Raw genomic sequence first — 72,089 nt, forward strand, 5'->3', positions numbered from 1 at the left:
CGGGGTGGGGGAGAGAGGAAGGAGGAATGGGGAGCTAATAATAATGAATATAAGAAATAAGAAACTGTTCTAGAATTGACTGGGGCTGATGATTGCACAATTCTTTTTAATATCATTAAGCCACTGAAATGTAGGTGAATTATGTGTCAATAAAACTTTTGTTTTTTAAGGAAATATGCTGCTTCTATTGCTCCTGGCAACATGTTACAAAAGCACGAGGGGCATCATGAAGCTACTTGTGTGCAACGGGGTAGAGACAAGGGGTGGGTACTGTCCAGCCACGAACTTCTGAAACCTTAAAGCATGTGTGTGTATGGGGAAGGGGGAACCCTAATGGAGTCTATATGTCCCATATATAATGTATTTCTGTTTCACAAATGATTTGTCCATTGTTCAAGATGCCCCTGTGAGCAAGATGAAATAATGAGGGGTAAATAAGACCCCAGATCCATTTGTAATGGGTGGATCCGATATTGACCAGGAACCAGGGGCAGCCAGCCAGGCAGGACCGCAAGACAAGTCAGGTGCACCCTCAGAAGGGATGGGTATCCGTGGCTTGAAAGGAGGCTCAGGCCAGCAGATGCAGTGAGAAATCCACCAGGACATTGCCTGAAACGCCTCACATCTGTCTGCACAGTCCTCTGCTGCTGCAGCTTCAAGCTCTGACTTTGATTCACACTCCCCTAAGCGATGGATGCGTCCAGATCTGTCACCAAGCCTTGAGTTTGTCTTCAGCTGAGCCTTTGCCTCCTGGGCAGGTGTGTTATTGTGTTGTCGCTGTTGCTTGGCGTCACCGAGTCATAGCAGCCCTGCGCCCAGAAGGACAACCCCCTGCCGCTCCTGTGCCTGCGTCATCTGTGGGCTTATGTGAGAGCTCATTGTCACAGCCACTGTGTCCGTCCATCTTGTCGGGGGCTTCCTATCTTTCGTTGACCCTCTGCTTTACCAAGTATGAAGTCCTTCTCCAGGGACGGGTCTCTCCTGACAACATGCCCAAAGGGCATGAGATGAAATCTTGCCGTCCTTGCCTCTCAGGAGAATTTTGGCCGTACTCTTTCCAAGGCAGATCAGTGTGCTCTTCAGCCATCGATTTGCCAACAGTGTTATTTGCAGACTGGCATTCCTGCCTTGACTTTGTCCTGATTTCCTGCACTGGATTTCATTTTTGTCATCTTCCAGGGTGACCCCTGGGCAAACATCTAGCTTCACTACAAACATGCAGCCATGTCTGGCGTAGGACATTAGAACTAACTAAGCTTTGTGAATTCGCGTCACCTAATAAGCAGTCCCTCGTAGATGGCACAGAGTCACAGGAGGAGGCAGGTGTCTGCCACGCACAGCTGCTACCCTGAAGGCCGGGAGCTTGTAGCTCCTCAGAGTCGCCTCAGGAGAAAGGCCTGGCAATCTGCTACTGACAGCCCAGCCATTGACAGCCCCAGGAGCACCACTCTACCTCGGCGCTCCTTGAATCGAAAGCACCCTGGTAGCAACTGTTTGGGGTTTTGTGTGGGTTTGGGTTTTGAGTGGATGCTGTGAGATTCAGCCCTTGGTCCTTGCCTGGCTCTGATCAGCCACTTGGCAGAGAGAGCCTGCTTACCCATTGTGCAGCATCGCCAAACTGCAAGGCTAGCTAAACCATCGGCTGACAAAATACAATTTCAATATGATCTTAACGCTTAGCCAGAATAATAAACTGGGGAAAAACGCACACACCCATATTTTAAAAAAATCTAGACGTCAGAAGTAGCTTCCAGTGGTGTACATTAAAATAAGCTAGCAAACTAAAAAACATCCCCCAAACCCTGCAGGTTCTTGAGAATGGTCGATAATATTATGTGGAAAACAAACTTGAGGTCGTCAAGTCAATTCTGGCTCCTAGTGACTCCACAGGACAGAGTAGAAATGCCCCACAGAGTTCCCAAGGCTACAGACATGCACACATCTCTCCCGTGCAGCCACTAGTGTGTTCAAACCCCTGAGCGATTGGGAGCAGCCAGGTGCTTGTCCACTGTGTCCCTCAAAGCCAGTGGCAGCTTAAGGTGAGCCCTCAAAATACAGAGTCTCACACTCAAGAGACGTGATCTCACACTGAGAGCGGAATCTCCCCAATGTAGGAGAGAGGACGTGGCAGGAGAAGGGAAGGCAGCGGAGGAGAAGGGACAGTCCAGTGCAATGGGGGCACACGCATGTATGGCTATCGCTCCGTGATGACTAGTTTTGGGTGTCAATTTGGCTAGGTTGTGGCTCCCGGTATTTTGGCTAAAGACTAGCTGAGGGGCTGTCACGGAGTAGTGGGAGTTGTTAGGTGCTGTCTAGTGGGTTCTCACTTAGCAGCCCTACCCACAGAATGAAACAGCAACTGGTCCTGTGGCACCCTGACGGTGGTGGTGATGCTTGAGTTACTGCTGCAGGCACTGTGTCAATCCAGCTAGCCGAGAATCCGCCTTTTTCACTGCCCTTCAACTTTACCAAACACAGTGTCCTCCTCCTGGGACTAGTCTCTCCTGAAAACGTGTCTAAAGGCTGTGAGATGGACTCTTAAAAATCATTTTACCGGGGCTCATACAACTCTATCACAATCCGTCCATCCATCCATTGTGTCAAGCACACTTGTACATTTGGGGGAGATGGACTCTTCCCACCTTGATTCTAAGGAGAAGTCTGGCTGTCCTTCTTCCAAGACAGACCTGTCTGTTCTTTTGTAGTGTATGGGACTTTCAATATTCTTCTCCAGCACCGTAGTTCAAATGCATCGATTCTTCTTTGGTCTTCCTTACTCAGTGTCCAACTGTCACATGCATATGGGTGACTGAACACACCAGGCCGTGGTTGGCTCAGGCCAGTGTTACTCAAAGGAACAATCTGCGAAGAGCTTAGCTATGAGGCAGAGCGTATTTTAAAGAAGATCATGGCAGACGTGGTTAGGTTAAAATGTATCACTTTATCAATTGATTTCCCTTTGACCGGTTATAATCTGTTTTTAATATCTTCTGCTTTCTTTTCAATGGAGGTTTTTCTTTTATTTTGCCATTGTTTGGTTTGGGTTTTTTATATTTCTCTGTATATATGAAATTCAGGATGGGTCACTCTATAGAGGCCGTGTTTGCATTGATAATTAATTACCTAGGGGCGTGGCAGGGGAGGTTGGGGAGTTCAAGAAGGAGGAAAATGTTCTAAAATGGGTTGTTGTGAAGATTGTACAACTCTTCTTAATATGCTTCAACTATTGGCTTGCATGATATGTGCATGATGTGCCAGTGAAGCCATTTTAAAAACGAGGCCTTGTGCAGCAAATTTACCCAAGGCAATGCGTTGTTTTCCCCCCTGACTGCTGCTTCCATGGGCACTGGTTGTGGATCCAAGCAAGATGAAATCCTTGACCACTTCACTCTTCTCTCCATTGAGCATGCTGTTACTTGATGGTCCAGTTCTGAGGAGCAGGTCTTCTTTACCTTGAGTTGCAGTTCATACTGAAGGCTGCAATCCTGGATCCTCCTCAGCACATGCTTCAAGTCCTCCTCCGTGAAGTAGTTACAAGTGACTAAGTCAGTTTGCCTTGGATAGAGCAGATTACTATCCACAATATAATCCAATGCAGTGTAACTCAATCACCTTCCATCATGTAATCTAGTGTGCATGATCAATTGAGGTCATATCAGTGGAGTATGGATTGTAAACCTATTGCTTCTACGTTACAAACCATCAGAACCGTTGCAGTTGTTAGATGCCATTGGATTGCGTCCCACATATCAAGGGCCTGCATGCAGCAGAACCAAACACTGCCGGCCCTGTAGCACCCTCACAATCATTGCTCGACTTGAGACCACGTTGCAGCCATCGTGTCAACCCATCGGTCAAGGGTCTTCCTCTTCTTTGCCGAACCTCTGCTTTACCAAGCATCACATCCTTCTCCAGGGACTGGCTCCTCCTGACGACACACCCAATGTATACGACACGAGGTCTTGCCATCCTTGCTTCGAGGAAGAATTATGGCTGTACTTCTTTTAGGGAACATTTGTTCCTTCTCCCAGAAGTTCATGGTGTATTCCATTTTTCATCAACACCGTAATTCAAAGGCACAATCCTTCTTCAGTCTTCCTTATTCATTGTCCAGTCTTTGCAAGAAGGTGAGGCACTTGAAAGCACCTGCCTTGTATCAGGTGCACCTTAGGCCTCAGGGTGACGGGCTTGCATTTCAGCACATGGGCCACAGAGTTGTCCAGTGCAACATGGTCTTTGCTGCTTCCCCAGGCAGTGATTGTGGTGATGGCTAGATGTTATCAACTTGATGATGTGCAAAGGTAAAGGTAGGGGTATAAAGCGAGGGGTGGAGTCCAACCTAGCAATCTGATCCCACCTCCTTGAGGGTGTGGCCTTGTGATAAGAGACACTATGAAGAAATTCTCTCTTGCCCTTCTCCTTCCTGCTTGCCCACCCTGGGAGCTGTCGGTGGCCTGTTATGCGCCTGTAGATCTGCAAGCCACACAACTCTGCATGCACTGGCCTATGGTCTCCCAGCCTCCTCCTTGGCCTTCCTGCTTCACCTGCCCATCGCTGTGTGAGACCAGAGGGCCTATAGGTAGCATTTTATCCAGGGGCTTAAGTTGTACTAGGCAGGGCCACTTCCTTGATAGAAAAGGCTCTCTTAATATAAAGTCATTCCCTCTTGATATTTGGTTGTCACTGGTTTTGCTGTTCTAGGAAGCTCAGTCTAGCACAATTATGCACACAAGTACAATGAGATCCTTGGCAATGTCACTCTTTTCTCTGTTTAGCATATTGCTGACCTGTCTGGTTCTAAGAACTTGCTCTCTTTATGTTGAAATCTCATCTACATTGAACCCAAAGCCAAACTCACTGTCAATGCTGACTCATAGTGACCCACTGTAGGTTTCAGAGGCTGTAACTTTATGGGAATAGAAAGCCCAGTCTTTCTCTTGCAGACCTGCTGGTAATTTTGAACTGCCAACCATGTGGATTACAGGCCACTGTGGAATCACTACACAAGTAGGGTTCCTTATTGACTCTATATTGAAGGCTATTTTTTCCCATCTGTACCAGTAAGTGCTTCAAGCAAATGTGGTGAAGAAAGTCGATGGTTCCCGGCTATCAAAAGATATAGGGTCTGGGATCTTAATGGCTTGAAGATAAACAAGCAGCAATCTACCTGAGAAGCAACAGAGCCCACATGGAAGAAGCACACCAGCCTGTGTGATCATGAGGTGTCAATGGGATCAGGTATCAGGCATCAAAGACCCCAAACAAAAAATCATATCTATGTGAATGGGGGGCGGGTGGATTGGAGAACCAAAGACCATCTGTAGACAATTGGACATCCCCACACAGGAGGGTCACATGGAAGAGACCAACCAGTCAGGGTACAGTATAGCACCAATGAAACATACAACTTTCCTCTAGTTCTTAAATGCTTCCCCACTCCCACTATCATGACCCCAATTCTACCTTACAAATCTGGCCAGATCAGAGCATGTACAGTGGTACAGATAAGAGCTGGCAACACAGGGAATCCAGGACATATAAATGCTTCAGGATCAATAATGAAGGTAGCAATACCAGGAGGGGAAGAGGAAGGTGGAGGGAGAAAAGGGGAATCACTCACAATGATTAGAATATAACCCCCTCCCAGGGGGATGGCCAGCAGAAAAGTGGGTGAAGGGAGATAGCAGTCAGTGTAAGACATGAAAAAAAATAATTTATAAATAATCAAGGGATCATGAGGGAGGGAGGGAAGGTGGGGAGGGGGATAAATAGGCTGATAACAAGGGCTCAAGTAGAAAGAAAATGTTTGGAAAATGATGATGGCAACATATGTACAAATGTGCTTGACACAATGGATGGACGTAAGGATTGTGATAAGAGTTGTACGAGCCCCCAATAAGATGATGTTTTTAAAGTGCTTCAATCCTTTTCACTTACAGCAAGCAAGGTGTGTCTTCTGCATATCACAAGTTGTTAATGAGTCTTCCTCTAACCTTGATGATTCATTCTTCTTCATAGGATCCAGTTTCTGACGGTTTGCTCAGCCAACACATTGAACGCTTATGGTGAGAGGATACAGCCCCGACGCACAACTTCCTTATTTTAAACTCTGTGTTATCTCCTTGTCTGTAACAATGCCTACCTCCTGGTTGATGCACGTGTTCCACAGGGGTGCAATTAAGCACTCTAGACTTTGCACTCTTTGCAATGTTACGCCTATTATGACGGTTTGTTATGACGCACAGCCGAATGTCTTTGCATAGTCAATAAGATACAAGTCAAGGAGCTGTCTTTCTGGTCTTCTCTGTTTCCAGTCAACGTCCGGCTGACACCAGCAATGATGTCCCTCATTCCACATCTTTGGAGTCCAACTTAAAAGATGAGAAGGGGCACAGAGAAAGGCCCGGGGGTGGGAGTGAAGACAGACAATATAGGAAGATCAGCTACAAGCAGAGATGCCAAGACACCAGCACTAGGAAAGAGGCGCACAGAGGGGTTGACCACAAGCAAGACCTCGATTTAGGTTTGTAGCCGCTGGAATTTTGAGAAAACAGATTTCTGTTCTTTAAAGTCAACACGGTGGCACTTACATGGTGGCAGTTCTAGAGAAGGAAGACCTCCGTGGAACGAGAAGAAGTTTCTGGGTACGCCGGAGATTGCCTTGGGATTAGTTGTTGAGAGATACAGAAGAGTAGAGTTAGGCTCATTCCAAGGAACACTTGCCCCACACACTATCATTTACCAAATTAGGTTAGCTTGACAAGTCCAAGGGCTGTGGAGTCACACAGCCCAGGTTCAAATCCCAGCTCTGCCACATGCTAGAGCTACCCCAGGGGCAAATCGGTTTCTCTGAGACTCAGTTGAAGATTCCGTAAAAGAGTCACAATACTGTGTCCCTTGCTAGAGCATCTGAAGTACAGCTCACAGGACTTAGGCCAGTGCCAGGCATAGAGTTTGCCTTCAGTAAATTACAGTTATTATTACTAATAACCATGATCAGATGGCGTTCCAAGTGAGGTGAGTGGCTTCCCATCAGTGCACTGTTGAGCAGAGGCCGCGTGTCAGCGTGTCAGGGAGGTTAGCGAAGACTCGACTTCATGCTCTAGGCTGAGGGTTGAAATTGCTAATTTTGTGAGACTCCTTCAAATTATAATTCTATGATTTCAAGTCATTATAAAAGTCCAGAATATCAATCAGGTCAGGGACAGTAATCTATTACTGGGGTTGAAATTCTCTATTCCCTGCTGGCTTACGCCCTGCTGTTTCTCTGTATGAATTACTGCTCTAGTATGCCACATGTGGACCCGCAAGTATCTGTGTGTGTCGGTGGATTGGTACAGCCATGGGTACAAGGTATGTGCACGGTGGATTGGTACACCCGTGCGTACAAGGTATGTGTCCTTGTGTATTGGCACACCTGTGGGTAGAAGGTATATACACGGTGGATTGGTACACCTATGTGTACAAGGTATGTGTCCTTGTGTATTGGTACACCTGTGGGTAGAAGGTATGTGTGCCGGTGGATTGGTACACCTGTGTGTACAGGTATGTGCACTGGTGTATTGGTACACCCGTGGGTAGAAGGTGTGTGTGCCAGTGTATTGGTACACCCATGTGTACAAGGTATGTGTGCCAGTGTATTGGTACACCCGTGTGTACAAGGTATGTGTCCTTGTGTATTGGTACACCCGTGGGTAGAAGGTATGTGTGCCAGTGTATTGGTACACCTGTGGGTACCAGGGTTAGCACAGAGCCGTTGCCCCCTCTAGAAGATATCACGTGTGAAGACTCCATTGGATGAGGTTGTGGATTCTCTTGTGATCTGTCTCAGCACTTCTGCCAACCCCCCTCCCCCCGCCCCCCCGCCCACAGGAGGCATGTTGTCCTCTGTTGAGTCCTGTGATGTTGGTACTTGGAGGGAAGCTTATCTCTGGGCTCTTTGCTTCTTTTGATTCTTTACAACAGCTGAGGGTTCGGGTCTGTGGGCTGGGGCTTGATAACCTGCAGTGCAGACCCTGCCCAGAGCTGGTCCATCTAGAAAGGAATCTTTATGGTCCTAGGATTTGGCTTCAGTCCTATTGGTTCCCTTTTTAGATTTTTTTGGTAAATGTGTGTTTACTTTGTCATCTTTACCATAGTCTTTTTTAGATCTTTGCCATCCAGTGACATGGACACCAGCAATCAGGCTATGCCACCACCAGCACGCTCTGTGGCCAGATGTCCTGTCCCCATCAACAGATACTCAGTTCTTCCAGAGCCGAGAGCCTCCCTCACCTCCCTCCCACCCCCGATTTCCATCATTTTCTTGTTCTAGATGTTTCGTGTAACCTTTTGAGACTTGGTGCCCGCCTTTAAAAGGCATTTTTCTCATCCCACCCGATGCACACTGTGCCATCTGTTACACCAACTCCCCTGGCCTGGAGGGAAGGCATTTGATAAATTAATGCTGAGAAGTTAGTCCCTGCAAAGGGCAAAGCTTGCCCAGGTGGCCCCACCCCTCCATTCACCGAGGGAAGTGCCAGGAACTGTGAGATGGAAAAGGTCTTACAAATGCACGGGAAAACCAGAGGCCAGCAACCCCAGCAGCGATCGGACGCGATAAGAGTTATTTTTTAAAAGTCAGTATAGGGCAGCGGGAGGGAGCTGTCTGTCCTATCTCTCCTCGGGACCAGTCTGACTCTCGATTCCTTTCTACCTCACTAAGGATGAGTGGAGGTGTGCTGGTACTGTGACAAGGAAATAGAGAAAGAAGTAGAGGTAGAAATACACACAGAGACTATAGAATTGAGCAACCTACACCTCATGATGTCCTTATGTACAGCACAATGGAGCATTGCCAGGACCTGTGTCATCCTCATGATCACCAGCATGTTCGAATCCAGCACGTGGTCCCTCCACACTATGTCTGAAGCAAGCAAGGAGTAGGCCAATGGTCTGTTGTGGTCCATAAGGCCTGCACTGACTGATCCGGGGGAGTAGACCACCCAACCTTTCTCCCTAGCCTATCTGAGTTGGGGCATTCCACCGAAACCTGTGGGGCATTCTCCTTTGAAATGCCAATGCACAGCTTCCAGCGGCATCACAACATAACCCACATGGTACAGCACACTGGCAAACTGGTGTTGGTGGCAACTAGAGTGTGGCACAAGCAGCTCAGAAAAGGAGGCATTGCTGGGAGTCTGGCCATGTGGTCACTGGCTCATCCAAACGCAGACTAGTTTGCAGAATGCTTCCCTACTCTTCTCTCAGCTGAGACCTAGGACCAAGCAGCTCTATCCAAAGCCAAAGTCACGGCCCTGGAGTCTATTTGGACTCATAGCAACCCTGAGGACAGAGTAGAATTACCGGTGTAGTTTCTGGGGCTACAAATATTTATGACAGCAGAAAGCCTCATCTTTCTTCCAAGGAGCAGCTCAAAACCAAACTCACTTCCATTGAGTCAATGCCAACTCATAGCAACCCTGTAGGACGTGTAGAATTGTCCCCCGAGAGTTTCTGAAACTCTAACTCTGTACGAGAGTAGAAAGCCCTGCCCAACTCCCGAGGAGTGGCAGGTAGTTTCGAACTGCTGACCTTGTGGTTAGCAGCCTACTGGGTGACCACTATGCCATCAGGGTTCTCGGTGGATTCAAAATTGCTGACCTTGCAGTAAGAGGCCCAACTATGCCACCCGGGCTCCTTCCAGTTGCTGGCTTCCCCATTTACAGAGAAGAAGTTTAAGGCTCAGGGAGGCCACGTGACAGCTCAAGTCATGAGGTTAATAGTGTCTGGGTCAGATCCAGGATTTCAATCCAGATCTTGTGCCCTCTCCAGCATGGCTCCAGTGGGCTCTTGAAGGCTGTGGGGGCATTTCTGCTGGGGCCAGTGCATCCTCCACCTGGTCCATCTCCCCTGCCCTGGGGTTTCATTTTGGATACATCTCTGCTGTCACCACCTTGTTACACACACACACACACACACACACACACAAACACACACGCTGACCACCAAGGAGCCCAGCCAGCTTTCCTTTGGAATGTCATCTGCGGCCGCAACCAACGGTGGACAGGCTGGGAAGGCACGATGGCTGAGCTACTGTGGGCCACCCAGGAAGGCTCTTTGGTTTCTGTATCCTCTGGCCTTACTAGGGAGTCTTTTATAGACTCTCTGCTGAGTGAGCCCCTATTTATTGTTGTTATTACTATTGATCCAGCCTCTAACTAGCAGAGATCCCAAGGCTCAATTTAAACCATCAATCACATCGATAATTCCTTTATTTATAATGTTGTTACTTCTTCTGAGACTTCGGATGCCTCCCAGGCTCCAGAGAGGTGGAGGAAGGAATCAGAAGGGGCGATTTCTCCAGTCACAGACAGGGAAACGGGGCACAGGGTGATGGGGAGGTTGGCCAAAGCCGCCGAGATGAAAAGGGCGCAGGTTCCTGGTGCTGGGCTGCTCAGCTCAGCTCCGGGTGCTCGGTCGCCTCTCAGGCGATGGGATGATGAGTTTGGTTGGGATCCCCAGATCAGTTGAAGGCTCCTCAGTGCCCCACAAAGGCAAGTGGCCCTTAATGAAGGAGAGTAGGCCTTCATCTGCCTCTACTTTCCCCGCCAAGGCCCAATGCCCTCAGCCCTCCTCCCTTCCCTTCAAGCCTCAAAGAGAAGACGGTGAATAGTGTTTCTATTTTCCTCCCTCCTAACCCCCCCTTCCCACCCCAGGTGCCCAGATCTGCTGCACACTTTGTACATGGAGAGGGGGCCGGGGGTGGGGGCTGGGGGTGGATCTAACTCCACAGATGCTTGCCTTTTCCATTCCGAGAACATTGGCAGGAGAAGAGAAATTAAGGTGGTACGTGGGTCTTGAGTTTCCTTATAAGCACAGAACAAAGCCACTTCCGGTGGGGGCGCAATAACCTCTTCAGGCAGCCAGTGGGGAGCGCCTTCCCCTTCGGCGGAGCCCACAGGCTGGCAGCCGACGGTCCATCCACACCCTTCTGTTGTGTGTTGGAAGCTAATGGCAAATGTGGGCAGTGTTCCTGTGGGTTATTCGGCTCGGCTCAGGAGGGCTTGATAGTGGCAGAGTCTAGAACAGCCGTGGAAGGGAGCAAACCCCCTCCTAACAAGACCACCCCTCTCTCCCTTGCAGCGTGCCCTTGGGCTCTCTCGTGCTCCCCAGCCCTCCCTGGGCTCCCCCGCCAGGCGTCTGACCTCACCCGTTGGCACAGGCAGGCATGAATCAAGCTCCTGCTTCCAGTCTTCCAGCGCATAAAGCATGCCACCCTTTGTTGGACCGGGTGGCGTATCCCTTGTTTCATCTCCGGGGCAGGGCAGGCACAGTGGCTGCTGATGGATTGGGAAGTTTCGAAAACAGAGTCTTGGAAATCGACGGCAGAACCTACACACGATGGATCCTGCGAGCACCTCTTCTCCGCGCTGCCGTGAATGAGCCGCAGTGAGCGGCAGCTACCTGCAAGCGGGGACCCAGCCTCCTGACGGCCCCCCACCCCACCGCAGAGCCGGGGGTGCCTCCGCTGGGGGCGCTCACGGTCTGAGCACACGTCTTCTATTTCAGTAGACCTACAATTCAGGCCGGATTCCATTTCTTTCCTCTTTCCTACCTCGGCCCCTGCCCCTCCCTTTCCTCTTTCGCTGCCACCATGTGGGCACTGGGGCGGCACAGGTCCCTTGTAGAGGAGCAATATATTGCAGGATAAGCCACCTTGATGGCTCCGCCAATGCGCGGCGCGTCCCCAGCATGGTGTTAGGGTCATATTAGCACTCGCGGATCCTGCGCCGCCGTGTGAACAACTCAGCACCTCCAGCCACCCCCAGGCTGCAGGCTGCATTTGGCTGAAGAGCTGTTCTGAGGAGAAGCGCCCAGGGGTGGGAGAAGGGGGGCGGCCAGAGCCCCGTTTACACTCCCCCTCCCACCCCCTAGACGGGGCTCTCTGCTCACCCCCTCCTTTTGCAGGGGGACTGTGTACTCTTTCTCATCTCTGGACTGGCAACAGAGGCAGTGCCTCCATGTTCAGCTTCCCACCCATATTCCGTGGGAGCCTTCCTCCCCTGCCCGCCTGTGCCAGCATCAACAGGCCCCAGCTGGCCCTCCTGGTCAGTGTGCCGCTCCCTGGCTCTGCCTCACGGGCTCCTCCCCAGCACAATTAGCCGGATTCCTCCAATCGCCTGACCCTCTGCACTCCGAATTCCTCTCCTCCCCTGAGCTGGTCTATAACACCCCTTCGATCACTCCCCTGTGGAGGCATCGCTGACTCAACACGTCACCATGTATAACAGAAAGCAATAACGAAGCCCATTGCCCGCTCCTGCACCAAGTTCAGGTCGGTTGCTGGGTTTACCTGCATTGTTGCTGCCACGTGGGGGAGGGGGGGAATCCGATCCTGGGGGCCAATCTTCCAGCACTCGCTTGACCAGGAGTCTGCTGGGAGCCATACAGTTTTTGTTGACTGGTTTCTGTAGTGAATCACTAGGTGTTTCTCCCCAGGCTGTAAACCTCTCCACCAGGCAGGGCCTTGCTAGCATTTGACATACCAGTCACATAGCTTCCGGTATGACAGCGACACGCAGGCCACCACACTGTGAGGAACTGACAAATGAGTGGTCGGCTCCTCGCCCTGGGTCTTCTCATAGGCCGTTTCCATCTCTCGGAGGTCTCAGGCTCCAGCCTTCCAGTCTCCAATCTCCCATTTCTAGTCTGCAGTTCACCCTCTCAACTGTCTCCTTCCGGGCCCCTAGAACTGATCATGCAACAATCCCGTTGTCTTTTTGCCTGGCCTTTCCCCTAGCCCTGCCACCTCCCTGCCCAGCTTCAATAGATGCATTCCCTGGCTCCTCACCTGTCAAGACAACCTCTCCCTGGCAAATGCCCTCAAGGCCCTTTCCCCCCTCCCATTTTGTGGGCACAAGCCTCTAACCCCTGTTAAATCCAAGCTTCATCTACCTGCACCTGGGCAAGCAGAATGCACCGGAGACCAGTAGACTCGCGGTGCTGACTAATCATGTGTTAAATGTGTGACCCCTAAACTCAAGTGGGCGTAGATGGATGGCAGGCAGCATACATCATTTCCCGGGCTCTTCCGCCTCCCACTCTCCCAGAATGCATATTTGCTGCCTTCCCCTCTCCCCTTAAACCTCCTCCTCTGCCCTTCTCGCCACTGATAACCTTGTTTCGACTCACTGAAAAATGGGAAGAATTAAAAATAAGAAACAACTTCCACAACCGCCCCCCACCCCAACCTGCCTTCCCACCTGCCTCTGTTTCCCAATGCCGCTCCTCGCTCCACCCTCTGACAAAGTCCAGTCCTCGCCCCATTTGTGCCCTAGATCCTCCCCGTCACCTACTCAGGGACATGGGCTGGGCCTTCTCCCTGCACCATGCACATCATTCATCTTTCACTCCCCGATGGTTCGCTACTGCTAACATTCAAGACTGCTGGTTTGGGCTTTTTTTTTTTTTTTCCTATCTTAAAGACAAGAACAGAAATGAGGTCACTGTTTCTAGTGTCCCACTTCCTCCTCCAGCTATTTCGAGAGTGCCATCCCACTCCGTCTCGTTGGTTCTTGTCCTCCTGCTCTCTGACACGCTATTTCTACGGAGGTCCAGTGTGTTCGTCAAGGCCATCAGTTCTGCCTGCTTAGTGACCCTCGGTCCCCCTCCTCCTCGGCCGACCAGCAGCAGTTGGCATATCGCTCACTTCCTTCTTGCTGAGCGGTGTCCTCTCTAAGAGTCCAAGCCCTCATGAGCTCCTGCTGTCCCTTTTTGCCCCTTGCTGCTCTTGTCCCTTGGCCTGGTTCCCTTCATTTCACCCACTTCTTGACACTGGAGGCCCCAGGGCTCAGCCTGTGGACCTTCCCAGCCTTTTCTCTGCATGTGCCCCTTGGTGAGCTTATCCCTTTATGTGGCTTGCAATACCATCTCTGTGTGGTGGCAGCTCCGAACGTATGCATCTTCTGCATGGTAGCGTGCACGCTGGACAGACGGCTCTCCCACCTGGAGCTCTGCAAGGACTCTCCCCCGCCTGAAGGACACGGTCCCACATCCTCAATGGACCAGAAAGCGCTTGCCTACCCCACCACGACCCTTCCCTGTCCTCTCAGTCGGGCACTACCTTGCCCACATGGGACCCCCTGATTCTGTAGCATGCCATGTAGCCACAGCTTGACAGATTGTTGTTCTCTTCCCGGGGACCTCCTGCAGCCTTCCCGCTCCTCCTGTGGTTAGCTCAGTCCTCCTTCATCGGGCTCTGGGAAGCTGTTCCTGCCACCCCCTCCCAAGGCCAGGCTGGTGCCTCCCTTAATGCTCGACCCGTCTCCTGTGCTGACCCCTGATGTGGAAATGGCCAGCTTGAACGCATACCCACAGGACTGGAGGCCCCTCGGGGAGCTGCTGCCCTCTCCGGGAGCTGCTGCCCTCTCCCTGCTCTGCCTCATGGCCGATTCTGTGCATGCCATTCTCCCCCTAATCCCTGCTTTTCTTGACGGAAGAACACCAGGTGGTTGATGCCACAATGTGCCCAGCTGCTTCTCCAGTTTCCTTATGATTTGGGGTGGCCATGCCTGACCAACGTGATGCTGACTGAGGTTTCTTGGAAAGCCCTGCCATCCTAAGGTAAGCTCTGCTCTCATAAGGCTGGACGTGGACCAGTGTGTTGTACTGAGGTGGCTCGCCCGTTGGTGAGATGCTGGCTGTTCTGCCCCTAGAACTGGACCTATGAGCAGGGTGACCCATGGCCAACCTGTCTCGGGACAGCTTCCAAACTAAGATAGGCTTGGAAGAAAGGTCTGGAAATGTGCTTCTGAACCTCAGGAGCAGAGGAAACCCTCTAAAGCCCAATAGAATATTGTTGTTTTGTTTTATTGTGAATCAGATTAAATTTACAGAGCAGATCATCCGTTTTACGTTCAACAATTCATATACATTTCGTTTCATCTCCAAGGGTGCCACCCCCTTAATATAGCATCATTTATCCCACGTCCTCTTGTGATTCCTGTTGCCATTACCACTTCTCTCCGAATCCTTCTGAACTCTGTCCTTGGTCGATCTGGCTCTTCTGGTCTCCAAACAGTTGGAGATTCTCAGGTCCGCGTGCCTCATTCTCGTTAGGCTTCTCCTCATGGACAGGTCTGATGCTTGGTTGTAATTTGAGCCATCGGGGCTCAGTTCTAGGTCTAAAGGATGAGGGTCATAGTTTGGGGGGTTTGTAAGTCTCTAGCCAACCAGAAAGCCTGGACTCTTTTATGACTTTGAGTTTTCCTCCAGGACTTTCTAATAGGATCCTTTTCGGAGATGTTGGTAATGGTAGCTAGGCACCATCTCGCTTTCTGGTCTCGGGGTTGTGAAGAGGAATGGTTGGTTGGACTAATTGTTCCCACGTGTCTTTGGGTTTGCACCACTCATTCTTCATCTGGATGGGAAGGGAGCAAGAGTTGCATCTTCGACGGTCACTCATGAACTTTTAAGACTCCAGTCACCACTCACCAAAGTAGATTGCAGAATGTGGCCTTGTCTTTGTGGACGAGCTATTCCCTTTGTTGCTGGTGCTCCTCAAGGCTGTGGTCCTGATCCCCCATGACCCAGAGATTCATTCCCTGAAGGTGCTGGGTTTTGTCTAAAGAAGCTTTCACTTTTACCCTGTGTATGCACCGCCATGTTCATATACATATTTGCAGGAAAAGTAAATATTCAAATAGCGTATTTGTTACCATCCCCAAGACTAAAGGGTATTGTTCTTGGGTACATGCCTTAAGGGAAGCTTTAACAGGGCTTCCTGTTATTCTCTTAGGCCGGCTGCTTCTGGGAGATGGGGCATGTGATGAGCACAATGAACCCCCTGATCCTGTGCCCATGTGTACACCTCCTTGAGCATTTTGGGTTCCTTTACTTGAAACAATGTCATGTGGGAGATCATGGCCAGAAGTGGGGTATTTTGTGTAGGACCCTCAGGTGCTGGTACAGGTGGAGGGTCGCTGGACAGGGAAGACAAACTTGCATCCAAAGTGGTATCAGTCCTCTGGGAAAGGGTCTGATGTAACCAACTTGCCATCAAGTGGCAAGCTGGTCCCCTTAAGCAAGGGTGCCGGGCCAAGGACTCAGTGCCGGTCTCTGCTGCTGGCCATTGGCATCAGCAGTGGTGATTCCAAAATGTCTTTTTTTCCCCCCAAACATTTTATTAGGGGCTCATACAACTCTTATCACAATCCATACATATACATACATCAATTGTATAAATCACATCTGTACATTCTTTGCCCTCATCATTCTCAAAACATTTGCTCGCCACTTAGGCCCTTTGCATCAAGTCCTCTTTTTTCCCCTCCCTCATGAGCCCTTGATAATTTTTAAATTTGAGGTAGTTCATGTACAGCCTTCATGATGGACAGTATCCAATGACACTCGGGAGGACAAGGACAGAGGCAGGTCGACCTCCACAGAATGGGTCATCCTTTCCACTTGAGTGGGTAAGACCTCCTCTGTCATCAACACTTCTGGTGACCTTGACAGAAGACACACGGTTCTTCGTGCTTTGTGCTCACTGCCATGGGCCCTTCAAAGGCCTCTTTTCAGGACTTCTAATCTTTCCCCGTTATTTTGTATAAGCGCGTGATTGATCAGCCAGTCTGTTTTCCATGATCCAGGAGCCCAGGCAGAACCATAGCTTAGGCCACATCCCCTCCATAAGCAGTGGATAACAAAGGGTGCTGTGTAGAACTCGGCCCTTGATGAGATTGTTCCATCACTGCCATCTTCAGGGCTATACCCCTGTAATATGAGACACTTCCGTTTTCCACTGTCACTCACATAGAAAGCTAGCTGTTCATTATACAGACCCAAGTGCTTCTTTTCTCTGTTGGTCAACAGTAGAGGGTAGCCTGAGTCCATAGGTGTGAGATGAGAAAGAAAGGTTGATGCAGTTGAGGGAAATGTCTTAGTGATCTGGGTTATCTGTTTGTTTATTTGTGACTGTGTTATGCTGAGTTAGCTATAAAAGCAAACCCAGTGTCATCTCAAAGAAACATCTCACACAGTTACAGAAGTAGATAAGTCCAGTCTGGTTCAAGTTCATGGATCAGATGTTAAGCTGGAGGCTTTCCCTAACTCAAGTAGCTGCCAGGGCTGAGGAGCCAGGAAGCAGAAAGACCAAGCAAGAAGATCACAGCTGGTGGATTCAGAGGCCGGTGGACCTAAGGTCAGTAGATCAGGTGGCTCCCAGGGTCGGCAGGCAACATGGCAGACTGTTGGCTCCAGTCCAAAGCACTGGAGGTCATTGCAGGACCCAGACCAGGAAGAAGCGAAGCAGTTGTTCATCGTGCCTTTTATACATACAAAGCAGGCCTAACACCAAGGAAACCCCATCCGGCTGTGACCTGAGTAAGGGGTTGAATCCCACCCTAATCTTCCCACATCTGCTCACAGCAGATGCTATCGTGGAATGGTTTACATTATGCTAGGTCACATCATGGGGGAGACCTCAACTGCCAAAGTTCTGAGAATCTTGGCCCAGGAATGTTGACACAAAACGTTACTAGGACAGTGGCTTTGGGTCTTGTTTGTACCTCTTCCTGTTTCTACCATTTCCACAAAAACATGGATTGATGCTTTGCCCACTTGGCTCCATGACTCAGTAAATCTGAAGGAAGTCCAGCCCTGGAAAGAGGCTCAAGTCTTCGTCTCTCCCTAGACACAGGAGTGCCCCAAACAGAGCTTCAGAAGGCAAGTACGTTTCCCAGAGCTCTGAGGAGTGTGCGCTCCAGCTCTCTTCTTCAGCCTGTGCCCAAGATATCTTCTAGCATCGTGTGGGCCTCTAGCACCCTGGAACTGGGTGGAACGCGCCGTCTGAGTGAAGGGACAACCTGAACCAGAGTTTGAACCTGCTCCCAAGCCCTCTTTTGCTCGGGGCTCCATTCAGTACTGATGGAGTTTCAAGTATTCCAACAACTAGGTGAGGCAGTAGTCCCAAATGTATCCTGAACAAATCCCCAAACCCAACAGGCGACACTTGCAGTTGAGTCCATCCTGACTCACGGCGACTCTGTGTCTGTCAGAGCAGAGCTGTGCTCTGGGGGAGTTTCCATGAGTAGATTGCCAGGCCTTTCCTTGGAGGCATCTCTGGGTGAACTTGACCCTCCAACTGTTGGACCGCAGCCAAGTGGCTTAACCATTTGCACCACCCGGAGACTTCTGTAGGAGAAATCTTAGACAAGCAAACCAGAGCAATGGCCTTCGAGCCGACAAAGCTTCATGGTGGCCCGCATGCTGCAGAGTAGGCTGGCCTCCAAGCGATGGTAAAAGCTGAGACCTTTCAGAGCAGATCATCGACTTCTCTTCAAAGACCCCCATGGCACTTACAGTATCTCCTGTCAACTTGCGGAGGAGTGGAGTCTAGCCTGTCAATCGGGTCACAGCTTGATGACCTCATTTGGAGGCGCTGAGATAAATAGCTCACTGGAGGCCAGATACACAGAGACTCTCTGCGTGTCTCCCTGTGAGACATTCCTGTTGACAAGCTACATGGAGCCAAGCTGATGAAGCCCGAGCCCTGGAGCTGGAGGAGCCACATGGAGAGCCATGCCAGCACTGAGATGCCTCCACTGCCACTGGATCCACAAGCCTTTCCGCCCACTGGCCTGTGATCTTCCTGCATTTTGCCTCATTGCATGTGTTTCTTGAGTCTGAAGAGGACGTTATAGATTGGTATCTGACATTTGGGCTAATATCGGATTTATGGACTTGATCTGGTCTGGACTGGGATGTTTCTTAATGTACAATTACTCTTTATATAAAGCTCTTTCTTATACACACATGAGTGTCTATGAATTTGTTTCTCTAGTCGGCCTAGACTCGCAGCCCCTCTGGGTGGGTTTGAATCCCCACACTTTTGGTTAGTTGACAAACATGTGACAGTTTGAACAATCTAGGAACTCCATGACATCCATGCTGTCTCCAAGAGGCCCACTAGGCGCTGTCCCTTTTTCTTCCTGGGAGGAGGTATGCAAAGCAAGGGGATCTTCTCCCGGAGAGTGTCCTGGAATGCTCCCGGCCACTGGACTCGAACCACCACCCATGCGGCCGGCTCTGAAACCCTGACTCCTGGCAACCCCATGCATCGCCAATGCCTTGCTAGTAAAACTAAGCCTTCCCATTTTGTGCTCACCTGTACGATTGGCATTGGGCCATCAATATAATGCACCATGTGGTGTTCTACAGAACTCAAGATGAGAGGGGGCCTGTGGGCTACAGTCTGACCGAGAGAGAGCGCCTAGGCCTGCGTCAGACCAGAAATGAGTGACCATCCTGTGGAGACACATTGCTTTGGATCCTCCCTTCGCATGGGCATGGGGAGGCATTGCTTGGTCAGGGGCCTCAGACAAGTGCCAGAGGCTAGTTGACCCGCTCGAGTAAAATCACATCTGGCACCGCCGAAGCTGCAGTCAGGGCTGCCACCTGCTTAAGTCTCTGCTAGCCCCTGTCGTTCCCGTGATGAACTTGGTCTTGGCAGGGTGATCTGAATGAGACGGTGAGAGGAGGCACCCTCCCTGCATCCTCTAAGGTTTTAACAGCAGCATTAATCTCTGCAATTCCTCCCAGAATGAGGCAATAATTCTTGCGATTTACTATCTTGGCTGGGACTTAGGTGGCGGGTCATTTCCAGGCCTCCCGCTTGGCCCATTCTACCATAATGACCCTTCATTCATGAGTCTTGGAACCCGATGTGAGGGTCCTGCCAGCTACTTAGTATATCTATCCCAATTACACATTGCGGGGCGGGGAAAATGAGCACAGGATTATTGGTCCTTGGAGCCAGAGACCCATTAGAAGATAGACTTGGGCCCAAAGTCCCTTTATGGCCTGGTTCCATAACCCCCTGCGCTAACTAGAGGTCCACGGTGGGTGGTCCAGCCCCTTGCTGTGTGTGTTACAGATCCCTCCCATATCTGTCCTGAGCAGTTTGGCTCTTTCATTTCCCTCCATGCAAGGTTCGTCTAGCAGATGGCTGTGGGTCTCTTTGAAAAAGTGGGGGCTGGGGGAGGGTGCATGCTCCTCTGCAAAGGGGCTCCCTTCTCCTGAGCTCCTGGTGTGCACACTGACTGAGGTCTGGAAACCAGGACAAGGCCTGATGTTGACACCTGTCCTTTCTTGAGATGCTAACAAATGATCCGAGTGAAGCCACCCCTTTCCATCTTTCTCATCCTGTGGCTGACTAGACACCACCCAATATCCTTGTAGGCCAAGACACTCACTGCTGCTGCCCTTGCCTCTGATGGCTACATGGAATCATTGGCCTCTGCCAGGCAGAAGCAAAAATCCCAAACTCCCCACTGATAGCAGAGAGTCCAGGTCCATGGTAGCCTCAGCCACAGCCAGTTCAGGGAGACCATGCTGCACTTCACCTAGATGCTGCTGACCTTCTGCCTCAGAAAGGATTCTTCAAATGCTCCCAGCCATTGGACCTTCAAAAACCTGGCCCATGTAGCTTTCTCGTGCATTCCTTACTGTCTGATTAAGAGGATTCCATCTGGGGACTCTGGAAAATCGTCACCTGATCAGTTCCTACATCCTACATAGAGACACCCCCCCCCCCTAAACTCCCTGCCTCCCTGCACCTCTGTCTCCTTCACTATCATTATGAGGATGCTCCGGCATTTCCACCTCCTTGGTGGTGCATGGTAACTCCTTGGGCTGCGAGCCGCAAGGTTGGCATTTGGAGACCATCAGTTGCTGCCCTGGAGAAAGATGAGGCTGACCATTAACAGTCGCTGAAATGGCCAGGAGCAGTGATACCCTGTCCTATAGGGTCACTATGAATCAGCACTGGCTTGTTGGCCATGAGTTTGACTTGGTTTGGGAAGTAGCCTATTGTTACGTCTAAACTCTGTTAGGAGCAGCTCCAGTTCATAACTCTCGATCCTAAGTGTGTTAGGCTGGGTTGACTGGAGAAACAAATCCAGAGACCCTCATAGATGTGTAAGAGAGAACTCTAGATCAAGGAGAAACTGGACATCAAAACATCCCAGCCCAGTCCAAATCAAGTCCATACGAGTTCATAAATCTCTCTTCAGACCTACGCAGCCTCATGCAATGATGCTGAAAGCAGGAAGATCACAGGCTGGTGGGTGCAGAGCCTTGTGGATCCAATTGTGGTGGAAGAATCACAAGGCTCTGATGCCACACTGAGTCAGGGGCAAAGGTCCCCATGTGAGAAGGTTCTCTCTTGGGCAGCCTTGCCTGCCATCACTACCTCCCACTCCATCCAACACCCTCCAGACCCACTTGCACCCCTCTGTTCTTCATGGTTCGTGTTAGTCTGAGCCTGGGATTCCTTGGTGACTATGCGGGTGCTTTTGAGCATGGTTGTGCTGAGCTCTGCCCCAGCTGTTGGCCTGGAAGGAACGCAGACAGGAGAGGTGGCCGTGGCAATGAGCATGGTTTCCATAAGCAAGGTTTAGAAGACCGTTTCTCGGGACTATCTTGGCAGAGGGCTAAAGTGAGGGTAATTTCCACCCTGCTGAGTACCAGTTTACGAGGCATGTGTCGCTGGTGAGGTCATGAGTGGTCTTGGAGCCCCTGTCCGAGGTAAGGCAACGGTCTCTGCCCATCAGAAGGGTCCATGGGTCTGGGAAGCAAGTTCTCAGGCTCCTCTCCCATACATTCCCGACTCAACGCTCCACTCTTGAGTCGGCACTCGGATGCCCCGAACCCATCTTCTCTGTTCCCAGGTTTTCAGAATGTAGTTCATGAAAGTTACCCTTCAGGAGCATACTCCATTAGTATTTTTTTAAATTAAGGGCTCATATATCAATTGCTCCAAGCATGTTTGTACATGTTTCCATCATCATTTTCTAAACGTCTACATTCTAGTTGAGTCCCTGGTTCATCATTAGCATTCTTGTTGTTGCTCCCATGCGGTTTGAGTCCCTGGTACTGCATAGCCCAATGCCCCACCTTCCATCTGTACTGTTTCCCAACATGCCACAGGGGAAAGCTATAAAAACCGAGATTCTCCCACAGGTCACGGTTATGGACGCCCAACATATTATCTCTCAGGTACTTCATAGGACCATCGCCGAAGTGAACAATCCGAATTCAGAATCCCATTCTGATACCAAGGGTCTTAGCCTGAAGCTCCAGACAGCAAGGCTTGTGTGCTCTTATTGAGTAGGGAGTGCCAACGCAGGGAGGAGTATGAGGCTGGGCAGAGGGGAGAGTGCCACGAGGACACGTGATGGCACTGGCTGCTGCCAAGTGCAACTGATGGAGCAATCTTTCTTTTTTTTTCCTGTTTTTACATTTTATTAGGGACTCACACAACTCTTATCACAATCCATACATATACATACATCAATTGTATAAAGCACATCCGCACATTCCCTGCCCCAATCATTCTCAAAGCATTCACTCTCCACTTAAGCCCTTTGCATCAGGTCCTCTTTTTTCCCCTCCCTCCCCGATCCCCCCTCCCAATGTGCCCTTGGTAATTTATACATCGTTATTTTGTCATATCTTGCTCTATGCGGAGTCTCCCCCCCCCATTCTCTGCGTCCCTCTCCCAGTGAGGAGGTCATACATGTACCCCTGTAATCAGTTCCCCCTTTCCAACCCACTCGCACTCCGCTCTCCCAGCATCGCCCCTCACACCTCTGGTCCTGAAGGTATCATCCACCCTGGATTCCCTGTGCCTCCAGCCCCCATATGCACCAGTGTACAACCTCTGCCCTATCCAGCCCTGCAAGGTAGAATTCGGATCATGGTAGTTGGGGGGAGGGAGCATCCAGGATCTGGGGGAAAGCTGTGTTCTTCTTTGGTACTACCTCACACCCTCATTGACCCATCTCCTCTCCTGAACCCCTCTATGAGGGGATCTCCATTGGCCGACACTTGGGCCTTGGGTCTCCACTCTGCACTTCCCCCTTCATTCAATATGATATATATATATACATATACATATATAGACACACATATATATACATATACACACATATATCTTTTTTTTTGCATGATGCCTTTATACCTGGTCCCTTTGGCATCTCGTGATCGCACTGGCCGGTGTGTTTCTTCCATGTGGGCTTTTTTGCTTCTGAGCTAGATGGCCGCTTGTTCACCTTCAAGCCTTTAAGACCCCAGATACTATCTCTTTTGATAGCCGGGCACCATCAGCTTTCTTCACCACATTTGCTTATGCAGATGGTGCAATCTTTCATGACCATTTCAGAAAGCTGTCAGTCTCAGGACCATCTATTAGGAGGGGGGAAGTAGAAAGAACACCCCACCAACTCCTGTTTCCCAGGATCAGAGGTTTGCCTCACTGGGCACGAACTCCACAGCACTTCCAGGTAGCACACGTGTGAGTGCGGGTGCTGTTCTGCAGCCCCTGTACCTCAGCATCAGCAGGGATGCCCAGAGACAGGTGGCAAGGGTCCGTAGCACCGAAGACGAGGCACTGCCTGGTGACACCTGCAGGAAGCCAGTGAGAGCGCATGGAGAGCAGAGGACGCTCTTGGAACTAGACACAGATGGAGCGGAATGGGCCTATGAAACAGCCAAGCAAACTCACTGCCCCTGAGCCCACGCTGACAGCCACTCTGTAGACGGGGTAGAGCTGCCCCTAAGTATCCTGAGGTAGTACTTCTTATTTCCCAGTCATCTTTGTGGTTCAAGCCACAGCCCGCTGCGCCCCCAGGCTCCGTGAACAGACCAAGGCGGCACGAGCTAAGTGGCTGATGGAGAAGCAAACGTCGGGGACCAGCGGCGCCTGTGGCAAGGTGGGACATGGGACGTGCACGCCCCATCCAAGAGCGAGTAGCTCCCTCCACTCCAGCTCATTGCTGCCTGCAGGGTGACCAGCTCTTCTGACCCCACCTCCAACCCTCCACCTGCCCCAGAAGAGAAAACCCTTAGCTTTTCTCATTGCCTCGACACCTGATGCAGACCTAGAACGTGACGTGAGTTCATGCTGCGCAGTGCAGAGGCACCACGCCTGACTATGGCCCGCCAGTCTGCAATCTCTGGGCTGTTCATTTTATGGAGCTGAGGTTGGGCAGGGAGAGCAGCCGAGCTGGGCCTTGGGGTGGGTTTGCTGACTCCTCGACCAGTGCCCTGTCCCTCCCCTGAGAGGCATGTCTTCTAGCAAGCTCGCTGCCTGCCCATGGCAGGCCTCTCCCTGCCCAGGATCTGCCCTGCATGGGCCAGGATGGCAGCATGTTCTGCAAAGTAAGCCCAGCCCCTGCCCTGGCCCTCACAGTGATGGCTCTTGGCATTGCCACGAGGACCAGGGACTCAGGTCCCACTGATTCTCAGGCTTGTTAGCCTGGCTAATGTGATGGAGCCTGTGGATCCCCGCCACGCTGCCACCCTGAAGCCAGGGGCCCATCAGTCTCCTTCCTGGCTGCCGAGGGTGCACTGAATAGAGCAGGAGAATGATGGGACAGTTCAAAATCCTAGGAGAGGCCAGGGTCACTGCTCATCCAGAGGCAGGGCCACCGAGACCAGGGCCCTTGGTCTCCCTTTAGGTCTAGGGTTCAATTCTTCCCCATGGCTCAATTTTCTGGGGGGGGGGTGTTGCCCATCTTAGAATGATCACCCTTGAGCTCAAGGGGGCAGGGTTTGTTGTTGGGGGTGCTGGGGAGGGGGCAGGGAGGAGGGAGGGTGAGTGATGTTGCTCTGCAGGGACTGCCATGAAGGAGAGGAGGCAGCATGTATGTGTGCTGTCCAATGAAAAGCTGAGTCTTCTCTGTAGACTTCACCCAATTCACAATACTATGTTTTAAGAGAGAAAAGACATGGCAAAGAGACACACGGAGGTGAGGAACTTCCACTGCCTGGAAGGCACCCTGGGAGACGTGTCAACAAAGGTGTGCAGAGGTAGGGGCCTCACAGCATCAACAGCCCTGCACGCAGGCACCTGGTCACCCTACAGACATAGGGAGCTGGTTGGTCTCGGGTCACTCAGTGTCTGCTAATGGCCTTTCACTGCAGCACTTGTATTTCCTGTGCCCTGCCAGCCCGGCACTGGTACCATGTTGGACTGACACCCTAAGCATACCCGATGAAGAAAGCAGTGTGTTGGCAAGCCTGCTTCTTTTCACAGGGGGTGTAGAACCCTGGGGCAATGGCAGCACATTGGTGTTAGGGTAAGGTGACAGATGTCCCGCTTTTGGTGGGACAGTCCCAATTTTGAACAATTTGTCCCGTGTCCCGCAGCGTTTTTAAAAAGTCCTGATTTTTGGATAGAATGCACGACAAGCTAGGGTATATGGTTTTCGGCTGCCATGTGGCTATTTCTCCAGGATATCAGTTTTATCAATGGTGTCTTGCTGGTGTCCCGCTCTACCAATGTTAAAATCTGGTCACCTTACTTAGGGACCCTTGGCCAGTTCTCACTCAGAGCCACCTGGTGAACAACCGCAAGCCGGTGCCTGGCCCCGTGCCATCCTCACAGACATTGCTGTGTTTGAGCCATTCTTGCAGCCGCTGCATTGACCCCTCTTGTCGAGAGACTTCCTCTGCATGACCTAGCAGGGCATTCTTCTCGAAGGACTAACTGGTCACTCCTGATCACATGGCCGGCCGGCCGGAGACTTGGTCCCACCATGCTCACTTCTAAGGAGCACGTTGCTGCTGCCTTTTCAAAATAGATTTGTTCATTCATTTGGCAGTGCGTGATAGGTAACGCAGCCTTCCTCACCAGCGCCATGGTTCAAGGGCGTCATGTCCCAGGCTTCCAATGCACACGGGAGATGAAAGACATCATCGCTAAGGGCAGGAGCACCTGGTCCTCAAAGTGGCATGCAGCAGGGTTGCCCGAGGAAAGACTCCGTTGATTACTTGGCTGCCCCTCCCCGGGGCGCCGCCGGTGAATCCAAGCACCATGAAGTCGTTGACCATGACCTCAATGGTTGGTTCAGTGGTGAAGATTGCTGCTTCCTTATGTTCAGGTGGAATCCGTCCTGAAGGCGGTCCTCTTCGATCTTCCTCAGCAGGTGCTCCGAGTCCTCTCTCCATGAGGAAGCCTGGGTCATCTGCATGCCGCGTGGATGGGCAGCAGAGGGGATGCAAATCCATGGAAATGGAGTCACAGGAGGGCTATCTACTCCCACCAATCACGGCTGGCCTCGGCAGTAAGGATCACCATCTGACCCCACTGTGCTGTGGAAACCCCCAGAACTTCCACAGTCCAGTGGCATTGGGGTTGAATCGGGCTGGCAGGATCCAGAGAGAGCACGCTGCAGTGGAGTGGAAATGTGGTGTGCGTGGAAATGCAGCATGTGTTGCCAGCACTGGTGCTGGCTGTCTGGGAGGAGACCGTGGGCCCAGATTGGAGTCTGTAGAGTCTGCCGGTACAGTGTGACTTTGGCCCTGCTCTTGCGACAGGCAGAGGTCAGGGCCTGTGGCCTCCTGGCATCCCAGAGGGGAGGAGGCAGGCAGCAGAAAGCAGCGGTTCGGTGTTTTCCCAGCAGGAAAGCGCTAATGACCTTCAGTTTCCAGCGGACTCAACAACTCCCTGCCCTCAATGCGATGCCCACTCACAGTGGCGGACAGGACAGGGTAGAACTGCCCTGTGGGTTTCTGAGACGCTCACTCGTTACAGGAGTAGAGAGCCTCGTCTTTCTCCCATGAGGTGGCTAGTGGTTTTGAACAACTGATCTTGTAGTTCTCACGCCAATGCATAACCCACTACCAGGGCTCCTGCTCGTGGACCTCAGGAGACCATTTTATCCTAAATATAAAAAGTGAATGAGATTGAAGTTAGAGTGAAGTGCCTGCCCTGCTCCCTGGTTCTTGGCATTCATGGGGCCTGTGCCCTGTACCCTCACCCTCAATGGGCACCTCTGGCAGAAACGCCCAGCACCAGAACCACCCAAGTCTTCCCCGGGACAGTCTTGCTGTCTCAGGCAGTTCCTCGTGCTCCTACATTGGGGAGGGGTGGGGGCAGTGTTGTACGCCAACAGCGACTGCAGAGAGACAAACCAAGCTGTCAGCGATGTGCTCCCTGGCCAGTCATGTCATGTTCTGTAGTTACAGACAACTCAGACAGAGGTGTCCATGGACCACAGAAAGAAGGAGGCAACATGTGACGTTTAATTCAAGATTAAAGGAAACCATCCATTGGAGTCGATTGTGCTTATCCAGCTATCACCGGAAACAGCTGTGTACCATCTGCTGGAGTGGGTACCACCAGCTGGAGCGGTGCTCTGAAAGACCCGGCTTCGCTTCCCTTCCCCGCAGGCAGGCAGTGCAGAGGTGGAGGCCAACGCCATGCAACAGAGTGACTGACGGGAAGAAGTGGCAGGATCCAGAGGAGGGGCAGGAGCAGGAGCTCCCCACTCCCACTTGCTGGGTCCTATTTATGCTGACAAAGGCAGGGAAAGACTTACTGATAAGTGGCCTCTTTTAAAGGGGAATTATTCACAAGAGCAGGTGAGCTTCAGCAGACGTTCAGCTCCCCAGTTCCTGGGAGCTGGCTGGGAGCTGGGGAGAGGGAAGCCCATGATTCATGCCTCCAGCTCTACATTCGTCACTCAGGACATCCTCGGCAACAGGGAAGGAGACTGATGGGTCCCTGGCTTCAGGGTGGCAGCATGGCGGGGATCCACAGGCTCCATCACATCAGCCAGGCTAACAAGCCTGAGAATCAGTGGGACCTGAGTCCCTGGTCCTCGTGGCAATGCCAAGAGCCATCACTGTGAGGGCCAGGGCAGGGGCTGGGCTTACTTTGCAGAACATGCTGCCATCCTGGCCCATGCAGGGCGGATCCTGGGCAGGGAGAGGCCTGCCCTGGGCAGGCAGCGAGCTTGCTAGAAGACATGCCTCTCAGGGGAGGGACAGGGCACTGGTCGAGGAGTCAGCAAACCCACCCCAAGGCCCAGCTCGGCTGCTCTCCCTGCCCAACCTCAGCTCCATAAAATGAACAGCCCAGAGATTGCAGACTGGCGGGCCATAGTCAGGCGTGGCGCCTCTGCACTGCACAGCATGAACTCACGTCACGTTCTAGGTCTGCATCAGGTGTCGAGGCAACGAGAAAAGCTAAGGGGTCTCTCTTCTTGGGCAGGTGGAGGGTTGGAGGTGGGGTCAGAAGAGCTGGTCACCCTGCAGGCAGCAATGAGCTGGAGTGGAGGGAGCTGCTCGCTCTTGGATGGGACGTGCACGTCCCATGTCCCACCTTGCCACAGGCGCCGCTGGTCCCCGACGTTTGCTTCTCCATCAGCCACTTAGCTCGTGCCGCCTTGGTCTGTTCACGGAGCCTGGGGGCGCAGTGGGCTGTGGCTTGAACCACAAAGATGACTGGGAAATAAGAAGTACTACCTCAGGATACTTAGGGGCAGCTCTACCCCGTCTACAGAGTGGCTGTCAGCGTGGGCTCAGGGCAGCGAGTTTGCTCGACTGTTTCATAGGCCCATTCCGCTCCATCTGTGTCTAGTTCCAAGAGCGTCCTCTGCTCTCCATGCGCTCTCACTGGCTTCCTGCAGGTGTCACCAGGCAGTGCCTCGTCTTCGGTGCTACGGACCCTTGCCACCTGTCTCTGGGCATCCCTGCTGATGCTGAGGTGCAGGGGCTGCAGAACAGCACCCGCACCCACACGTGTGCTACCTGGAAGTGCTGTGGAGTTCGTGCCCAGTGAGGCAAACCTCTGATCCTGGGAAACAGGAGCTACTAGGAATCAAAGCTCATTCCCTTTATTCTGGGGTCCTTGGTTGGCTGTCAGAGCCCACTCCTAGGTGCCTGTGAAGAAAGACCTGGCGATCTCCTCTCCGAAAGTCAGCCACCACAAGCCCTACGGAGCACAGTTCTCCTCCAACACACACGGGATCTCCAAGGGCCGCAGTTCCTCCATCTTTTCTCCCCTGCTGCTTTGTGACATGGGCCATGCAGTCAGACGGACCTGGTCAGGCAGATTTGGGTCAGGTATCGCAGCTCAACAAGCCTCTGTTTACTCAGCTGAAAATGAGGATAGCAATAGTGCTTGTTGTGGAGGACATGAATTTAGATGTATCCCACACTCACCGTGGTGTGTTGCATACAGCTGTGGCTCAGTACAGAGTTCTCTCCCCTCAAAGAAGGCTGCCTGTACCCTGTTCTCCTGATAGACAGACTGAGAGGTTGATTCAATGCAGCAGGCATGCTGGATAGGAAGGGTCGCAGGGTGCAGGGAAGTGAAGCACCCCAGTGCAGCCCCCTGCTGCGTTCCAGCTGGATGGGGAGACCATGAAGCACTGGAGAGGCGGCACCCACCACCCCAGGCACTGGCTCCTCATGCAAACAGGGCTCCCCCAAGACAGTGTCCCCGCCTTCCTCCCCTGCTGCAGGAGTGCGATGAGAATGGATGAAGTCATTTGTTCAGTCATAAAGCACCGCAAGTACATCTGTATTGTTATTCTGCTGTGCCGTGGGGAATCGTTTTTCTTTTTGTAGATTCTAAGATGCTTTGTTAACATGGATTATCTTTGGGGGGTGGTGATTTTGTACACAAATACATCTAAAAATATAATGCTCTCGTCAAATCAGTAATCATTATTTGTCTCCCATGATGATTTCTAATTTTGGTGAGTTACTGCCAAGAAAGCGCACCCGGAGCCCAGAAGGCATTCCAACTTGACTCCTCTCCTTCCCATATGGGGGGAGGCCTGGGGACAGGACCGGTCCCACCCATCGGATGTCTCTTGAGAGGACAGCACAGGGTCTGGCCAGGCTGCACACTTGCAGACAGCACGGCAGGGTCAGGTGTGGACTCAGCCCAGCTGGCTCAGATACTAGCCCTGCCACCAATCGTGCCAATCTGGGGAGGTTAGTCTAGGCCTTTGTGGCTCAGGGTTCTCATCTGTAAAGTGGGAACAAGCCTCATGACTTTAAAAATCATTTTACTTACATATAATCCAGGTCTCATACAACCCAATAGTCCCATCATTTAAAAGAGTGCGCAATCATCACTGTTGGGAGTTCTAGAACATTTCCTTCTCTCCTGCAGTCATTGCTATTTGTGTCCCATTACCCCACCTTCCCCCGCCAACCCCCCAAGGAACCACAAATCCAGTGACCGTCCCTACAGATTTGCCTTTCCTGGATTTCACATACAGAAAGACAGCAAATAAACAATAACAGAGGAAAAATCTCAATCCAAAAGAAAGCAGAAAATACTAAAAACTGGAACAAATTTAAAATGAGTCCAAAGGGAGCTCAAATGATAAGGTATTACATTTTAGCCTCACTACACCCACCACCATCCTCTTTCCAACGCCCTCTGCTTGATAACGAGGTTCTCATCCCTGGTCTACGGTCTGGGGAGATTCACTAGAAGCTTAATCCACTTATGTTTCCCCTTGACTTTCGCTGCTGTTGTTGTTCCGTATTCATGGGGTTATGGTAAAGACCTCTTTCTGTTGCTTTCTTACTTGCTGTCCCTTCCGCCTCCTTGTCTCTCTTTTTCACCCCCTCTCCCTCTTTCTTTCATCATCTTGGGCCGAAATGGTTGTCTTGGTGAAAAAGCCCTTGCTTTCATGTAGCACTCTGACGTACACAAGCACACTCATCAGGTACCATTAGCCTCTCCATCCTGCAGAAGCGGAAACTCAGCTCCAAAGTTCGGTCAAGGTCACACAGGTAGTCTGCAGCAGAGCGAACACTCAACCCCAGTTCCTGACACCAAGTCCCGATGGCTTTGAGGGAAAGGCAGCCAGGCAGCACTTCCAGAAGAAACAACATGTACTCAGGCTGGGTCTGAGGCGGCTCTCCAATAGCCTGTCGCTGCACAGGGGAAGGAATCCATCAGCAGAGAGTGGGGCACTCAGTCAGTTGAGCAGATGCATTTTCCCCGGCTGTTCCTTGTGCTGGGGGTGGGGTGGGGGTGGGAGGAGAGGCAGCACGTGCAGGCCCTGGCTTGCTTGATTTCGTTGGGATAATCCACGCTCATGGAAGCAGCAGCCAAGAGAGCGAATGGCATATTGCAGTGGGTAAATCTGCCGCACAAGACCTCTTTAGAGGACTGAAAACCAGGGATGTTCTTTGAGGGCTAAGGTTGTGCCTGACCCAAACCGTGGTACTTTCCATCGCCTCCTGTGCGTGTGAGCACTGGACAGCGCATAGAAGATGGGAGAAACGATGCATCTGAATGACGGCGATGGAGTGAAGCACTAAAAGTGTCCTGGACTGCCCAGAGAACCAACAGTGCAGTCTGGGAAGAAGTCCACCCAGAGTGCTCCTTAGAAGCAAGGATGGTAAGGCTTTGTCTCGACTACTTTGGACTTGGGATCGGGAGAGACCAGCCCCTGAAAAGGCCCGCATGCCTGGTCAAGTGGAGGGGCAGTGAGCACGAGGAAGGCCCGCAAGAAGGTGAATTGCACAGCAGCTGCAACCATGTGCCGAAACACAAAAGCAAATGTGAGCACGGCCAGCTCCGGGTGGTGCTTTGCTGTGTTGTGCATGCGTAACAGCAACAGAGGTGTGGGCATGTCTGGGAGAGCGCTCTGTGAACGGCTGCGTCCAGAGACTGGGCTCTCTGCTGGCCAAGGCAAGGAGGGAACCACTTCCATGCCTGTTCCTTGGCCCTCTCATCATCTCCACAGCTATGCAGGAGCTAGATCAGGCGTCCTCAAACTACGGCCCGCGGGCCACGTGCGGCCCGCCGAGGACATTTATCCAGCCCACCGGGTGCTTTTGCCCCATTTGTTTTTTCACTTCAAAATGAGATATGTGCAACATGCATAGGAATTTGTTCATAGTTTTTTTTAAAAAAACTATAGTCCGGTCCTCCAACAGGTCTGAGGGACAGTTTAAAAAGTTTGAGGACCCCTGGGCTAGATGGTTGTTGTTACCTACATCCAGCCGGCCCCCAAAGGATGGCAATGAAACGCCCTTCCCCATAATCACGTGGGTCAGACTGTTGTCATGCACTGATTTTCACTGCCTCGGCTTTTAAAGTAGATTTCCAGGTCTTTCTTCCTGGCCCCTCTTGGTCACAAAGCTCTGCTGAACCCCGCACAGCATCACAGCGTCCCTCGAGCCTCCAGCAGGTGGTGGCAGACAGGGGGTGGCTACACATTGGCCACGGACGGAAGCTAGGTGGAAGGTACAATTCTACCACTGACCCATCACTCACAAGACAGAACGGTTACTGGTTGTTTTCTCTTCCTGTTTTTAGAGAGTTAAGCGGAGGCTTGTTCTGTTCAAGGTCACATAGCAATGCTCTGGTTCCAATGCATGGCTCTCGCACTTCAAGCCCTTCCTCTTTCCAGCAGGCCAAATGAGTGACCCCGGGTCTAGCACCGGAGGGCGGAAGCTTGTGAAGCCTGGGCCTAGACGTCGAGCACTGCTTCCCAAAGTGGGTGATATTTCCTCCTGGGGGGCCGCTGCAAAACAGATACCTGCACCTTATCCTGGGCTGCGTGCACACATTTTAACTGGCCAGGGGGCACCCTGAAAGGAGGTGAGGGCCAAATAAATGTGGGTATCTACGGCAGAGAGAGAGACATGGTGCACAGTGTCCCTGTGGCGGGCCTAGCCACCTAGCACCTGACTGACGTGCTCAGACAAAGGCCCGCCTGTGGTTTCATTTTATCCTGGGACATTTGTTTCTTAGGGCCCCTGAGTGGCCCAGATGGTTAACTCCCGTGGCAGCTAACTGAAGGCTCACCCGCAGGTCAGCCTCCAAAGAAAGACCTGATCTACCTCCCCACACCTTGGCCTCATGGCGGACAGTTCTACCCCTGACACCCCTGGACTCACAAGGAACCAGGCTGACTTGGCAGCAGTTGGATAGGCTTCCTGTTGTGGGTGCCCGTCTGCACAGAGGGTGCCCCTGACCCGCGCCTCCAGGATCGTCACCCTGCGGTGCGCCCTCCCTGAATCTGAGCCAGCTCCGGGGGCTTGATTCTGACCCGTGGGTTGTGGTAGACACCGTGCTGGGCAACTTCTGCAACTAGGTATAGGCCACCTTGCAGTTTCCGCCTGGGTCTCATGGAATGCCGGCCCTGCGGGGAAGCCGGCCACGTGGATGCAGTTGGACTCCCCTGCGTCTCCGTGCCGTGAGGACGCCCATGCTAGCTACAAGTGGCAGCTGCGTCGAAGTGCAGGTGGAGCTCAGTGGCTGCAGCCGTCCTGCCTGAGCCTGGGGGGGTATGACTGAAGACGCCCACTTGGAAATCCAGCCCACTGATCCTTCCAAAGACTGTCGCTGTCTGAGAAGACCCCAGATAAAACCCACCCGGCTGCAAGGAGCCAACACTCCGTGAAACACAATGGCTCAATGGCAACAACTGAGGTGTCTGCAGGGAAGGATCTGGGGGAGGGGGGTGGTGGTGGCATGACCATGGACTCCATCAGACTCCCTGAGTCTGGGCACTGGGCCTGGAGAAGCCCCGGGATCTACCTGCTGAGCCTGCCTGCCTCCTTGGATGCGCTGTATCCTCAGCCCTAGTGGCCCTCTGGGCTCTGAGCCACAGGGCGGGAGTTTGTCTCCTGGCTCCTGCAGGATGAGGGAGAGGTCTGACCTGCTCTAGCTCAGCCTCGTTTGTTTGTTTTTTTTTTTTCCAGGAGCAAGATGAGGTAGTACCATCAGTGGCCAGTAGGGGCTTTTCCACTTCTCTCTGGCTCCTGGGAGCAGAATGCACCACCCAGAGCCTGTCACCTGGACGTGTCCCCTTCTTTTTCTGTTTCTACAGCGGCCACTAGGGCACAAGGAGAAAGGCATCCACGGGGACTCTTTTTGGGTGGTGGAACAGACCTTGTGGATGCTGAGAGGCCCAGGCACCAGCCAGCCTGCAGAAGGGCCTGACATCAAAGCCCTGGCTGCCTTGACACCCACCTCCCCACCCCCACCCCCACCCCTGGAGGCGTTTCAGCACTGCTCCAAAACCCCAGACAGCCCCGGAATCCCAGCTCTGCCTGCGAAGTGGAAGCTCCCATCTGCCAGGAGAGAGTGGGGGCTGCTGAGAGAAACACGTTTCTGGGGAGGCTGCAAAGCGTCTGGTGACAATATTTGTGTCTAAAAATACAGCAGCCGAGAACCAGCTAATTGCAGCCTCTGGAGTCATTCATAACTCGGCGTTTCCCCTTATACCTGCTTTTCTCCAGAGCAGCTCCCAGCCACTTGTCAGCAGAGCTCGGGCAGGAGGCCCCAGGATTGAAGTTCCTGCCCTTCAGTCCTCTGCCTCTATGGCCCAGGCGCCTACCTGACATGGAGCTAGCGCCTGTGACTAAATCTCCAGAGAAGTGTTTCTCAAGTCTGCTGATATCCCCACCACACACACACACACACACACACACACACACACACACAATGGTCCTAGACCACCTAGCCATTAGGAAACCACTCAGATCAGCTAGGACACACACACACACACATATAATACACAGGGTAAATGGCTCACGTATAACCCCATGGCTGATATTTATTCAGGAGAGAGGCTGAGGGCCCAGGCCTTTGGTCCTGGGAAGGGCTTGCTCTGCAGAACCTGTAGTAGTCTGCTCAGCCTCCAGCCAGAGCCTGCTAGCCTGGTCATGGGCCATACAAGCCTCAGGACCCCACAGCTCCCCTCTCTGGGTCCTCTTCGCTCTCAGAACCTCTTAGACAATCCCAGTCACTTGTGCCAGGAGGAGGTTGAAATTCAAAGTGGCAGGCAAGCCTGGCCAGCCCTAGGGACAACTCCTACTGCTCCTCCGCCCCTGCCTGTCATCACCTAGTGGTCAAGGGTCATAGAAACAGCCTGCACGGGGAGACTTCATTGGCTCAGGTCCAAAAGGAAGACCTCCGGCTTTGTCATGGGCAGCAGTTGGGGGAAGGGTCATTTTCAAGTGTCTTTCCTACTTAGCACTTGTGTCATATCTTTCATTTGGCAAATCCATTGTTATGGCATCAATTCTGGCTTAGGGTGAACCAATAGGACAGAGTAGAACTAGCTCAGAGGGTTATAATCTGTACAGAAATAGGCTGTCTCATCTTTCCCCCATGAAGCACTGGGTGGGTTTGAACCGCCAACCTTTTAGCTGGCAGCAGAATGCTGAAACTGTTCTCATCAGGGCTCCTTTCACGAGGCCAAGTATTCTCATAGACGTGGTGCTGCTAGGAGCTCTCCCACAGGGAGCCCTGACCATGCAGTAGGGGTAAGTGATGGGCTGCTAACTGCACAATTGGTGGTTCAAACCCACCAATTGTTCATTGGGAGAAAGATGAGGCTGTCTCTTCCTGTGAAGACTTACAGTGTCTGGCCAACCCCACTCTGTCCTATAGGGTTGCTATGAGCCATAATCGACTCCCTGCTAGTGGGTTGGGTTTTTTGCGGTGTTCCCACATTACTAGATGAGGCCAGGATCATTGTAAGCCTCACTGTACAGCCGAGGTCCAGAGAAGCAGACCCAGCCTTCCAGCTGCCACCTCCCTCTCTCCCTCCCTCATCAATGAAGCTTAGCTAGTGAGCCCTATGTGGGAGGCAGCGTGTTTCAGATTGTAGTCAACGCCACACCTGCTGCTCCAGCCACCCAAATCCACCTTCTGGCTTCACCTATTTGGCTCCTGAAATACATTTTAATCTTGCTCGGAATCCAGCTCCATTAACCTCTGGCCTGCCAGCAATGAGTCAGAGCCTGAGGGGAAAGATAAGCGGGGGCGAGAAATCGTGGTCTTCGTGGTCAGTGCCTCCCTGGGCTCTAGGCCTAGGCCAGGAGGGCTCTGGGGCATCTCGGGAGCGTGGGGCTGGGCCACTGGCCGCGGGAGGTCAGGCTGCGAGGAAGCCCTGGCAGCCCCAGGGCCTCCGGCCCCTTTCCCAGGAGAGCGGGGCTGAGAAACAGAGGGCTGCTCCACGCTCCTAATCACCGCGCTGTGATTGAGCACCTTGACATTCTTTAAGGAAAGTTCAGCTCCGCGCTGCTCAGGGCGCGGAATGAGGAATGAGGCTCGTGTGAGAACCCAGCATCACAAAAATTAGAGATGTAAAAGGACGCCTGGGTCAGAGGCAGCCCGTCCCTGGGGGGCGCAGGCAGGTTCTTCTTGGCAATAGACTTCTGGAACCAGATTCCACCAGTCCAGGCGGCTGCACCCCAAAGGCCACTTGGCGCTGCTTCCCACAGGAGCCAGTGTTTGTAGAAAGGAGAGACCCCTGCCCATCCCGACACGATTGGCTTCAAGATTTAGAAATCATCTGAAAGCTGGTGAAGAGGGGTGAGCCAAGAATATGGAATGGGTTCGGAGTCATCGTGCCTGAGTAAGAGTGGAGGATGTGGGGTCGGGAGAGGCAGGACCAGGCTGGGCTTCCATCTCAGGAGCAGTGTTGGGCAGTCTTGGGCAGTGCCCTTTGATGTCCACGAGGCTCCCTCCAGAGCTAAAGACTCCCTTTCCCAACCTGGCATTGCTTTGTCACCCTGGGCAAACTCCTTAACCTTGCTAGCCCAGCTTTCTCTCAGAGCTGCTAGAGATTAAGAGCGTGGGCGTGTTGTTGCCCTTCCTGTGGAGTCAATGCTCCTGACAGAGGGGTGCTAAGACATTCAGAAGAATGCCTGCCATTTCTTCCAGCTTTCCTTCTGCAGGGTTCCTGGCCTCCTGGCTCACCAGGGATGTGGGAGCTCACGGAAAGAGGAAGAACCTCAGGCAGCAGTGTCAGAGTGCTGGCTACTGGCTTCTCGTCACACACACACACACACACAAACACACACACACACACAGAGTCCTGTGCAGTGTGTCCTGTGCATGATCCATCCCAATCTCCTCTTGCCCCAGCAACTCCTGGCCCCGAGGCCCCAGGTCATCACATCCCCTTCCTGGATCCCTGCTGGTACTGGCCGGGCTGATACACCAATGCTCACCCCTCCTTTGTTAATAGCATCTGCATCGGTGGCTCTTCCCTGTGGCCGGGCTCCGCCCAGGTCCTGCCCAGAGCAATGAAATCAGAATCTCTGGAGTGGGCGTGGCCATCAGAAGGACTGTTACCTCCCCTTGGGGAGAACCAGTGCCTTTACTACCCTTTGGAATTCCCTGATCAGCCTCTATTTCCCTGTCTGGACCAGGTGGATGCGAACATGTCACTCGCCTGGCGGTGGTAAACGTGGAGTAAGATGATGAGCCGGAGCATTGGGAAGAACTGTCACAATGAGGGTCCTGAGATTGCAGGGGAAGGAACGGAGTGCAAATGTTGCTTGGCTCTAGGCTCTGGGTGCCCAGTGTTTGCTCTGCCCAAGAAGGGCACCTGGAAGCACCTCCTAGGTGCTTGAACTGTGCAGAGCTCACTATCTCCCCTGGATGTTCGTCTGTGGCCCAACCATCAGTTCCTGGGTCTCCCACCCCCATCCCTCCTGCCTCACCCATTCTCTCCGCCTCCCTCCAGGCCAGAGTCCTCCTCTCTCCAAGTGCTGCATTTGCAATGCCTTCTGCTGATAAGCAGCTAGCCCCAGCTGATAGCAAGTCGCTGAGCTTGGGAGGACGACTATATTAATCACAGTGAGATGCTCTAGTCAGGACAGAGCCAAAGTCCTTCAAAGAGCCCTGGAGGAGAGCTGCCAGGCAGGGCTGGGCTGAGGGCACAGTGGGCTGGTGCCTGAGGAGGGACTGCAGAGAATTGGACTGCTAATCACAAGGTGAGAAGTTCAAATCCACCAGCCACTCCATGGGAGAAAGACGAGCAGATGAGTGAGCTTTTCCCTCCCATAAAGGTTTGGAGTCTCTGAAACCCAGAAGGGCAGTCCTGCTGTGCCCACTGGGTTGCTATGAGTCAGAATCAGTTCACTGGTCATGGGTTTGGTCTTGATATTTTTTACACCAGACCAGTATATGGAGCCAGCTCTGTGGACTCAGACCTGTGCAACGCATCACAGGAGACCATGGGAATGTCATAAAGCAGAGCCCCCGACCTTCCCTCATTTATAACCTATATTGGGAGTGACACACACTAGGCTTTAAAGTGCTTGCAAAGCAGCATAGAGGCAGGTGCCAAGCTGTGAATCAGGGTTGAAGAAATGGGTGAGGAGGAATCATATCAGGTGAGAAACAGCTCTAGGGGGGTAGGACGAACCCTGGATATTAAGTAAAACAGTCACAATCTGGGAAAGAAAAGAAGTAGTCATTATTGAATGCAGTGGGGTAGCATGAACCCAGGAATATTTCCCTTCACTGTGTGTGTGTGTGTGTGTGTGTGTGTGTGTGTGTGTGTGTGTGAGAGAGAGAGAGAGAGAGAGAGAGAGAGAGAGAGAGAGAGAGAGAGAGAGAGAGAGAGAGAGAATAGAGATGTCATATATCTTTGCAGGGCCCTGGCACAAAGTTTGTGTCTTACTGTGAACTTCACAGTCTAAAAAACCTGTGACGCTTGGGTCTAGCCCTGATGCACTCCCTTTGGCCCTGTTCAACTTGGGCAAGAGCACTTGCTTTTCCAGAAGTTGTCTTCATCATTAGAAAAATGGGAACAATACTCCCCACTCCAGCTATTCAGCTTCCAGGATTTACTGTGAAGAATCTCTATGTGAAAATGGTTGGTAGACGGAAAGTCTCAAATAAGGGCAATCCACCGTTATTCAGTGAGGTTGATCAGGACATTACTCAGAAGAGGCGACTTCAGACCCAGAGGAGGAGGAGGAGGAGGAGGAGGAGGAGGAGGGTGATCCTCACGACCACTGACACTTTGGTGGTGGTGCTTGCTCTGTGCTAGCACTGTCCTATGCGGGGACAGATGATGGGAGTGAGGAAGGAAGTGGCTCATCTCCTCGGCCAGAGCATCGGCACGAAGCCAGGGCAACGGGACTGCAGTCGGAGGCCTCATCACACGTGCAGCATGTGGTACAACCAAAGAGGTTGAGGTTGAGGACTGGGTGCCCTTGGCACTGGGCCATGGACGAGTAGACTAAGGGGTATGAATTGATCCCAGGTTCCTTTACAAAGGCCTCCAGCTGGGGGGATGAGAACACATTGTGGATAACATGACAAATAATGGAAACTCCGGAACAGGAATTGTGCTCATTCTAAACCTGTACATAGACCGGAAGGCAGTCGTTCAAGCAGAACTAGGAGATAATTGCTTGAAACCAGGAAAGGACGATGTCAGGGTTGCATTCTTTCACTTGAGTTATTGAATTTGGATGCTGGCAAACACTTCAAGGAGAAGGACTATGTGCAGAAGAGCATGGCATCAGCACTAGAGGAAGACTCATCCACAACCTCGAATATGCACATGGCGCAGCCTCGTTTGCTGACCGCAGAGAAGACTCGGACACTCGTTGATGAAGATCAAAGACTACAGCCTTCAGTATGGACTACACCTCAATATCAAGAAAACAAGAATCCTCACACCTGGACCAATAACAATAATGAATGGGGGAAAGACTGAAATTGTTAAGGGTTTCTGTTTACTTGGCTCTACAACCAATGCTCATGGAAGCAGCAGTCAAGAAATCACACAGCTTATTATTGCATTAGCCAAATCTGCTGCAAAAGGTCTCTCCAAAGTGCTTGTTAAAGTGTCATGTGCAAAGGCACGCTGGACAGTGAACAAAGAAAACTGGATAAGGTTTGATGCTTTTAATTTATGGTTCGGGCAAAGGACTTGGAATATACCATGGACTGGCACGGCCAGAATGCTCCTTAGAAGCAAGGACAGGGAGATTTCATCTCATGTACTTTAGGCATGTCATTAGGAGGGGCTTGTCCTGGGGAAGGCCATCAAGCTTGGTACAACAGAAGGTCAAGAAAAAAAGAGGAGGTCCCTTAACCAGGTGGATTGACACCGTGCCAGCAACAATGGCTCTGACGTACCAACCATTTTGAAGAGGGTGCCGACCAGGGGGTGTGTCACTGCTGTGACAGGGTTGCTATGATTCCACATGGACTGTGTGGCACCTAGCACCACCACCACCAAAACCTCCAGCACCACCACCACCAAAGCCTCCAGCACCACCACCACCAAAGCCTCCAGCACCACCACCACCAAAGCCTCCAGCACCACCACCACCAAAGCCTCCAGCACCACCACCGACAAAGCCTCCAGCACCACCACCACCAAAGCCTCCAGCACCACCACCACCAAAGCCTCCAGCACCACCACCGACAAAGCCTCCAGTCGAGTCTGAACATGTGTCAGCCTGGTTGACGTCTCAGTATGTGGGATGGACAACAACAGAAGCAGCCTATCTTGAAGCCTGGTGTTGTCCCCGCACAAAACTGTCCAATGATGAATGTCATCGTGTCCCAGAGTCCATTGGCTTCGCCCAGACTCTCCCATCCTGAGAAAGACCAGTGCTATCGCCTTAGGCTCCGCAAACCCATCTGTGGCCTAGGAGACACGCTTCCCTCTTGCCAGCTACCATCAGCCTGTGAAGGTGAACCCCCAATCCATGGATGGAAGGTGGTGATGAGGGAACAATTGAAGACTTGCTGCAGGAAATTGGAACTGCCAATCTCTTTAGCAATTGGACTATATTTTTATTCTATGCATTTCACAAATGTATGGTAAGTGCTTGGGAATCACAAAGGCCCTATAAGTCAAGTCCGCTTACAGTAAGTACCATTGAAATGAAACTTTCTGTATGACAAAAGCAATTTCCATGTCCCAGCCAATGGCCCACTTATTTCAAACAATATTCAATATGCCGACAGGGATAGCTCCCTCCCTGGGGCACTCAGCAAGCTGACTGTCCTGCTCCCTCTAACATACACTTATCCCATCTTGGACCACTCCCCATGTTGACTTTCAGAGCTCTTGCCATCCATGTGGGAGAAGAAACCCCAGAGAATGGGACTGGTCTTTCCCTGGGGAGCATGGAGATGGAGATTGCTTGGCCTTTGTGATTCCTACACTCGCTCCTTTCTGCTCACCTACTAAGTGCCAGGGGGTACACCATCATCTGGGACCACCCGACTGTAAGAGGCAGGCCCTGACTTCAAGGGGCTCGTGGACTCATGGGCTCTGGGGAGAAGCAGACAAGTAAACCAGCCATCATCGTTTGGTCTGAGAGGAGGTTACCTCACAGGGTCCAGCACAGCAGTCCGTGGGAGTAACATCTGGACAGCTCCAAGTGGCCCAGGAAGACTTCTTGGAGTCAGTGCTAAGTCTCAGAAGATGACTGGGACTTATCCAATGTCTTAGTTCCCTAAGGCTGCCTTAACACAACACCACGAATGGGTAGCTTCAAGGACAGATATTTATTGTGTCACAGTTTGGAAAGTTCAAACAAAATTCAAGTTAGCTGCCATCTAGTTTCTGATTAACCTTGACAAGGTCACCCTGCTGGCACACAGCAGTGAGAGCAAGCACTATGGTGAAGGGACAGGGAATGGTCCTGTCTGGTGAGAAGAGGTCAGAGAGGTAGCGGGGCTGCTGCTGAGACACCAGAAGGCAACGAAAGATGCCCATCCAAGTGTTCTAGGTGGGGAAGAGCAGGGCCCATCTGCACTTTCAGAAAGATTCCATCGGCTCCATTGTACAGGTTACATTCTCAGATGAGATCACTGGCAACGGGAGGTGGGTTTTGGCTGTTTTTATTTATTTGTTTTTAAATCTAAGCAAGAGGTGTTGGATATGGATTTGGGGTAGAGAAAGGGAACTATAGGGGCATCTTCAGAAGTGAACTTGGTGGGCAGGAGAAGAAAGCTAGGTCAGGGAAGAGACTCAGTTGCCAGAGAAGAGACTCAGTTGCAGATGCTGGGCTGGGAGTGAGGAAGACATCTGAAGTTCCCACTGTCCCTGCCCCAGAGAGCCGGAGGGCCGGGAAAGGCTCTGTGCACAACTTGCTTGCAGCAAAGTGGCAGGTGACGCTCAGAGGTGAGCAGGCAGAAGCGCCCAGCACCTTGGGGATTGTCTTGACATACATTGAGTACAGCCAGGCGGGCTGGTTTCCAAGGAGCAGGGAGCCAGAGACCTAGGTCTAGAAAACAGGGAACAAGCTAAACTAACATGAGTTAGTCTAACATGAATCCATTCAAGGGCAGTGAGGTTGGCACCTGGTGAGACGGGTGTAGACAATGCAAGGGTTGCAACTCTGGGCTTACAAGGACAAGCCTGGGCATGTGCAGAGGTGACGAAGAGATCACCGAGTGGCTCACCTGAGACAAATGACCTTCCTCCTGCTGGGTCAGGGACTAAGGACAAGGCAGCAGAGCCTCGTGTAGAACGTGGTGACAGGAGTAAGGTTCTCGTCCATGCTCTTAGTTTCCTGAGACGGGGATGAGGCTGGCACCTGGCAAACGCTAGGTAAGCTCAGAGGCTCCAACTCACATGCCCCGTCCTCCAAAATAAAGCAAAAAACCCAACGACTTTTGAAGTGTGTGGTAATGAACGTGCGAGGAGTCTGCAAAATCTAGGAGACAAAGTGCTTGCGGGGACGGTTCTGAAATAGGTTGTGGTGCTCCTCAGCCAATATTTTGCGGGTTGTAGGAAGAGAAATATTTCCTGAGGTAGCGACATCAGAAAGCTCCAGGAAAGCTCTGGAGAATTCCGCGCGTCTGCGTCTCTTCTCCCTCTCATTAGGAGATAGTGATGTTGTTTTAAATTCTTTAAAGTGCCGCTTCAGTCAAGAAGGAGCTTAGAAAAATAATTTCTGCAGCAGAGAGGGCAGAGCGTGACAGGCAGCAGTTGGGTGTGGGGCTGAGAGGGGCTGGGGGCAGGATCTGGGGGGTAAACAGCCCCTCTCCCCCACCCCACCCCCCAGGTCTAGCAGGGAAAGCCCACTCAGCCTGGGCAGACAGAGGACCAAGGGGCTCAATGGGTGGGTGGCTGGCAGAGCCCTGCTGGCAATCCATCGAGTCCCTCCAGGATGCAAGCCCCCTCTCAGCCAAGAGCCCCTTGACCAGGGACTTCCTGGTGGAGCTTTGAAACCCGGCCAGACTGGAAGACATGGCAGCCCAAGAGGAATGCAAGACAACCACCTTGTGTTTGAAGAAGAGGAAACAGAGCAGGCCCGGCTTAACCAAGGGGAGGAACCATGCAGTGGGATCCAGCGGTGGGGAGGATGGGCCATCACCCCTTTCCCTCTCCAGCTCTGGCTCCCACCAGCTGGGCATTCAGGAAACCCCCACCGGTAGGGCAGTTTCCTGAGGAGGAGCCTGGAAGCAGAGGTCTGATGGCCTACCCAAGGTCTCTCAGAAAGGTAAGGGGGAAGTAGGGGTCTCTCAACCCTGGGCCATCTGACTTCAAACCCCATCCATTTTCTCCGACAGCCTCCATTTTGTTTCCACTGACAGCTTTGTTCCTCTCTGGGAAGCGCCTTCCACGCTTCCATCTAGAGGTGGAGTTGGCTGCCCCACTCTTTCCCTCTGGACTGGCTAGTAGGACGTGGTGGGCATGACGCTGGGCAGGGTCCCCGCCGAGCCTGGCAGCTTCCACTGGGGACCCACCTGCCCCAGTAGAGAAGTAAGTGATCCCGACGGGGCGGCAAGCTGGGCTCTCCAACCTTATGCCGCCTCTTCCATATGTGCGTGTGGCTCTGAAGTAAAATCGAGAAATTGTAAAGAATAGTATTCAGATAATAGCGATTTCATTTGTTTGCAAACATATGTTTATAGTTCTCAAGTAATTTTGAAATTGTTGTGAGGGACGGGATTGGCTCATGCGTCTTAAAAGTTCGCAGACCCCTGCTCTAGACATTCGCTCCTGGCAGATGACATGGATAAGGGGGGGGGCAAGGCCAGCCCTCCCACTCCACCGCAGCTCAGTGTCCAGACCCGAGAAGGGAGTCATGTTCCCGTTCAAGGTGACCAGAAAAACCCCAACAGAAACGAAAAGCAAAACCCAGCTCACAGCCATCAAGCCAGTCCTAGCTCATAGCAGCCTCTGTGTTTCCAAAACGTTATGATCTTTATGGGAGTGGACAGTCTTATGTCTCTCCCACCCAGGGTTGAAACTCTGGTCCCTGTGCTCAGCAGCTCAGCGTAGCCCACTGTGCCCGCGGGATCTCCTTGACCTCAGCTAAATGCAGACCCCCGAGTCACCCAAGCTCACCCCACGTAGAGCAGAAGAAGACAGAGCTGAACCCAGCCAACCAGCCAATCCAATGAACCTCCGGTCGTTGTCTGTCACTCAATTTTAGGGACCTCACTATACCACGACGACTCTCCGAGACGCTATTCCTGCCAGGCTCGTGTGCTGGGTCCAGACAGGGTGGGGCTTGCCCAGGCCCTCGTTCTGTTTCTGCTAACGGACTGAACCCCCCCAGGACAGATGGACAGTGGCTCATCTGCCACTCGCTGTGTCTTGGTTTCGTCCAGCCAGGGCGAGCCTTGTGCCTCCTTCATCTGCTGGGGCTCCAGGAGGACAGGAAGTTCAGGCCTGTGCGTCCTCTCCAGACAGACGAACAATGGAGGGCGTTTGTCAACCAATCTTCCCATCTTGCTGACTGACTGCTAGGCGAAATGGCCAATCAGACACGATGGATGATTTATGAAACCAACTCTCTAGCAGGTGATTTATTTCCACGAGACCTCTTAATTTCATTTTGCATTTCATTGCCGGCCAGGAGAACTGGGGCCTGCAGGGCTGAGCAGGCTTTGCCTAGATCCTACGCAACTGAAAGGTTTCAGAGAGCCCCTCCTCCAGCCCACTGCCTCCTAGCCGGGCTGGTCATTGTCACACATACTTTGCCCCAGCTAATAATGTGTTGTCATAGAAATTAATTAGGAAGTGACTAATGTCAATTTTCCTTCCATCGGGGAACGCGGAGGGACTTGGGGCCTGGGGTGGGGAGAGAGAAGGGGAGTGGGGGGCCGTCAGCAGAGCTGTATCTCCTCTGGAGAAAGGGAGCCCCAGGATCTGGGCCCTCCCTGCTTTTCTCCTCCTCCAGCTGCCCCTGTGAGCCTCTGCAGGGATATTTTTCTGAATAATGGAACATTTTCCTGTTTTAATCAGATGCAATTTTGCCAGCCGTTTTTATGATTTAGCAAGTCCATTAAAACTGGCGTTTGTTCTGTGCTGACACTCGAAAGGGGCTCCACAGAGCATAAACATGGGAAATTACTTGTAGGGAAAGACAATATTAAAATTCCCCAGCCTGGGCCTATTGTCTGAGAAATTCTGTTATCAAGCATCATGCCAGCTACCATCAGAGGCATTCGAGATGCATGCCGCTGCTCCTTCCCACATAGCTGGGGCCCTGGCTCTCAGGCAGCAATAAAGATGCAAGGTCCTCAGTGCTCAGTGCTTTGGGCACCAAGAGGCCAGTGGGTCTTAAAGGGCACTGGCTGGCAGAACAGGTCACAGAAGGCAAAACCTCCAGGAAGAAGGGAGGTGAGTGTGCCTTTAAGGGCAAGGCTGGAAATGCCTTTCTTGCCCCCAGTGAATGATATCGTATGTCATTCAGTCCATTTTGTTCATTTCATTTGTAGTTAGTTCTCCATTATCTGTGTACAGACGACCAAGAACAAATAAAACCTATCTTATTGGCCTGCCTGTGTTTGTTTCCCATCAGGGCGCCCCTCCTCACAGAAGCAAAGACTCTTAGCTCTCGAAGAGTTTCTGGGGCGCGTCTCTACTCTCTCATTCAGTGCAGAAGCAATGGTAGAAATTGTACAGTGGGAAATGGTGGACCAGACCACACAAATGAAGAATTTATATGAACTATAATGTACTTCTATAAGAAACCAAGACAAGGCTGGTGAAAAAATATTTGCTTCTAACATTTCGACCAAAGTGTTGAGGTCTTCCTATAAATAATTCATGTGTCAGTTCATTGGATTATTCTTAGTTAAGATGAAGTGAGGTAGGTTGGAAACAAACAAAAGCAACCAAATTCGCTGCCATCGAGTCGATTCTGACTCATTGTTCTCCTGGTAGGCCAGCGTAACCCCCCGATGGCTCTCCCATGCTGTAGCATGTTGAAGAAGATCAAGGACTGGAGCCTTCAGTATGGATTAGAACCCAGTGTAAAGAAAACCAAAACCCCCACAATGGGGCCAATAGGTAACAGGATAAATGGACAAAAGTCTGAAGTTGTCAAGGATTTCATCTTGCTTGGCTCCACAATCAATGTTCGTGGAAGCAGCAGGCAAGAGATCAAACGATGCACTTCACTGAGTGCCTCTGCAGCACAAGACCGCTTTAACGTGTTGAAAAGCAAGACGGTTACTTGGAAGACTAAGGTGCGCTTGACCCAAGCCATGGTATTTTCAATGAGCTCCTATGCACGTGAAAGTCGGACATGAATAAGGAAGACCGAGGAAGACTCGATGCATGTGGATTATGGCGCTGGCGACGAATACTGAAAGCACCATGGACTGCCAAAAGAGCACTCAAGTCCTTCTTGGGAGAAGGATAGCTAGAATCCTCCTAAGAGGCAAGGGTAGTGGGACTTAGTCTCACGTACGTTGGACACGTTGTCCAGAGAGACTGGTGGAAAGGTCCGCATGCTTGGAAAAGTAGACCGGCAGCAAAGCAGAGGCAGACTCCTCCTGGAAAAGGATTGGCACAGTGACTGCAGCAACGGGCTCAAACATCAGACCAGCTGGGAGGACGGCAGGCCGGTGGTGTTTGGGTCTGTGGTACACAGGCGGCCACGAGTCACAACGGACTTGACGGCACCTGACAACAGCAGCCAATCTTTCGAGGAATTTTTTAATTTCCTCCTTCGTTTGCCTTGTTAGCTACGCATTTTTAAATATTACGCTGCTCAGCCTCCATGTGTCTGTCTTTGTCTCTGCTCATTTTTATTGTTGGTTTCCAAAAAAGATTGATTGTAGGGTCGCAATTTTTTTTAATTTGCGGAGGCATGCTTTGTAGGCTCGAATGTGGTCTCTTCTGGGGCGGGTTCCCTGTGTGTTGGAAAGAACATACACTGCTGTGTGGTGGGATGACACATTCTGTATGTGTCTCTGAGGTCATTTTTATCGACTGTGTTACTGAACTTGTGTGTGTCTTTGTTGAGTTTTTTCTTGATGTTCTGTCTGTCCTTGACAGTGGTGAATTCAAGTATCCTGTTATTTATTGCTGGTGTGTCTATATCCTTTTTTAATTCTGTGAGGATTTGATTGTGAGTCTTTCATTGGGTGCCTATAGGGGTCCCTGAGCTACTGTTCCTTTTATCATTATGTAGTGACTGCTCCTACCTCTTGTTACATTGTTTGCCTTGACGCCTATCGTCTTGGAGATTAATATCGCTACCTTTGCTTTCTTGTGGTTGCTGCTGGCTCGGTATGTTTTTGCCCAGCCTCTGATTTTTCCTCTGTTCGGGTCTTTGTGAGGCATGTTTCTTGTAGGCAGCGTATTGATGGACTTTGCTTTCTTATCCATTCTGCTACTCTCTGTCTCTTTACTGGTGCACTTAGTCTGTTCAGTGAAATTATCGCTATGTGTGTTTTTGTTACTGCCATTTTGCTTTATATGTGTGTGTGCTGTATGTTTGTTGGTGTGTTGTGTTTAGTTTCTTTGTTCTTCTTGTGTTATTTCCTTGGTTGGGGTGTTGGATTTTGTGAAGAATCTTGTATGTTAGTTTCAGGTTTGTGTGTTGTTGATGTTGGTTTTTTGGCCATAGTACTTCATTGAATATATATATTTTTTGTAGCGGTGGTCTTGTTTTTGTGAATTCTTTTAGTTTCTGCTTGTTTTGAAAGACTTTTATTTCTCCATCATATTTGATTGATAATTTTGCTGGATACAGGAATCTAGACTGACACTTTTTCCCTCCAGTACTCTGTATACAAGTATATCACTCCATTGTTTTCTTGCCTGCATGGTTTCTACTGAGAAATCTGAGGTTATTCTAATTGGTCATCATTTGCATATAATTGGTCTTTTTTTCTCTGGCTTCTCTTATAACTTTTTCCTTGTCATTGATGTTAGACATCTTGACTACAATATGCCAGGGAGTTTTCCTTTTGGGATCTTTCTTGGCTGGAGTTCTCTCAGCTTCCTTAATAGTAATCATTTCCTCATTTAGACCTTGAGCAAAGTTCTCTTGTGGGAGCTCTTGGGCTATTCTCTGTGTAGATTTCTTGGCTTCTTCCCTTTCTGGAAACCCTCTTAATTGTCTCATGTGTTCTCACGTTTTTCTCAGTCTCCTTTGCATTTTTTGCTACTTGTTTCTCTTTTAGGTTGAAATATATAGATTTGTCTTCTAGCTCTCTAATTCGGGCGTCCAGCTCTTCAATTCTGTTTCTCTGTTCATTTATAGCGTCGTTCTGTTCCTTTATGGTGTTGTTTAATTTTGCTATTGTAGTGTTTGATTGTTGTGTTTCTCTTTGGAGTTTCTCTAATGAGGCGACTAGCTTTTCTATTGTTTCACTCTTTCTCTTTTTTTCTTCCTTCAGCTGTTGCACGAGTGTTATCTTCATTCTTCTAAATTCTTTTTCTGCTAAATCCATATCCTGTTCAAGTTCAAGGCATTACATTTATGTCTGTTTGGAAATCAGTTATTTTTTCTTTTCTGGAGTATTTTGTGTGTGTGTGCACCAATATCTTCTGTTGTTTCCTTGACATCTTGCAGTCACTATGAGGCATGTTAGGTAGACGGTGTTATGTGGGAGTGGTTAACTCTGTAGGTGGTGCAGTAGAGGGTGACAAACATTTTATTAAGTATCTGCGAGAGAGTGTTAAATTGGGTGTTGGGAGAGTGTTCAGAGAGTGGAGGTGGAAGTGTTGGGAGTGGGGGTGAAAAGAACAGTAGGTAAATTTTTTTTTTAATGGGATGGATCGAGTAGTGTTATTTCGTAGGTTAAAGGTAGGTATCATAGGGCCCAAAAGTCCCTGATTTGCAGCAATGAAGGAATGGGTACTAATATTTGACAGACAACACAATTTTTTAAAATGTAAGATTGGTGTCAGCTTTTGGTTTTATGAGGGTGAAAGGGACAGAACAGGTTTGATGATAAGGAAGGTGAAACTAAAGGATAGGTTAATAGTGTTATGAAGTGTGACTTCAGATCTTTAGATTAAAGAAAGGAGAGGGCAAGAGACTACAGTTTTAAGAAAACTAATGGGAAAAACAATAGTAGAGTAAGATTCAGGAGAGTTGTTAATATATGTTTGTTTGGGCTGTAAGCTTTGACCAGGAGCTTAGTCTCTGTTGTGGTTGCTAACTTCTGGGTAGGTGGTGTGTTACAGGCCTAGTAAGTAAACAAGTTAATTTGGAAGGAAAGAAGTTATATATATGTGTGTGTGTGTGTGTGTGTGTGTGTGTGTGTGTGTGTGTATTCCAACACAAGTGCTTATTTTCTCTATCTTCCAAATCTCCACTGAACTGAAAATAAAGAATTTTAAAAAGGCATGAACTCACAAGAATTGAGAGGAAAGGAAATAATATCCTCTAAGAGATATTAACCAATTGTCATCAGACAGAAAACAGATGAATGGGTGGTGACTGGCTGAGGAAGACCCAGACCAAGGGTCTGGTGATGGAGAACAGAAGAGATGGGTGTGAATTCACAGGACTGGGTGCTGGAAATTGTCAATATCTTGAAATCATCAAAGACATCAAAGTAAAACTTGAAAATGTTTTTTTTTAAGTCACTAGGAGACAGAAGCAGTAGATTTGACAAAGTAATAAGTTCTAAAAATATATTGCTTTTGGAATAAGAAAAAATATTGGGGAACTTAAACAACATGCTAGACATGTTAGCTAAAGAAAGAATTAGTGCCCTGAGGCACCCGGACTTAGGTGCTCAGGCTCAACAACAAACCAGGAAAGAAGCAGAGGCAGATCAGAAGGTTGGTGTGTATACAGAAGGACATGGGAGTGGGTCACAGTGGGAAGAAGGCACAGGGCCTTCCGTTTCGGCAGCATGGTGGCCTAGATAAATGGAATGCATGCCCATGACAAAGACCTAGAAAGACAAGAATCCTTATGCACACAACTGACTTTTAAGAAAGCAAGACATTTTACCCAAAAGTAAGAAATAAAGACTCTGGAGCAGGAAGCATTTAAATGGGCCCAGCAGTGGCAATTGTTTTTCTCAACGTCAGTCCAGGCTGACTAGAGAAACAAATTCATAGACACTCATATGTGTACAAAAAAAGAGCTTTATATACAAGAGTAATTTGTGTATTAAGAAAACATCCCAGCCCAGTTCAGATCAAGTCCCTATGTCTGATACCAGTTGATAACTTCCTTTTCAGACTCATGAAACACATGCAATGATGCCGAATGCTGGAAGATCACAGGCCAGTGGGTGGAAAGTCTTGTAGATCCAGTGGTAGTGGAATATCTCAGCGCTGGCATGGGACTCCACGTGACTCCTCCAAATCCAGGGTTCTGGCTCCATCAGCATAGCTCCATGTGGCTTGTCAATAGGAAGACAAACAGAGAGAATGTGTCCCACCTCCAGTGAGGATGACAGGAGTTCCCAGAATCCTCAGGGGGAGGTCATGCTGACACACAGGCCTCATTGGCTGTGGCCTGATTGACAGGTGAGACTCCACACCTTTGCAACTTGACAGGACATTATGTAACTGCCATACTAACTTGGTAACTCAAGCACTTGTGGACTGAGGGACTAGACCCCAAGCTTGCTGGGAAGGAGAGTTGGGATTGAGATTCTTTGTATAGAAGACAAACCCTCAAACATTTCCCCAGAGTTAGAACCTTGCTGAAGATGAATTTACAATCCCCCTATGCAGAAATGCATGGAGAACATAGGTGGTAAAAGAAAGGAGAAGGGAAAGAAGATGATCAGAAGTTCGAACTGTGATTTCCTTTGGGAGGAGAGGAGTTGTGACTGACAGGAATTTGCAGAGACTGAGATGCTGAAAATTGTTATTATCTTAAAATCACCGAAGACATTAAAGTAAGGCTTGAAAGACATAAAAATGTCAATGGAATGAGAAGCAGTAGATTTGACAAAATAATAAGTTCTAATTAAAAAGTCATTGGAGTGCTTAAACAATGTGCTAGACATCGCCGAAGAAAGAATTAGTGGATTTAAAAAATCTTTACTAAAACAAAACCAGAACATAAAGAGATGATTCAGATTGGTGATTAAGAAACTGAAAAGAATGCTGGCCGTTACGGGTAATCATTGTCAAAGGACAGAATAGAGAGACTAGTGGAGACAGAATATGCCAAGAGATAATGATTGAGAATTTTCCAGAGGTTGAAATCTTCATTTGGGGAACGTAAAAGTAAATGTAGACCTAGAAACATCGCTGTGAAACTATAGAGCATCGGAGACAAAGAACACCGTTGAAACCAGAAGGCGGAAAGACAGCAAATACCTACAAAAGGATACGCCTACTGACTCTAGTTTCTCCAAAGCAACCACAGGGCCAGAACTTAGTGGAAAAATACACACCAAAAACCTGCGAAAGCTGGAACCTCTGTAAGGTGGAAGCCGGTCAGAAAAGAAAAACTCTAATTTTTCCCTTAAAATTTTGTTAGAAAATTGGTAAAACTGGACCCTGTCACAGATAAAAATTTATGAGACTTGGAAAGCCAAGTCAGTCCTATAAAGCCCAGGCTGTCACATGTGTTTCACTGCACACGGGGACTCCCTAAAGTTGTGTAACAATGGGGTGAAGAGATAATGGAATGTCCCCACTTGGATCTCTTTGAAGCTCCCTTGTATCTAAAGTTCTGAGACAAAATAACTGTCAATGTTGAATTCAATACACAGCTACACCATGTTTTCAGAAACAAAGAGGAAATAAAAGCATTTTCAGGCATACAAAGATTGCGTTTTAGCTACAGATCTATGCTGAAAATTCTACTGTGCTGAAAAAATGTGTAGTATGAAATACACACACACGCGCATTTATCAGCCCACTGAAACAAACCTAGACTAAAAAACACACACACAAATAATAATGATAACTAATTTGAGTAATATAAATTAAAATGGCGCTAAATAAGAATGCATAATATATAAGTTGGAAAAAGAGGGGTAGGAGTTAAATAAGAAGTTCTAAGATCCTTGTTTTGCTTGATAAAAAGATATTGGCTTTGAATTATATCTTAAAGGCATATGCAAAATATTTAAGAATGTGGACTACAAAGTTTAAATAGGATGCACAATTTCCAAGCAGTAAGCAGTTTAAAAGAATAACCTTTAAAGCCACAATCATTCCAGTGTTTTAAAAGGCAAACTTAACGCTGTCCGGTGGATTATGAGTCCGTGACTGTACGGCACACAGTGGAAATACCCCTGTGGGTTTCTGAAACTGTACGTGTTTAAGGAGTAGAAATCTAACCTCTTGCCCTCAAAAGGGTTGGTGGTTTCGATCTGCTGACTTTGAGGTTAGCAGGCCAAGGCATAACCCACTACACCACCAGAGCTCCCTTAATCAAAGCAATAGAAGGTAGAAAAGAAGAAAAATGAAGCAAGTACAAAGCAGGCTGTGGTGGATTCTATTTTTCTGGAAATTTCCGTGATAATATTTCTAATACCACATGCTCAAGCAGAACCTTGCCACTCCCCCTCTATTATCCATTCCTGGAAGCGGGGCTGGACTTTTTACTACCTGTGCCAACAGGTTGTGTGTGGTGGCAGGAATGCTATGTGGTGTGTGAGGCTAGATCATAAAAGGCAATATGGCTTCCAATTGCGTCTCTCTCTTTGGAGCTTGGCCACCATACTCACTATAGAGAATCGCTGCCATGGGAAGAGGGTGCATGTAGGTGGTTCAGACCAACACCCCCAGCTAAGGTTTCAGCTGACAGCATTAACCAATGTAACTGTGCAAGTCCTCAGACAATTCTACCCTACAAATTTTAGAGTCTTCTAGATGAGCCCCTAGATGTTGTAGGGTTCAGCCTTGCCCAAATTCCTGACCTACAGAATCTGTGAGCCTTATAAATGGCTGCTTTAGGTCACTATGTTTGGGAGAGATTTGTGCTACAGACAGATGAACGAGAACACAGAGAATCTTGTTATTTGGTGAGGTGTCACTGACGCAGTTCTAACCCATGGCGACCCATGGTCCAACAAAGGAAATCCCGCCTGGTCGTGCCCCTCCTGCACCAACGATAACATCCCCTGTTATGGCGGGGAGAGTAATAATTGCAAGATAAAGTTGTAGCATTAAGTCCAATATATAAATAATCATCAAAACACAAACTGACCAGATTCACCTGTTAAAATAAAGATGATCAGATTGGATTTTTTTTAAGCTATGTGTTATGAGGGACTTCAAAAGGTTCATAGAAGAATGAGATTTAAAGATAATGGAATTTTTCCATTGACTTTTGAGGTTCCTTCATATTTACATGCAACATACTCTAAAAGCAAAGACACAGAAAGCAAAAAATTGGGGAAAATAGATGCTAGTTGTATATCCATCCAAAGAACCCTGGTGTATTAGACAGGGTTCTCTAGAGAGATAAAACCAGATTGCTGATAATTTTATATATGTATTTATAAAGATAGATAGATAGAAAGATAACACAAGAAATGAACTGTTAAATTATATACAGATAAATAGATAATACAAGAAATGAACAGTTGAATTATAAAGTAGTACAAATGCCTCAGTGAAAATCACTCCCATGAGAGAGTTGTGAGACACTGGCAATCATTCAAGTTTGAGGGCCGCCAGGTAGTCCTCTGTAGAGAGAGCTAGGCTATCCCAGCACAGGCAGCAAAACAGCAAGGCAGGCCACCAACTGTCAGCCAGGTCACCAACTGTCAGTCCCCAGCTCAAGAGATGTAAATTACAATCGTGTGGTCTTAAAGGGAACTCAACTTACAGTGACACAGTCCACAGGCTAGGGGTCTCACAGGTAGTGTAGCTTGTAAACTGAGGCATAGAAGAAGCAAGGCAGCCACACACTGGTCTGATGATCAAAGAGCGAGAGACAAGAAAGGCAAGGCTCACCGAGCCATTTATTTCTCCACCCTTCAATTAATCCCACTTGTGTTTATCGGCCAGGCTGGCACAATAAACTATCCCACCTGGTACAGAAATATTTTGTTGTATATCAGCATAGTTTTTATTATTAAGATTAGAAAAATATATCATATAATATTAAAGCTATATTATGCATAAATAATCCTTGTAAATTTGTATAAAGCCAATGATATAGTCTTTAAATATATAGAATCAAGTTGACAGAATTTCTAAGAAAATGTTTGTATTTAAAATTATCATGCTAATTTTATAGTTGCTCAGTAATTGATAGATTATTCAGGTAAAATTAGTATGGATAAAAGGTTTGAAAAATGCAACCAACAAGCTTGAGCTGAAACTAACAATCAGAATGCACATTATTTTCAAGTACACATAACACATTTATAAAAGTCACTAAATACAGGATTTTAAAACAAATCTCAAAAAGAACCACTAATATCATACAGACCATTTACTTGACCCACAATGCACTTTAAGTTATAAGTATTGTTAAGTCTCTTAAAGTTCTCCTGTATCATCATATGTTTGAAAACACACTTAAATAACTCATGGATTAAAGAAGAAATCACAATGTAACTTAGAAAACATTTCAACCTCAAAGAATATGAAAATACTTCATATCAAAACCGTGGCAACTATATTGTCTTAAATGCTTAAATCATACAAAAAGAAAGATGAAAGAGTTAGTAAATTAAGGGTTCAACTTTAAAAGTTGGAAAAGGAAGCCATAGTTCATCTGAATAAGTTAGAAAGAGAACAAAAATAATAAAGATGGAGGTAGAAATTAATGAAATAAAAGCATCATAGAGAATTTGGTGCTTTGGAAAGATTAATGAAACAGACAAAAATCTGAGAGGACTGAGACCGATCAGCAAAGAGAGAGCTTACAAAGAAGTAGGGACTAAAGTGGAAAAGGGAGATCTAAGTCCCAATCCAGTAGATAATGTTTTAAATGCTAGGAGATTATTGCGTGTATCCAGTGCAGTGGGCTTGCATACGGCCCTAATGGCCTTGCAGTTACCATTCTGCCTAAAGTGACTGACTGGGCCACAATTTTAAAAGGGATTTTGTTAGTCTACGATGCACATCGGATGGGTAAAAATCACACAATAGGAGTAAGTGACCTTGTGAGAATTGGTTGATGATTGCGACAGTTTAGTGATTGTGGGCTAGCACAGTCCTATTCTATAGTAGTCCCTCCCACAGAGGTCACCAGGGAACTCATTAGCATCCACAGGAGCCTGGAGCGGAGTGGAGCGGAGCGGCCCTGCACCGAGAGCCTCCTACACCCAGAGGCTGTAACAGTGAAGACAAGAGACATACTAATCAGAGCAGCAACCACACAGCGGCCACAGCCGGGCAGAACCCGAGATCAGAGCAAAGCATCTGCCGTGGGCTTGCCAACCCTCATGAACTCAACGCCAATGAGTCCATGCCAACTCATAGGTACCCTACAGGGCAGGGTAGAACTGCCCCTGTGAGTTTCTGAGAATGTAACTCTTCATGGGAGTGGAAAACTCCATCTTTCTCCCATGGCGTAGCTGGTGGTTTTGAACTGCTGACCTTGCAGTTAGCAGCCTATCACGCAACCACTACAACACCAGGGCTCCTTTTGCCAACTCTCATAGCAAGAGAAAACTGAATGCCTTTGAGCAAAAGGCTTGTTGGTGGAGTAGGGTGCCTGTGGGCACTTCGCGGCATAGCTAGAGAACTGCTTGACTCACCTGGCATCAGGCATGGCTGAGAGAAGGCCTGGCAGTAAGCATAATGGAGCAGTGGAGGCCTGTCTTGGCAAGTTGTCCTGAGTGATGAACTGTATTCTGTCTCTTGTTACTTCCAAGTTGATCCTCAGCTGTAGCCCGAGTTCTTACTTCCTAATAAACCACTTAATTGTGACTATGTGTGGTCACTGTAACCAACTATTAGCACAACCTAGATCTAGAAAGTTCTGTGAGGGAAATGGCTAGTGTCAGAAATGGTGAAAAGTTGGAAAGTGAAGGTCTGTCTGACCTTGACCTCATAAGAATCCTCACTGAACTGAGGCTAACGGCAATTCTCATCCTTCCTCTTGATGTTAGAGAAGGTCAGATCCTGCTGAATTGCAGCATCCCTTTATAAATGCACCTGGGAACCACACATAAAGCACATGGTTTTCTAGGCAAAAAAAACAAAACTAAAATGTACTCAGAAGAATTAAAATAAATAATAATAAAATAAAATAGTTATATCATAATCATTAGAGAAATAGTACAACAATATTTACCTACGATAGCTACAACAAACAAAAATCAGTGTCCCATGTGGTTTTACAGGGAAGTTCTACCAAATATTCAGTGACAGAGAATTTATCTTAGACAAAATGTTCTAAACGAATGCTTTTCACACTCAAATCTGCAATGAACTCACCTGTTAAAAGGACAATTCTGACCCAAGGAGTCCAGAGCAGAGCTTGAAGGCTAACATTTCTAACCAGTTCCCAGGTGAGGGCAGCTCTGCTCGCCCAGAGCCACACTTGCAGGAGCGAGGAGTTCAGAGCGCAGAATAAAACAGACCTCCTCCCCCGTTCCTTTTGAACCTGGTGCAGCCTGAATATAGACAGAGACCAAACCAGCACAGTAAACAAGGGCGGGGGGGGGGTAGGGGTAGGGGGGCTAGGCGAATCTTAGAACTAGCATTGCTTTAGAAGCCAAGCCTAGCGGTCAATTTCTGGAAATCAGTCACCCCATAGATCCATAATTGGTCAGGAGTCTGGCCAACTTGATGGCACTGAACAACACTCTTTTTTGAGATGTGCCAACCAGTGTTGTGTTTTACATGAGCTAGGTCATTTACTCTTTTCAAATGCCCCATGAGAACCTCTAGGTCAGTGGTTCAAACCCACTCCTACAGAGAAGGAGAAATATGCTGGCTCGTCTGAAGATTTACACTCTTGGAAATTCTGTGTAGGGTCACTATGATTCAGAAATGATTTGAGGGCAATGGTTTTGAGGTTTTTCTTGAGAACAGAAATACTATCACCCTCAATTTATCAATGAAAAATTCACCATCATTTACTCAGTTCTGGCTCATCTTGACCCTCTAGAACAGGAAGAACCGACCCTATGAATTTCCAAGACTGTAACTGTTTATGAGACTCGGAAACCTCATCTTTCTCCCGTGGAGCAGCTCCTTGGAAGTAAGAATGGCAACATTTTACATCCTTGGAACATGTGATCAGGGGAGACCAGTCCCTGAAAGCGCCACCGTGCTTGGTAAAGTAGAAGGGTATGGACCAGAGGAAGAGCGTTGCTGAGACGGGATGGCACAGAACCTGCCATGAGGGGCTCAGGCAGGGCTGGCTGGGGTGCCGTTCTCTGCGCGCAGGGTCGCTGTGAGGGGGACCCCTCCACGGCACCTGACGACAGCAGTGTGTGAACAAGGACTCCAAGGTACTGCGAAGTGGTAGCTTCAGGACTGGGGCGGAGGCGGCTGCTCTTCAAAACCCACTGTGGGGAGCATCGCCTCAGATTGTAGCGCATCATTTTTTCTGATTAATGGGTGTGACCAAAGAGAAGAAACACATTCAATCCAAAAGAGTATTTCAATTCTCCACTAATTTGTAGGGGCGGCATCGAGCAAAGCAGCAGGCTCTGACTGGAATTTAAAGTAAAGAGCTTCTACTGCAGGGCTAGGGAATTGGCCAATTGGGAATCACAAGATCCTGGGGGTTCTGAACTAAGTGATCCAAGGAGGAGAGCGAGCATTCAGGGAGCTTTTATAAGAAAATTCAAGGAACTGCCGTCGAAATGCAGTTGAGATCATTCAGGCAATGGTTATAAAACTAAGTGACGGTACATCTGATTGGTAGGAGGCCGCACATGTTTCTGTAGTTTTGCTATTGTTGCTTGCATACAAAGTGCGTAATTATATTGGGTACAGCTGACTTCAAAACAAGCATGAGACCCTCGCGTGACTGGAGGGAGAAAATTCATGATTCTAAAGTTTATTTTGAGCATTGTTTGGGGCTTGGCTTCTTAAGCATTAAGTAAAAACCCTTAACCAAGCAAAATGACAGCATTCTCTGAAGTTGTTTACCAAGTAATTTGCTCAAGGTACAGTCGAAAGTTACAGGGATGACAAGTTACTTCCTGATTTGACGGTTATGTCTCAGAACTCACCACTGCCTCCATCTCAGGTCAGCTCATTAAGGTAATTTGGAGTGCTTACTCACTCGGAGAACAGCACCTTTTAACAAACCGGGACCATCAGGGAATGGCCTTTGTGCAGTACAAAAAGGTGCTGCCCAAACCTATAGCAAACATGATATTTCATATTGAACAATGAAAACATGTTTCTGTTAAATAGGAGCAAGATAGGGCTGCCACGATCACGTTCCCATTAGATCGCATCTTAGAAGTCACAGCTGTGGCAATCAATCAAACCAAGCGAGGTGATGTCAGAGAAGAAACACAGGAAAGAGGAAAGGAGAGAAAAAGGGAGGGAGGCAGGAAAAGGAGAGGGAGGGCTCTGGTGTCATCAGCGGAGAGGGGTGATGTTATGAGAGAAAACACACAACTGTCGTTGGTTAGTTTATTCACATAAAGTTCAAGGAAAACTGAAGATGAGGTATTTGAATTTTGAGTTGAGCAGTTTCTGAGTACAATTTCAGAACACATTCAGTTGCCAGCAACAAATAGCAGATAACAATAAGCTATGTGATTAAACATAGCAAAAAGTGTGCAATACGGTGAGTAGAGAATTATAAAATTGTATTAAAATTTATTTTAAAAATCTAAATCAATTAAGACTGTGTTGTATTCCTAAATGATGGACTACAATGTCAAAAGTTGTAAGTAGTCCCGGGTTTTTAATGTGTAAAATTACAAAGAAAACTTTCCATGGTCCTTGATATTCTATCTAAAAATTCATATGGAGGAGCAAAGGGGCGAGGATAGTTGAGAATACTTTGAAAATAAAATATACTAGGGGGTAGCCCCTGTGAGATATCACACATAAAGCTATGAGGTGTTAAGTGAGGGGTGGTAAATTGACGGGAAGAGACTAGAAACCTAGAGTGCCTCACACACATGGAAACTTTATGTTGGCAGTGGTGACTTTACAAATGATTGAACAAAGGAGCAATTATTTAGTAAATGGTGCTGGACAATTAGACATAGAGAAAACAGTAAAACAAAGCCCTCACTTTACATCCCACATGAAAAATGAGTGTTGAGGAAACAAAATACCTAAACCTTAAAAGAAAATCTAGAAAAAAGCTAATATAGGGTAATTCTTTATGATCTTAGTCTAGAGAAAACTCAAAAACCCACATTGCCATCGAATCACTTCTGACTCGGAGGTGCCCCTACAGGACAGGGTAGAACTGCCCCTGTGAGTTTCCTAAACTGGTTCTCTGTACAGAAGTAGGAAGCTTTGTCTTTCTCTCACAGACTTGCCTGGTGGTTTCAAACTACAAACCTTGCAGTTAGCAGCCCAACGTGTAACCACTCACGGCACCAGGACTCCTAGTCTAGAGAAGAATTTCTCAACTCAGAAAAGGTGACACTAACAAGGGAAATTTTGATATATTTTACTACTGACATAGAATTTTCTGAACTGCAAGGTACTGCTGTTGGGTAGCATCAATGAGATTCAGACTCCATGTGACCAAGGTGAACTACCCCAGAAAGTTTTCTTGGCTCTAAGTACTCCTAACCTTTCTTCTACTGGGTGGATTTGAACCAACAGCCTTTCAGTTGCCAGTCAAGTGCTTGATCATTGCACCACCAGGACCCCAGATGCCATAGTACAATCTACAGGCTGTGAAAAGTTACTTGGAACACATATAACCGACAATGTCCAAAAGATAGTAAGACTTCTGTAAATCAATAACATAAAGATAAAACACAATAGAAAATTGGCCAAAAGGGTACATTTGGTCTCCAGATAGGAAATCTGAATGCCAATATGGCTGTCATTAAGAATGAGAAACAACGTGAAATACTGTTTCACACTAGCCAGGTTGGCGAATATGAAAACATCTCACAATACGAACCACTCGCAGAGATGTGGAACAAGAAAATCCTCCTACGTTACTGGTGGGTTGCATGGTACATCATTTTGTCTACTTTGGAGAGCAATTTGCTAACGTCTCCTGAACGTGACGAAGCATATATGTTAGGAAATAGCGCGCGTGTCTGGAGAAGTTCTTGCACACAGGCTCAAAGCGAAAAGCACAAGAATCTTTAGCCGATCGCAGAAACCTCATAAAATTCAAATACTTAATGTTCATCAAGAAATTGTATAAAAAGAATTAAAAAACTACAGACTTAGAAAAAACATTGGATAAGGATATAATGGGCAAAGATCTAATATCTAAAATCTATGAAAAAATGTGAAGAATGCAACAAGTAGATAAACAGCCCTTTGCAGTATGATTAAACTATTGAGACGCATGATACATGAACTTTATGTCATTAAAACTGTTAAAAATGGGCAAAAGTCATGAACAGAAAAAGAATATTCACCCATTCATCTTTTCATGAAAAGACGCTTATGATCACTGGTTTTAGAAAGATACAGATAAGCGAGGGACCATCTCACTCTTGTTAAATGTCACTGATTCAAACAACCACAGCAGGAAATCAATGTGAGGGCTGGGAGGGGATTAGAACCCATATCCACTGGAGGGGATATTGTAAAATGGTACCAGCACTATGAAAAGTCGTGTGCATTTCCTCAAAAAGGACTGTGAGAGGGCTTCAAAACAGACATGGGAAAATGGAATGAAAAGATGGTGGGCTTTTCCACGCATGTTTATAAGCCCCTCAACTCTAATGACCCAGCAACCCCACTCCTTGGTGTGCACTCTAGGAATCTAATAGAAGAGACGCAGACCTGTGCTCTCTGCAGCACTACTCACAGTAGCCAAAGATGGAGACCACTTAAGTGCCCGTCAATGAATGAATGGACAAATCAAATGTGATGCCTACAGACAACAGAGTACTACACAGCCATGAAAAAGAATGAGTCCCCCAAATGTCTTGTCTTATAATTGGATGAATCTGGAGCACGTTGTATTGAGTGAAATGAGTCAAGGTTGCATTAAGTGAAATATTATTTCACTTTTATCAAAAAACAAGAACAAGCATACATATAGACTCCAACATTCCTTAGTGGCTACCAGGGATGGATGAAGGGGGAGAGGGACAATCACTCTTAAGTTTCATGTGATGGTTGTTGTCTGGTGCCATCAGGTTGACGCTGACTCATGTGACCTTAAGTTCAACAGAAGGAAACACTGACCGGCCCTCCGTCTGTCCCACCCTTGCTGTTATGTTTGCAGCCGTGGTTGCAGCCACTGTGTTGGTCCATCTCATTGAAGGCCTTCTTCTTCTCCACTGGCCTTCTGCTTTACAAAGCATGAGAGCCTGTTCCAGGAACTGGTCCCTCCGGAGAAGATGTTTGAAGTGTAAAAGACAAGGTCTCGCCATCCTTGCTTCTAAGGAACATTCTCACTGTGCTTTTGTGAACACAGATTTGTGTATTTTTTTAGCAGGCTACATTGCTTTTAATATTCTTCACCAATGCCATAATTCAAATGTATCAATTCTGAAGTCGTATTGTCCAACTTGCACATGCATATGAGGAGATTGAAAATACCCTGGCTTGAGTCAGGTGCACCTTAGTCCTCAAAATGATTTCTTTGTTCTTTAACACTTATGTATGTATTTGCTCTTTAACACTTTAAAGAGGTCTCTAACACTTTAAAGATTTTCCCAATGCAGTATGTCATTTGATTTCTTTGTTGCTCCCTCCATGAACATTGGTTATGTATCCAAGAGAAATGAAATACTTGACAACTTCATTTTTTTTCATTGATCATAATGTGGTCTACTGGTCCTGTTGTGAGGATTTTGCTTTTCTTTACACCAAGTTGCAATCCACACTGAAGACTATAGTCATTGACATTCATCAGCAAGTGCTTCCCGTTGTCCTCAGGTGCAGCAAGCACGATTGTTTCATTGACAAACAGCAGGTTGTTAATAAGGATCGAATGAGGATGACAGTGAGTTTTAGTGGCGGTCTTTGCTTGCTTGTTTTGTTGTTGTTGATACTCATGAAAACTGAACCCAAACTATAGTCTGATGTTACCTTTCAATAAAGTAATAGGTTGGTTCATAAAAGAAAAATAAATATGACCTGTGATTCACTCATTTAAAAATATCATCTTTTTGTGACCAATTTGTCAAGAATTACTCTAAAGCAGTGTTTCCTAAAATGGGCACTATCTCCCCCTGAGAGGCACCAGGATGATCCAGGGGCTGGGGCCACAAAAACAGAGATCAACAATTTATCTTGGATTATGAACTATATATAGTACAACATTTTTAATTGCCAGGAGGTTACTGAGTAATTTTTTTTTCTGAAAAGGGTGTAGTAGGGAACTAAGTTTGAGAACCTGTGCTCTGAAACAAAGATGAAAAGGTAAGGGGACAAGAACTCGATTACAGAAAAGGGGCAACCAGAATGGAAACGAGAGTGTTGACACATATCAGATCAGACCAATAGAGAAATGGTGATGTGGGAACCTGCGCTGAGGCCTAAGCTTTCATGTAAAACTCAAGACAGTGCTGTTTTAAAAAGAAAAGAATCTTCAGATGAACACTATGTATAATAGTTAAAAATCAAAAATAAAACCTAAACCTCCATCAGCAGAGTATGAATAAATAATGTATAAAACTGCATATATCAACACTGTTATCTCTCAAAAAATAATGTTAAAAGATTACAATTTGAAAGATCATTTTGATACCATTAGATATAAAGTATAAGAAGCTTATATATAAAACTAGAAGGAGCTTTGGTGGTGATGTCAGACAAAGCATTAGCCAGTTCACTGCAAGGTCCATGGTTTAAACTCATCAGCTGCTCCCTGAAAGAAAGATGAGGCAATTCTGCTCCACTGAAGATTTGCTGTCTTGGAAACTCTATAAAACATAAGACATGTATTACAGCAGTATATATTGTGCATGACATACATCTAGAAAAAGTATAAAAATGTCCATGATAGTAAAAATCACCAAAGTCAGAAAACAGGTCACACTGGGAGGGGAAATGCTTGGGTAACAAAACAGGTCACCTGAATCTATCACTTCTTTTATGAATACAAAAGGTAGGAAGAAGATAAAGCAACATGTTAACCAATGGTGATTTAACATAGTCTCAGCTGGGATAATTCAATCAATCGGCATGCTAGAACTCATCAAGATGATGTATTACATCCTCCTTGTGTGAGCAGCATCTGGAGTCTCAAAAATTTGCAAGCAGCCATCTACGATACAACGACTGGCCTGTATGCCTCTAGAGCAAAAGGGAATGAAGCAAACCAAAGACAGAAAGAAGAAGCTAATCTTGAAGAATAACAGCTCCCATGAACCGCAGCCTCTTCCAGACTGAGACCAAAAGAACTAGATGGTGCCTGGCTATTGCCCCTGCTTCTCTGAGGAGGGACACATCACGGGAGAAAATAACAAAATGTAAATCCCTAGCACAGGCTAGACTTACTGAACCAATAGTCTCTAGAAGAACCCCCAACACTGTCACTCTAAGATGCTCTGTGATACGGAGCTGAAGCCACTGATGAAGGGTACTTTTCGGCCCAATAATAGATTGGTTTTGAAGATAAAATTATCCCCTATCAGGAGAGTGCTTTCTCAAACAATAGGAGACTATTTATAGTCAACATCTTCCCCCAAAGCAAAGATGAGGCGGCAGGGTGGGGCAGGGAAGCTACATCAAGGAAAGTATATCAAACGGCACGGAAATAATGAAAATACTGACACACTGTAGAAAATGTGTGGAACAATTTGTATAAAATTTGTCAAATTGGAGCTTGAATTGTTATATCAATTGTCACCAACAGCACATTAAAATGTTTTTTTAAGGGTGATTAAATAGAACTGGGACTAGATGTATAAGCATTGTGACATTATCCTTCATGTTTTCCTCTATTGCAATAATTTCCAATAGTAACATAGAAGTCTTGCATGACGCAATACAGGAGCGGATACATCAGAAAATGGGAGATGTCTTTAAATGTTTGGAAGATGGTCTGTGGAAAAGGGGGTCACGGATCAAGCTGGAAAGAGAGGGATGCTTCAGAGGGGTGAAGGGAGACGTCGGACAGGGCAAGATATGACAAAATAATTTATAAACTATCAAGGGCTCATGAGGGAGAGGGGAGCGGGGAGGAAGGGGGAAAATGAGGACCTGATGCCAAGGGCTTAAGTGGAGAGCAAATGCTTTGAGAATGATGAGGGCAATGAATGTACAGATGTGCTTTACACAATTGATGTATGTATGGATTGTGATAAGAGTTGTATCAGCCCCTAATAAAATGATTAAAAAATAAAAAGAAAATGCAGCCAACCTCTCCAGAGGAGACACATTCTGAACTCAGGGGCAAGGAGATCAAAGAGTGAGCATGGCATTTGGAGCTCAAACCAGACAAGTTGATGCAAATCCATGCGCGACCCCCCAGCTCCCACTCCACACGTGCACTGAGTTTGTTTTTACTAGCCAAATTCTACGTCTGGTACCCAAACATTTTACATAGTTTTGAAAAAAACAAATTGAGTAACCCTAAAGCAAAGAGCCTTCTTTATTCTGACTCACAGCCCAGTGACCCCAACATAACGTCCACTAGTCATCCAGTCCTGCCCATGGACACTGAGCAACAGGGTCTGTTGTTTTTTTAATCTCTTTGTGATTTGTGGAAGATATCTAAGACTTCCCAAATAGTTGAGATAAAAAGAAAAGGCTAGAAAAGAGAACTGATCCTAGGAGGAAAGGAAGTTCATTTTGTACGTAATTTAAAACCCACCAACAACAAAAACAACAAATACTGAAAAGAAAAAATATAATTAATTTTTAAGTCATTTTATTGGGTCTCATACAACTCTTATCACACTCCATACATCCATCCATTGTGTCAAGCACATTTGTTGCCATCATCGTTCTCAAACATTTTCTTTCTACTTGAGCCCTTGATAGCAACTCCTCATTTTTTCCAACCCTCCCTGCTCCCCCTCCCCCATGAACCCTTGATAATTTAGAAATTATTATTATTTTGTCATGTTTTAAGTTGTCCGACATCTCCCTTCACCCACTTTTCTGTTGTCCACCCTCCAGGGAGGGGGTTACATTTAGATCCTTGTAATCAGTTTCCCCTTTCTACCATACCTTCCCTCTACCCTCCTGATATCGCCACTCTCACCTCTAGTCCTGAGTGGCTCGTCTGTTCTGGATTCCCTGTGTTTCCAGTTCCTATCTGTACCAGTGTAATGTAGAATTGGGATCATGATATTGGGGGTGGGGAGGAAGCACTTAAAAACTACAGGAAAGTTGTATGTTTCATTGGTGCTACGCTGGGCACTGACTAGTTAGTCTCCTCCCCATGTCCCTTTGTAAGGAGATGTGCAGTTGCCTACATTTACAATGATATGATTTTTTGTTCTTTGATGCCTGATCCCATTGACACTTCATGATCACACAGGCTGGTGTGCTTCTTCCACGCGGGCTTTGTTGCTTCTCAGCTAAATGGCCACTTGTTTATATTCAAGGCTTTAAGACCCCAGATGCTATCTCTTTTGATAGCCGGGCACCATCAGCTTTCTTCACCACATTTGCTTGTGCACCTGCTTTGTCTTCAGCGATCGTGTCAGGAACATGAGCATCATGGAATGCCAGTTTAATAGAACAAAGTGTTCTTGCTTTGAGGGAATACTTGAGTGGAGGCCCAATGTCCATCTACTACTTTAATACTAAACCTATAAATAAATGCAATACATTTATTTCCCCATCATCATATATAAATATATTTACATGTGTACATGCCTGTACTTATACCTCTATAAATGCCTTCTAGTTCTTTCCTCTATTTCCTTTTACTATCTTCTTGTCCCACTAACACGTTCAGCCTTCACTTGGGTTTCAGTAAATCCTCTTGGTTACATTGCCCTTGATCAAACCCTACCAGGTCTCTTACACCTTCCTTGCCACTGATTTTGGGTCACTTGTTGTTCCCTTGTCCCTAGGTTTTTTTAACATCACTTCCTTTCCCCCACTTTCCCCTCTCCCATGTCCCCCTGGAACCGTTGGTCCCCTTGTTTTCTCCTCCAGATTGTTTATCCCACCTATCTTATCTAGCTAGACCTACAGAGATAATAATATACACAAAAACAAGACAGAGCAAAACAAACAAAAGAAAACAAAAAAATCAATGACAAAAAAAAAAAAGAAAGAAAAGCCTATAAATAGTTCCAGTTCTGTTTGTTGACCTTTAGGAGTGCTTTCCCGTCTGATGGGGTGCCACGACCTGGCGCAAAGTCTATGTTTAGTATTCACTGGGACTTCCTTGCTCTGCTCCCTTGCTGTTCTGCTGCACACCCTTAGTGTTTTGCCTTGGTGTGGTGAGGTCAGATCAGGTGCAATTCCCACACTCTGTCTACAGTGTTGTCCCCTGTAGGGATATGGGTTAGTGACGGATGTCATGACTCATAGTGGGGCCAGCCTTATGGTCCTCTCTGTGCATTGGCTGCTTTGACCAGGGATATCATCCTCAAGGCTTGGTGGACCAAGATGTGCTCCACTCTCTCTCCCTCACTCTTCATTTGCTCCTGTGTGCTCTGACCAGACATGTCCCTCTCCCTGAACTGTAATTTCAGTGCTGTCCTCTGAAGTAAAATTTTCTGGGGGGGAAAGGTGCTGTCCACATAGTTGGGATTGGGGCCAGCCCCTCACATTTCTCTACATTTTAGTTTATTGCCATATGTATCTATGGATTTGGTCTGGCCCCTGCCATACTACCTGGACCTCACCCCAGGAAAGTTTGTATATATTAGTTTTTTCCCTATGCACCTTTTGCAGTTTTTTCAAGCTTACCTCAGCGGACTTATGTTGTACCTGTGCTTTTTGTGCTTGGCTTACTTCACTTAGCATAATTTCCTCCAGTTCTTCACATGTGGCAATGTGCTTCATGCATTCATGACTATCTTTTAGCGATGCACAGTACTCCATTGTATGTATGTACCACATTTTTTTTAATCCACTCGTCAGTTGATGGAAATTTGGGTTGTTTTCAACTTCTTGTAATTGTGAATTGTGCCATGATGAACATTGGAGCACAAATATCTGGCTGTGGTTTGTTTCTTGCCTCTTCTGGGTATGTGCCCAGTAGAGAGATTGCTGGGTCATATGACAGCTCAATTTCCACCTGTTTTAGATATCGCCAAATCAATTTCTATAGTGGCTGTACATACCTACAGGTCCACAAGCAGTGGATGAGAGTTGCTATCTCACCACAGTCCCTCCAACACTTGTTGCTTTCTGATTTTTTGAAACGGCTATCTTTGAGGGTGTTTTAATGTCCATTTTTAATGATTGGGAACATTTGGCTAATGATTGGGAACATTCTCTCATATGTTTGTTGGCCATTCGGATTTCTGCCCTTGTGAAACTTCTGTTCATGTGCTTTGCCCACCCACTCAGTGGGCAATTAGTTTCTTTTCTTTTTGGAAGCTAGCAGAGTATTGTAGATTTTAGTAATAAGACCTTTGTCTGATGTGTCATTGCTAAAGATGTTTTCCCAGTCTGTGAGCTCTCTTATTACTCTCTTGGTGAATTCTTTAGATGTACACAGGTGTTTTATCCTCAGCATATTCCACTTGTCAATTTGTGACTCATCTGTATTGGTGTCCTTCCCTATTTCTGATAGCCTATGTATTCCCTGCACCATTGTCCCAATTCCCTCATTGATGGTCTTAATAATTTGGAGTTTTACCTCAAGGTCTGTGATCCACCTTGAATTTATTCTTGTGCATGGAGTGAGATATGGGTTTTGCTTCATTTTTCTTCAGGTAGATATCCATTTTTTCCAGCACCATTTGATGAATAGGGCATCTGCTTCCCATTGGATATTTTTTAGATGCTTATCAAAGATCAGTTGTCTGCATGCTGGTAATTTTATTTCTGGGTTTTCAGTTCTTTTCCATTGGTCTGAGTATCTGTCATTGTACCAACACCATGCGGTTTTGACAACTGTGGCTGTATAGTATGTGCTAAATTCAGGGAAAGCAAGCCCTCCCACCCTGTCCTTCTTCTTGAGGAGTTCTCTGCTAATTCTGGGCTTCTTCCCTCTCCATATGAAGTTGGTAATCAATTTTTCCATTTCTTTGAAGAAAGATGAAGGTAATTGTATCAGGATTGCATTACACTTATATAGTGCCTTGGGCAGAACTGACATCTTGACTATATTGAGTCTTCCAATACACGAGCATGGGGTATTCTTCCATTTGTTGAGGTCACTGTTGGTTTCTTGTAATAGTGTTCTGTAGTTTTCCTCATATAGATCTTTTGTGCTTTTTGTCATGTATATCCCTTGCTATTTCAAATTGTGCTTAACTATTGTTAAGGTTACCACCTTTTTTATCTCCTCTTCACTGTGTAATTATCCTTTAGATTTCATTAGGGTTTGTTGTAATGTCCCCTCTTGTATCCCTCATCCTTGTTATTGAAATTTGTTCTCTCCCTTTTTTTGGTTAGGTTTGCCAGTGGTCTGTCGATTCTGTTTATCCTTTCAAAGAACCAACTTTTAGCAGCATTACATTTTCCATAGTTTTCTTCTTTTCCCTCTTTTGAATCTTGGCCCTGATTTTTATTATTTCTTTTCTTTTGCTATTAGTAGAGTTTTTCTGTTGACTCTGCTCTAGTTGCTGTAAATTTTGTGCCAGCATATCAATCATAAGTCTCTCTTCCTTTTTCAGATGAGCATGTTTTGCTATGAAACGTCCTCTTATAACTGCCTTTCTGTGCCCCATAAGTTTTTGTATGTCATGTTCTCATTCGTTTCTAGAAATTTTCTATTTTCATCTCTGATCTGGGCCAGTACACACCCCTTTTGCATTAGAGAGTTATTTATCTTCCAATTGTTTGCTATTGTTTTCTACATCTTCCTTTTGTTGATTTCCAGCCTATGGCACAGTGGTCAGAGAGAGAGGTCTGTATGATATCAATGTGCTTATATTTATGTAGATTCGCCTTATGCCCCAGCATGTAGTCAGTCTTTGAATATGTGCCATGTTGGCTTGAAAAGAATGTGAATTTGGATGAAAAGCTCTGTAAATATCTATCAGGTCAAATTGTCTAATTGTAGAGTTTAGATCTCTAACTTCCTTGTTGAATTTCTTTCCCTGTGATCTATCTTTCTCAGAGAGTAGTGTAGTGAAGTCACCTACTATAATTGTTGAGTCTGTGATTCCTTTTTTTATATTTTGGAGGGTTTGGTTGACGTATTCAGTGGGTCTTTCATTCAGGGAATATATGTTTAAAATGCTTAGTGGTTCTTTGTCTACTGTTCCCTTGAGCATTATAGAGTGTCCCTCCTTATCTCTTTTTATGGTTTGCAAGTTGAGGTCAATTTTATCAGATTAGGATTACAATCCCTGCTTTTTTTGAATTGCTCTTTGCTTGGTATACCTTTCTCCAGCCTTTGAGTCTCAACTTATTTTTGTTTGTAGTCTTGATATGTGTCTCCTGTAGGTAGCAGATTGATGGGTTGTGTTTTCTAATCCAGTCAAAATTCTGTCCATTGGTAATCAGTATTATTATCTCCGTTTGTGGACTCCGTGATGTCATCTTATACATTTTATGTTGGTTTTCCTACCTCCCTCTTTTATCAGTCTGGTGTGTGTGTGTGTGTGTGTGTGTGTGTGTGTGTGTGTGTGAGTGTTTCATTCTTGATTTCTTTCCACCCTTAAGCCAGTGCTATTTTGGGGGCTGTTTTCTTTTTGTTGCCCTCTGGGTAGGGTTGTTCTATATGGTGATCTCTCGTTTATGCTTTGTGAGTGCTGTTCTTCTGCCCATACTGGGTCAGCAAGGATTTTTTGTAGGACTGGATTTCTTCTAATGTATTTCTTGAGTTTTCCCTTGTCTGGGAAGACTCTTACTTCTCTATCTATCTTGATGGATAGTGCGGCTGGGTAGAGTAATCTTGGGTTTGTGCTATCTTCCTGCAATTTTTGGAATATGTTAATCTACTCTCTCCTCTTCTTCATATTGTCCACTGGTAGATCTGAGCATATTCTTCTTTAGGAACCTTTATATGTGATTGCTTGTTTTTCCCTAGCTGCTCTCATTATTTTCTCTTTTTCCTCAAAGTTGGATACTTTACCTCTTATGTGCCATGGTGACTTCTTGGGATTCAGTCTAGTTGGTGTTCTATCAGCCTCCTGAATGATTGCCTGGTTTTCATTCATTGAGCTGGGGAAGTTTTCCTCCCAGAATTCTCTCACTATTTTTGCAGATGACTTCTTTGTTGCATTTTTCTCCAGTAATCCAATTATTCTGATGTTGTTCCTATTGATAGCATCAGGCATAGCTCTTAGATTTTCTTCAGCTTCTCTAATGATCCTATTAGATTTTTGTTGTGTTTCTTAAAGTCTGCTTGGCTGACCTCTAGGTCAGTGGTGTGGTTCTCTGCCTCCTCCAGTCGATTGGTGAAGCCCATGATCCTGGTACTGGTTTTTGTTATCTTCTCCATAAGCTCTTGTATTTTCTTTTGATGTATGCACTTTTTCTCCTCTATCATTTCCTCCTTTTTCTGTATTGTTTCCCTCATATCCTGTATGATTACCAGCAGCATTCTGAAAATTTCTTTCTGTGGCAGATCAATGTCTTTTTCTTCTATGCACATTGTGAGGTTCAGGACAATTTCTGCCATTGCCTTTTGTTTCTTCTGGTGTTTTTTTTTTTCATTGAGGTTGTTGGGGCTGATGGCTCTTTGCTTTGCATTGTTTTAGAGAAGTCAGGTGCCATTGTTTCAGGGAATCAAAGAGCACTGGGTTTCCCTGGGAGACTCGTAGGAATGCTTTTACTAACTGCCTGCAGCTAATTTCACTATGGAATTGGCCTACCATGTTATCCTCCTGTAGCTTCACTCTTTCCATAGTCAACCAGTATTCTGTTATTTGGAGGGAAATTTCGATGGTCCTTTCAGGGGACACTGGTTGGATTCTTGTGGACGCACAGGATGGTATTGTACTGGGTGATCTCACAAGAAGCCATGATGGTGTGGTCCATGGCAGCTTGGGGCACCGCAGATGGCATGTGGGGGTACCTGCAGCAATGGGAGTGCAACTGAATCCTGGTTGGTTGCCCACTTTGGTGTGGAGCACCACTAATGGTGTACGGAATTTCCCTGGTCAGGTAAATCACTGCGGAGTTGGGCAGAGGTTCCCACGACAGTGTGGAATGTTGGTGAGCATTGGCCGAGCTGCCTTACACCATGTGAGGCACTACAGCTGGCAGAAGGAAGTTCCCTCAGTCACATGGGATTAAAGAGGATGGATAGGCGCTCCCCCAGCCAGGCAGGTAGGATTTCCCCTGAAGAAGGGGGTGGAATTTCCCCAGGAAGAAGGTGGGTGGGATATCCCCTGATGTAGGGTGGGAGGGCTTGCTCTAGCCTCAGGCTACGCTGCAGAGCTGCAGAGGGTAGAGTTCTCCCACCTGGGTGGAGGGCAAGCATAAATGCCCTAGGCTAAGGGGAGTGGTCTGGAGGTAGGCAGTGACATGTGATAGAAAAGGGAAGAGAAAAAGGAAAAAAATCTAAGACTGCGGAGACTGTGAGGGGATAGAGTAAAGAGAGGGAAACAAAAGTAACAATATAGCTGAGCCCATCCCTAACCATGGGGCTGGAGGGGTTTAATCCCTGCTCTGGGCCAGTGGCAAGCTATTGCTACGTTGAGATAAAGCTGCTGTGCTGGCTCCAAATGATCCCAGCTCTGGCCAAGACAGGGCGGGGCTAATGTCAAACACTAGCTGGCCTCCACTGGGGTAAGCCAAAAGCCTCCAACCCCTCAAAACTTAGTGGATATGTGCCTACTTATCTTTATGATGCTCCTCCTGCGACCCGGAAGTGTGGGATTTCCTCTTAGTAACTCTCCTGCACTGATTTCTGTGGAGTCCCTCTGGTATGTGTTACTCAGTCACCATCTTTCCAGAAGTTTGATCTTCAGGTAAATTAAGAGGATAACATACCCACCTAATAAGAATAGAATTCTATGTAAAAAAAAGAGCAATCAAAACAAAAATGTTATTGGAAAACAAAAACAACAATAGTAAAAGATTTTCTAAAATTTAGAATTTAACAAAAGTTAAGAAGATAAGATCCAAGAAATCTTCCTAAAAGAGAGCAATGAGAGACAGAAAATATGAAAGGAAAAAAAAGTGGGGGCATTGATGACTCATTCAATTGGCTATCAACAGATTAATAGGACCTCTAGAAAATGGATAGTAGGGGAAAAATGAAATTTTGATAACCACACTATGAAAAATGTTTCC

This window comes from Tenrec ecaudatus, chromosome 4 (assembly GCF_050624435.1).
Source record: "Tenrec ecaudatus isolate mTenEca1 chromosome 4, mTenEca1.hap1, whole genome shotgun sequence".
Taxonomy (NCBI): Eukaryota; Metazoa; Chordata; class Mammalia; order Afrosoricida; family Tenrecidae; genus Tenrec; species Tenrec ecaudatus.